The sequence below is a fragment of the Somniosus microcephalus genome, unplaced genomic scaffold, assembly GCF_052327205.1.
Source record: "Somniosus microcephalus isolate GS21.2 unplaced genomic scaffold, FLI_Smic_1.0 unresolved_chr6, whole genome shotgun sequence".
Classification (NCBI taxonomy): Eukaryota; Metazoa; Chordata; class Chondrichthyes; order Squaliformes; family Somniosidae; genus Somniosus; species Somniosus microcephalus.
The window spans coordinates 23431638-23503726 of NW_028225184.1; the positions used below are offsets into that span (position 1 = coordinate 23431638).

The 72089-nt window shown below is 43.1% G+C and overlaps 3 protein-coding genes and 1 pseudogene across 3 annotated transcripts; all 4 read right to left on the reverse strand.

Moving 5' to 3' along the window:
• Nucleotides 1-2630: 2630 nt before the first annotated feature.
• On the reverse strand, nucleotides 2631-3743 carry LOC147087127 (NACHT, LRR and PYD domains-containing protein 3-like; the record flags this gene model as incomplete). The annotated part of the gene is made up of 3 exons (XM_085978056.1): nucleotides 3397-3743; nucleotides 2855-3025; nucleotides 2631-2712 (listed from the first exon to the last, which is right to left on the reverse strand). Coding segments are annotated over exons 1-3 (492 nt in total), but the record flags the coding sequence as incomplete, so codon positions are not given.
• Nucleotides 3744-6448: 2705 nt separating this feature from the next.
• Nucleotides 6449-9785, reverse strand: LOC147087128 (NACHT, LRR and PYD domains-containing protein 3-like). The gene is made up of 2 exons (XM_085978057.1): nucleotides 9776-9785; nucleotides 6449-8388 (listed from the first exon to the last, which is right to left on the reverse strand). Exons 1-2 carry the CDS (start codon nucleotides 9783-9785, stop codon nucleotides 6611-6613), a joined length of 1788 nt encoding a protein of 595 aa, XP_085834183.1. The 3' UTR covers nucleotides 6449-6610.
• A 13489-nt stretch (nucleotides 9786-23274) lies between these two features.
• Nucleotides 23275-25090, reverse strand: LOC147087129 (NACHT, LRR and PYD domains-containing protein 3-like; annotated as a pseudogene).
• Nucleotides 25091-27638: 2548 nt separating this feature from the next.
• Nucleotides 27639-45724, reverse strand: LOC147087130 (NACHT, LRR and PYD domains-containing protein 3-like). The gene is made up of 3 exons (XM_085978058.1): nucleotides 45558-45724; nucleotides 45398-45463; nucleotides 27639-29416 (listed from the first exon to the last, which is right to left on the reverse strand). Exons 1-3 carry the CDS (start codon nucleotides 45661-45663, stop codon nucleotides 27639-27641), a joined length of 1950 nt encoding a protein of 649 aa, XP_085834184.1. The 5' UTR covers nucleotides 45664-45724.
• Nucleotides 45725-72089: the final 26365 nt, after the last annotated feature.

Consider the following 72089-nt stretch of genomic DNA (forward strand, 5'->3'; position numbering starts at 1 on the left):
AAGTTGGGCTGTAAAATGTAGAAACGTCACCCAGACCGGATGGGAAGCATCTTTGGTTGCTAAGGGAAGTGAGGAGAAAATTGCGGAAATACTGGACACAATCTTCCAATTCTCCTTACATATGGGAGCGGTGCCAAATCACTGGGAGATTGCAAATGCGACACGACTCTTCAAAAAATGGAGAGGGCTAAACTCGACGACTACAAAAGATTCATTCGACGCCGCTGTTCGGGCAACATTTATGGACAAAAAACCATACCAAAATTAATTTTCATTTGGAAAAAAGGCACTAATAAATTAAACCCAGCAAGGATTTGTTGATGGAAATTCGTGTTCTAATAACTTTCTTGAGTTTCTTGATGAAGTATCAGAGAGGGTGGATGAGGGTGGTAGGGTTGATGTTTTCTATGTGGAGTTCCATGAATTGTTTGATAAAAATTTAAACTTGATAGCAAAATTGAAGCTCATTGGATTAAAGCAGCAGCGACTTCATGGATACGAAATTGGCTAAAGGACAGCAAGCATACGGCACTGGTGAATGGCTGTTTTTGAGACGAAAGGGAAGTGTGCAGCCGTTCCACAGGGTTCGGTCTTGAAACATAATTTCAAGGTTTGCGAATTAAATGATACTCGAAATTGTTTGAACATTGTGGAGGATAGTAATCGGTTCAAGAGGATATAGACAGACTTGAAAAATGGGCATACAAATGGCAAATGAAATCTAATGCAAAGACGTGTGAAGTGATTTATGTTGGTAGAAATAATGATCCAATATAAACTAAATGTTACATTTTAATGGGCCTGAGAGAAGTTGCAGAGTAAAGTTAAAGCGGATGATGGACTTCAGTTATGTGGAGAGATTGGAGAAACGAAGATTGTTCTCCTTAGAACACAGCTGGTCAAAGGGATATTTAACAGAAATGTTAAAAGTTAAAAGGGGAGTTTTGTTAGAGTAAAACAGGGAAATGTGTTTCCACTGGCAGAGGGTATGTACCCAAATGAGAATAATTACTTTACACAGCGAGTTGTTCTGATCTGAAATGCACTGCGTGAAAGGGTGGTGGAAGCAGATTCTTGAACGTTCTAAAGGGTATTGGTAAATAATCGATACCTCTCTCCCTATAGCCCTCTCTCTCCCTTTGTCCCTGTCTCTCTGAAAGGAATTTCGATTACTCTCTCACTCACTTCCTTACTAACTGGCCCCCCTTCTACACTAGGGCTGGGATTTCCTGGATGCCATGCCAATGCCGGAGTCGCACACTCACAGTGGGCGGTCTGCGGGAAAATTGCGGCAACATTGCCCAGACATTCATCCCATTGGCAGTAATGGACGAAAACCCGCGGGAAATGCAAGGGCAATGTTCATAACTTTCAGATACTTCACCGGATGCGGGCGAGACCTGGTACATTATCTTGCATCTGGATTTCGTCAGTATTACCTTGACCTCTCACTTTCAGTTTTCAAGTTCATTGTTGCATTGATAATTTAAGTTTGAACAAATAGCCTTTAAGACCTTTAACCAATGCCCGTTGTCATTTAAACCAAGGTCTTCCTTCAGCAAAGGTATCCTTTATTTTGTTTTGCCGTTTCCTCAATCGATATATAGTTACACAAAATCTGATACATATTTTATTAATTCATATGTATTTAATTTCTACACTTAGTCTCTTGATTTGTTCTGCTCTTCCCGCTGCCCATCTCATCAGCCCCTCTGATCCATTGGTTACTCTTCATTCAGCCTGATCCCAGTTCCAACGATTCCCCCGTCCTGTCCTTTTCCTCGAAGTTCCGATTCCCACTCTCCAGGGGATCATTTCCACTTTCTTAGCGGGGCGATAAAGTGGCTTTAGCGGATCAGGTGTGAACCCGCACAGGTTCACTTCCCAGCAAGGCACTGGGGACTGATAATGACCGCGGACCCTGGGTAATGTTACCCCAAACCCAGGAATACCGATTGCAACCGTCAGCGTCCCACTGCAGCCCAGACTGAGCCCCACTCTGGGCCCTTCCTGTCTGTACATTTCCCCAGTGCCCCATTGGGGAACATTCAGCCTCGGATGTCCTGCAGAAGCAGCAATGTGGGGCTGGGCGGCTGAGTCTCGTGTCCCTGTGGCTGGGGCTCTGACTTAAAAATGGGAGATGATGCCCGCTCAGCTCGAGCTGGAAACCCTTAAAGGGGCTGATAGGATTTAAACCTGGAGCGCGGCCGCTTAAAGAGGAGGGGCAGAATATCGGGCAGAAATGGTCATATAATGAGTCCAGTGATTGTCATCAATTGAAATGTTCACACATCCACACTCAGTCCACGTCTTGTTCCCTGCAGCAACTCCAGCTGTTTCTTTCCATTGGAACTGAAATGATTATCTCTCAGCCTGAAACATATTAAAGATTAAACAGGGATTAACCAGTTTCCACAACAGTGTAAATAGCAGGGTGACTGGTGTTATTATTTAATAATAAATACAGGGAAATATTACCCGTAAAGGTGATGGAATCCCATTTATATTTTACCTACCATCTGAAACATGAACACAAACACTCACCAGATCTTCTCCAGGCTCCCGCAGTTCAGTATGAGGTGGCGGAGAGTGGCGACAGATCGGTCTGTGAAGGAGTTTGATCCCAGGAACAGAATCGCCAGTGACTGAATTGTACTGAGAGCGGAAACGAGATCTTCGGTACAAGAATCTGTAAACCCATTATTATCCAGACTGGGATCAGAGAGAGAGATATAAAAAGAATCAAAGTAAACCTCCAGAGTTTATTAATAACACAATGACTGATAGTAATAATAATGTACAGTGTCAGAAATCCAGTTATCATAAACACAATCTCACATAGTCTGCTACTTACTCCAGTTCCTGTATTTTACAGTCCGGGTTCATCAGAGCCCCAGACAGTAGTTTCACTCCTGAATCGCCCAGTTTATTAGAACGTAAGGACAGAACCGTCAGTGAGCAGGTTGTATTGATAATGGAGGCGAGGTCCGCGGCACAAGAAGCTGTGAGACCGACATCATCCAGCCTGGGCGTCAAAGAGAGTAATACATCGAATTAGTGTTGATGTAAAAAGACTACTGAGCACTTGGTTTGGGTATAAATCAAGACTTTAATCAACTGTTTCACAACCGTGAGATTCTAGTTCCATCACTAGTTGCTGGTTACAAAAACGTCCTGAGCAAGCTGGGCCCACGCCCGATATTTATACTCCTTGGACGGGGCCACCATCTGGCCGCACAGTGTTATTTCATGAGTCATTTCTCCATGAATGATAAGATTCATGACAAGTGTACTTCCCCATTGTTTCCTAATAACACTATTATGGATATTCATAATAATGTACATTGTCACGCATCCAATTATTATAAACATAATCTCACACAGTCTGTTATTTACCGCAGTGTCTGTATTTTACAGTCCGGGTTCCTGAGAGCCATAGACACAAGTTTCACTCCTGAATCTCCCAGTTTATTATAACCCAAGTACAGCTTCGTCAGTGAGCGGTTTGTAGAGAGAGCGGACGCGAGATCCTCGGCACAAGAATGTATGAGACTGTTATTATCCAACCTGAGGATCAGGAGAGAAAGAGATGAGAGAGGGGAGATCCCAAGGGCAGATCCCAAGTTAAAATTCATAAAACTATTACATATACTACTAAAAATGTACAGTTTATTAATAACACTATTACAGATACTAATAATAATGTACAGTGTCAGACACCCAGTTATAACAAATCTCACACAGCCTGGTACTTACCATAGTTCCTGTATTTTACAGTCCGGATTACTCAGAGCCGTAGACAATAGTTTCACTCCTGAATCTCCCATTGTGTTGAAACTCAGTCTAAACACAAACCGACAGAGAGTGAGAGAAATAAACTGAATCAAGCCCCGGTTCATTTATAAGTTTTTTTCTCTTTTGGATATTACAGGAAACAGAAAGTAAACTTCAGGAAGTTTATAACCAGATTTTTCTGTCACTGGCAATGAATAACACTCTGTCCAACTCCCCATATAATCAGGGACGGTCAGTAAATGCATTTTTTAAATAAAGTGCTGTCTGTGTGAAGCCCTTAAATGTCCCTCAGCCAGGTTTCATTTCCTGATGATTAACCTCCTTGAGCTCGGTGACCGGCCCCGTCAAGTTGGAGAAACTAGTCTCATTTCTGCTGTTCTTTAACTGACGGATTTAATGGGATTGGGGCGATTTTCGCGGAAATAAATTATACAGGGTGAATTTTTGAGGAGGTAACAAGGAGGGTAGATGAGGGTAGTGCGTTTGATGTAGAATATATGGATTTTGGCAAGGTTTTTGTTAAGGATCCACATGGCAGACTGGTCACGAAGTTGAAGGCCCATGGGATATAGCACAAAGTGTCAATTTGGATTCAAAACTGGCTCGGAGACAGAAAGCAGAGGGTAATGGTTGATGAGTGTTTTTGTGATTGGAAGGCTGTTTCCAGTGGGGTTCCGCAGGGCTCAGTACGGGCTCTCTGGCTTTTTGTGGTATATATCAACGATCTTCACTTGAATATAATGGGTATGATTAAGAAGTTTGCAGATGATACTAAAATCGGCTGTGTGGTTGATACTGAAGATGGAAGCTGTAGACTGCAGGAAGATATAAATACATTGGTCAGGTGGGCAGAACAGTGTCACATGGAATTCAATCCGGAGAAGTGTGAGTTAATGCATTTAGGGAGGGCTAACAAGGACAGGGAATACACATTAAATGGTAGGACACTGAGTATTGTAGAGGAACAAAGGGTCCTTGGATTGCATGTCCACAGTTCCCTGAAGTTAGCCGGCCAAGTAGATAAGGTGGTTCAGGAGACATATGGAATGCGTGTCTTTATTAGTAGTGGCATAGAATACAAGAGCAGGGGGCTATGCTTCAACTGTATATGACACTAGTTAAGCCTCAGCTAGAGTAATGCGTGCAGTTCTGGTCACCACATTACAGGAAAGATGTGATTGCACTAGAGGGTACAGAGGAGATTTACAAGGGTGTTGCCGGGAATGGAGCATCTTAGCTATGAGGAAAGACTGGATAGGCTGCGTCTGTATTACTTGGAACAGAGGAGGCTGACTGGAGACCTTATTGTGGTGTACAAAATTATGATAGCATAGATAAAGTGGATTGAAATGACCTATTTCCCTTAGCAGGTCAAAATCCAAGGGGCCCAGATTTTAAGTAATTTTTGGAAGGTTTACAGGGGATGTGAGGGGAAATTTCTTCACCCAGAGAGATGTGGGGGTCTGGAACTCACTGCCTGAAAAGCTGCACTAGGCAGGAACCCTAACCACATTTATAACCTACTTGGTTGTGCACTTTGCATGCTCTAACCTGCAGGGTAACGGAGCAAGAGCTGGGAATTGGGATTAGGCTGGATAGCTATTTTTTGGCCGGCGTGGACACGATGGGCTGAAATGGCCTCCTTCTGTGCTGTAACTTTCTATGACTCTATGATTCTATTACATGAATCCCTTTACTTTATACACTGTGCATTATATTAATCTGTATAATATCTCGGGGTGAGTTATATTGTCAAACATTGCTAACTGCTGCTGTAATGTCCCCCAGGATTTTATGTAACAAGGAGAGTTTTTTCTGTCCCGTTACAAGTTTTAAATGTCGTTGTGCTCCTAGTTTATAGGGGAGGGGAGTCTCTCACTTTATTTCCCATTAAACTGGCTCTGCATTTATTTCAGGTGTCACTGGCCCGACAGTTTCTGGGGAATTTTTGTAAGTTCCCTTCCGATGCGGGACCTCACACATAGGGCGCGGATTATGGGGAATTCCCGGGTTCACTGTCCCCGGTTTCCCCAGGAGCCACCCGCTGTCTGCGAGGCCCCAAAGCTGGCCGGTGTGTGTCTTTACTCCGGGACTCATACCCCACAACCTGTTAGATTGGAACCTTTTTAACAGAATTTAGCTCCCAAACGTCACTGAAGCTTTGGCCTGGATTCGAAGCGTGTGGCCAGAATCCACGACCCTCTGACTCAAAGGTGCGAGTGCTGCCAGCTGGGTGAAGAGAAGGTGAATAACTTGGCGAGTGTTAAGGGCGGTTTCATTGATGAGTTAAGATAACATACTGACGTCCTTCGGGGAACGCTCCGCTCGCCCACTGGCGGGTCACTGCCCGAAAGCTGTGCTTTGCTCTTTCTTACTCAATGTTTGGTGTTTCTGCTCCCCTTTCCTACACACGTTGACATTCCGGTGACTGTCACTGACCCCTACAACTTGGGATGAGCGTGTGATGCTCTGACTAAAGGACTGCTGCAATTAGCAGCCTCTACAATGGAGGTATCTTAGGTAGTGAAAAATAGCAATAAATCTGATTTACTGTAAGTAAATTATCAGACTCTCAGTGACCTGTATTTGCTGATCCGATAAAGGTTGTAAAATCCCTATTTTTTCACAAGGATGCATTTTAGATTCTCCAGTCCTTAGGGAATTATTGACCGATCCTCTTATATAATTGATCATATTTGTGTTGTATCTACTTCTCTCTGGTTTTACTGAACTGTTTGTTTCCGTTCATTATGGAGCAACAAAACAATCCCTAACTGTTCTACAATTCGCCCAACAGTTAGAGGCAAATAAACAGTTACCTCAACTCCCGGCATTTGTGCAGTACGGGTCCCAGCCGTTGGAGTCCTTCACACTGAAGGTAACAATATCCGAGATCGAGCTTTTTAATTGTATCACAGAGCCCAATGACATGAGACAGGACTGCACAGTCAATCGGGGTGAGTAGCAATCCGCTAAATCTAATTGTCTTCACAGATCCCACTGTGGTCTGAACCAGTGCTGTATTCTGAGATTCAAACAGATAGTGGAATGTGTTCAGGAGGGTCCTTTTACCAGTTTCACTCGATGTGTTTGCAATCTGGTCTTCGATATTTTCCTTCACCCAGTCAATCACTCGGCAGGTGGTTTGATGAAGAAATGAACCCAGAAACTCCTCCAAGGGTCGAGCTGCCTGTGTGGAGGAGAGACCAGCAACAAAACGGAGAAATATCTCAAATCGCCCATCTTCCTTGCTGTGGGCTTCTCTAAGGAGTTTCAGGATGTCCCCGGGATCTGGAGTCAGGAATTGTGCGAGTGCGGCTACAAACTCTTGGATGGTGAGGTGTGGGAATGTGAACACCACGCTCTGGGCAGAATCATCTCTCTCCAAAAGTTCCATCATGAACCCAGACAGGAACTGGGAAGGTTGTAGATTGTACTTGATCAAATCTCCATTTCTAAACACAATCTTCTTCTCTGAGACTCCTGAGAATGCCATCTCACCAATCTTCAGTAACACATCTCGGGGGCTTTCAATCTCTCGGCCATGGTTTTTCAGAATATTGTGAATATAGTAGGAATATAGTTGGGTGATGGTCTTGGGAACTCGCTGCTGCTTCCTGTCTCGTTGTTTAAAGAATGGTCCCAGTGACAGACCGAGGATCCAGCAGTAGGAAGGGTTGTAACTCATGGTGTACAGGATCTCGTTTTCCTCCACATGCTTGAAAACAGCTGCTGACACCGTCTGATCTTCAAAGAACTTGTTGAAGTATTCCTTCCTTTCTTCACCAACAAATCCCAGGATTTCAGCCCAGACACTGATGTGAGCCTTTTCTAATAAATGTAATGCAGTGGGGCGGCTGGTCAGTAAAACTGAACATCCTGGGAGCAGCTTGTGCTGTATTAAACTGTACACAATGTCAGAAACTTCACACCAGTCTTCAGGATCTGTGCACCTGTGCTGCGGTTCTGTATTTCTCCGATTGTCAGAAAAATCGATGCTCTCCTTGAATTCATCCAAACCATCGAATATAAACAGCAATCCCTCTGGGTTCTTCCAGAGCTCTCGCAGATTATTCCCAAAGTAAGGATACAGATCCAGTATCAGATTCCTCAGGTTTATTCTACAGGTAATAGCGTTTAAGTCCCGGAATTTAAAGCTGAAAACAAATTGGAAGTGTGGGTATATTTTCCCAGTCGCCCAGTCATAAACAATCTTTTGTACCATTGTTGTTTTTCCAATCCCTGGGACTCCGCTCACTGCTGCTGAGCTCCCAGAATTGGATCGCCAGAAGATAGCCTTCATTTTCTTGATGAATCTGCCTATCCAGGAAAAACTGCTGTGGAACAATTGATCAGTTCGGATTTTCTCCAGCTCTCTCCGGAGATGTTTCTTTCTCCACTCTTCATGGTCTCGGCCTCTTGCCAGCAGTTCATGTTCTACAAGTATCCGATCTCGAACAGTAGAAATGACCGTTAGCTCAGCGTATCGATCAACCAGCTGGAAATTCATAACCTTCTCCTTTATTAGGATAGTGTTCACTCTCAGTGTTTCAGTTTGTACCCGGAGTGTTTCCTTGTGTTTCTGTTGAACACCTTTAATTAGAACAGACAGAAAGTGGTTTTTAGTATTAGTTACATATTTATGAAACGACTTCTAAATTATATTTTGCATTGCAGTGAAGATTCGTGAAACAATTAAATCATAAATTCAATAGATTCGGTGCAGAACATTACCACGCAGTGAATGGCTGTTGTTACCTGGGCGAGGATGTAAAATGGGCGCTAACGCATTAGCCACCCAATACAATCCACTTCCAATATTGCCTTCTATAATCACTAAGAAATGATTCAACTGTGCACCTGATTCGAATACTTACTAAAATAAAGATTTGGTTAAAATGTCACATTTCCCTATGATGATTATTACACAGAATTACATCGAATTGCTTAGAATATAACGCAAAAAATCAGCCCATTCAGCCCATCTCCACCATTCCGGGGTTAGTTCTCCATTCGAGCCTCCTCCCATCATTCCACATATTGCTCTAGTAGCATAATCCTTTATTTCCTTCTCCCTCATATGCTTACCTAGCTTACCTCTAAATGCATCTATACTATTCGCCTCAACTACTGCCTGTGGTAGCGAGTTTCACGTACTCACCGTTCTCTGTGTAAAGAAATTGCTCCCGAATTCCCTATTAAATGTCTTTATAATGATGACCTCTAGTTTTGTTATTTCAAAAAGTGGGATTATTCGCTCTCTATCTAATCTCTCAAAATCTTTCATAAATTTAAAGCGCTCTATTAGGTCACCCCTCAGCCTTTTCTTTACAAGATAAATGCCACCCGGCCTGTTGATCCTTTCCTGATATGTATAACCTCGCAGTTCTGGTATCATCCTTGTAAACCTTTTTGGCACCCTCTCAAACGCCTCAATATCCTTTCTATAATATAGTGACTGGAATTCTAAACAGTACTCCAAGTGTGATAAAATAATGTTCTATACAAGTTTAGCATAACTTGTCAACTTTTCAATTCTATCCCTGTAGAATTATGCCCAGTGACTGTTTTTCTTTGTAATGGCATTAATAGCCAGCGACCACACTTATAATGATTTGTGTATTTGTTCTCCCAGATTCCCATCCTCCTCTACCCCATTTTGATTCTAATTACCCAAGTACTGTGTGACCTCCATATTTTTCTTCACAAAATGTAATAACTCACAATTATCTATGTTGAAATTCATTTGGCAATTATATGCCCATTCTGAAAGTTTATTAATATCTTCTTTTAAGTTATTGCAGTCATCCACGTTATTTAATATTCACCCGCCCCACCAAGTGTGGTGTTTTGTGTAAACTTATAAATTATGTTATGATTTTAAAGTGTTAATCGTAAATCTAATTTGTGAACAACTGTGAGCCCAGCACTGATCCTTGTAGGACCCCACGTTCAGCCACTCTGTGTAGCTAACTGTTACCTGCAGTCATTGTTTTCTGTCTTGCAGGAGCTTGCTGTTCATTCTGATGCTTATCCCTTGACTCCGTATTCTCTGCCCTTATTCATTGATCTGTATATGTGGTATCTTATCGAAGGCCTTTTGGCAAGCTAGATAAATTACATCTACTACATTAACCTCGTCTACTCTCGCTGTTATCTTTTCAAAGAATTCAGTGAGATTGGTCAAGCAAGAATTTCCATTTTGAAATCCAGGCTGTTATTATGTTTTTGGTTTCTACATTCTATTTTCTCCCTTATTTGGGATTCCATTATCTTCCCTGTAAGCGATGTCAAGTTGACTGGTCTATAGTCTCCTGGAGATGTTCTGCCTCCCTTCTTCAATGTAGATATAACATTAGTTATCTACCAGTACTCTAGCACTACAACTTTCTCTAAATAATTATTAAATAGGTATAATAGTACCTCAGCTATCTCGCCTGTAGAGACTTTATAATACACAGATGCAATTCGTCCAGACCAGGCGTTTGATTCTCCTTGAGTTAGATTAATTTAAGAAGGTAAGTCATAAGAGCAGGAATAGGGCATACAGACTTTTGAGCATGTTCCAACATTCACTACGATCATGCCTGAAATTCTACATCAACTCCACTTGCCCGCCCTATCCACATATGCCTTGATTCCCTTTGTGCCAGAAATCTACCTATCGCAGCCTTGAGTATATTAGGCGACTGAGCATCCACAGCCCATTGAATTAGAATTCCTAAGATTCACAACTCTCTAATGAAGACATTCTCCTCATTTCAGTCTTAATTGGCCGAGCCCTTATTCTGAGACTATGCCCCCTAGTTTTAGACACTCCAGCCAGGGGAAAATAACTCTCAGCATATAGCTTGTCAAGCCCTCTATGCAGGTTATACGTTTGCTTGAGGTCATCGCTCATTCTTCTAAAATTCAGATACTATATGCCTATTCTGCACAATATTTCGTTGTAAGACAGCCCTTTGATCCCAGGAATCAATTTAGTCAATCTAGCAACCCTCCAAGGCAAGTTTATCCTTTCTTAGGTAAGTAGAACGAAACTGTACTCAGTACTCCTATTTTATTATATAAACGGTTATATAAATTCTAATATTGTCTCCTGATGTCATGTACCCCTGACACTTCTCTCGAGTAATTACTGAAGATATTTAATTATTCAATAATTCTGCTATGCCGATAATATAGATCCTGAACTTTACTATAGACATCTCACGATTCTGGTTATATGGAAGCTTTGGCATCTAGTGAAGTGTTGTCCAAATAAATATCCCTGAGTATCCATTGGTGTTACCCACATGCACTATTTTTAGTAGCAAATGCCGTATGCCACAACATAGACAAATGTGCTTCCCCTGTATATTTACATAACAATCATCTACCACCATTCATTGCAAAACTTTGCAGTCTCTGGGGACAATTTTGGCTTTGGGCGATGGTGTAAATTGGGTGACTTAGAATGAGCTGCACATTATACACCATGTCCGTTTCCAATTACCTCGTGCAATGGGCAATCAGTTCGATATCCTCTACTTTACAGTGCCGCCCAAAATTGAAGCCATTCCCTCTCATTGTCATCAAACTTGCACCATTGGATTGCTGCCATCAATTTCTCATCACATCACTGCGGCTTCTAGGCATTTGACCAGCAGTTGCCAGCGCTGCTTTGACTGCAGCAGGGTAGTTGCTGAGAATATTGTCTCGCACAACGAGACCCACCAGATCTGTCTTGCTCTCCATCAATGCGAGGCTGCTTTTCCTCTACCATAATGCGCCCTGGTGGAGTTCCTAATTCTTGGATAGTCTTGCATTCCTCTGCCGTCTGTAGCGGTTACTCCAATTGGTTAAGCTGACCATGATGACAGCTCCCCTCTCCATACAATGTAAATGAAGTTTTCATGTTGCTGTAGACTGGCGTTTTCTCCCATATAAGAAACTATTTTAGTTATACGCACCCACGGGCGTAAAGCCTACACCACGATCAAAATATTCTGATAGGCTGCTTTTCTTCTCACCACCTTTGCCTACATTCCACAGAACGGGTTAAATTAGTCATGCATAAACCGTGTTACTGTGAGGACGGTGTCTCACTTTTTATTGATCAATCAGAATGAAATGTTCCACTTGTGGCTTGTGGGTAATGTACTGAACAACTCTGCTCTAGGGATGAACGTAGGAATGCTCCAGTTTTATAACTTTCTGAAGGAATAGAAAATACATTTTTGGGTGTCACAGGGAAAGGGAATACGGTAAATGTACAGGAGTTCCATCATTACTGTACAGGCCTTCGGCAGGCAAACTGGGATATGATGTTTACTGGGTGACGTACAGAATGAGAATGTGCAGAAGTTACACTGTTATTGTATCAGGTGTTTAGGTTAGTTATCTGGGGTATGGTGTGCAATTAGAGTCCATTGATTGCAGCAAGAATGTTATTTGCATTATCTTTACAGAAGGGAATAATAAGATAATATATATCTGAACATTAGGCTGAGAAAAGGGCGAGGGTGTTGGATTTCTTTCTTTTGCAAGGGTGCATTGAAAAAAATGGAATGGAATTCACAACATTAATGCATGGTAATAGTGGGCAGCACGGTGGCATAGTGGTTAGCACTGTTGCCTCACAGCGCCAGGGACCCGGGTTCGAATCTGGCCTCGGGTGACTGTCTGTGTGGAGTTTGCACATTCTCCCCGTGTTTGCGTGGGTTTTCTCCGGGTGCTGCGGTTTCCTCCCACAGTCCAAAGATGTGCGGGTTAGGATGATTGGCTATGATAAATTGACCCTTAGTGTTAGGGGGATTAAATATGTGGGGTTACGGGGATAGGGTGGGATATGTGTTGGTGTAGGGGTTTCCGGGGATCGGGTGGGATATGTGTCAGTGTAGGCTCGATGGGCCGAAATGGCCTCTATCTGCACTGTGGGGTTTCTGTGATTCTGTGATAATAGATAAAACTGAGAACGAATCCAGGACTATGACGGGAAGCATGATTGGATTTTACACCAAAGGAGCGGGGAAACCAGTTACCAGGGAAGGATTAATGAAAAGCTCATATAATCAGGGTCAAGAGACAATTGGGAGTCTTTTTACTTTAATTGCGGGGTGAAAAACAGGCGATAACGGTTAGAAAACCCGTTTTGCAACTCGCTCGACTTTCATTTCAACGTCGTATTGAAGCTTTCTTTGTAAAATTTAATTTTGCAAGTTAAAAAAATCTGTGGATTGAGTAAAAACAAACTCCAGAGTTAAGTACTATTCTCTGTGCCCACGCTGTCTGTTTAACTGCCACTCACAAATACCATTGTCCACACATAAATGTCCGATTATATGCTAATCAATGCAACTAAACATGTAGCATGCAACAATTGCAGACGGCTATTTCTGTGCTTTGCAGTAATAATATTTATTTTTAAATTTTCTGCCTCGTTCTCCATAGGTGATCCACTATAGAATTCCAGGGCTACATCTGTCCCTTTCCCATCCACAAATTGAATTCAAGTTACTGTTTTTAAAGTGGAAAGTTAAAATGTCTATGCGGCATATGGTTTATATCCTGGCGGTGAGTATGTGCAATCACAGAGTATCCGGATCCTGCCAGGTGTGTATGGGGGTTCCCAGTTTATCAGGAAACAGCCAGGTGTGTATGGAGTTTCACATATGTATCGCGATCCTGCCCCAGGATATCGCTGCAGGAGTTACTCAAGAGTCCAAAGATGTACGGGTTAGGTTGATTGGCTATGATAAATTGACCCTTAGTGTTAGGGGGATTAAATACATGGGGTTACGGGGATAGGGTGGGATATGTGTCGGTGCAGGCTCGATGGGCCGAAATGGCCTCTATCTGCACAGTGGGGTTTCTGTGATTCTGTGATTCTGTGAAGAGAGTGTCCTAGTCCCAATCATAATCAATGACGTTTCCTCCAACATATGGACCGAAATGGAGATGTTCCCTGATGACTGCACAGTGTTCAGCGCCTTTCAATTCCCCTCAGAAGTGCCAGGCAATAACTAACTCCCTAACTCCAACAAGAGAGTCTAACCAATGCCTCTTGACATTCAGTGGCATTACCATCGCCGAATCCAACCCCATCAATAATCTGGCAGTCATCATTGACCAGAAACGTAACTGGACCAGACAAATAAATACATTCAGAGGCTAGGTATTCTGTGGCGAGTGTCAGACCTCCTGACTCCCTAAGTTCTTTCCACCATCTACAAGATACAAGCCAGTAGTGTGATGGAATACTCTCTACTTCCCTGGATGAGTGCAGCTCCAACAACACTCAAGAGGCTCGGCACCATCCAGCCCACTTTATTGGCACCACACCTACCACCTTAAAAATTATCTCCCTCCACCAGCGCCATACCATGGCTGCAGTGTGTACCATCTACAAGATGCACTGCAGCAACTCGCCAAGGCTTCTTCTTCAGCACCTCCCAAACCCGCGACATCTTCCACCTAGAAGGACAAGGGAAGCAGATGCATGCGAAAACTAACACCTCCAAGTTCCCTTCGTAGTCGCACAGCTCCTGCCTTAGAAATATATCGCCGATTCTTCATCGTCGCTGGGTCAAAGTCCTGGAATTCCCTACCAAACAGCACAGTGGAAGTACCTTTACCACACGGACTGCAGCGGGTCAAGAAGGTGACTCACCACCACCTTGTCTAGGGCAATTAGGGATGGGCAATAAGTGCTGGCCTTGCCAGCGACACTCACATATCATAAACGAATAAAAACACGTCAAGAAAGACGAGGAGGGATAGTTTAGCTTGGTCAGACTCACAAAGGATGTCATTTGTGACTATGATGGTTCTGTGTCCAGGGCGGAAACCAGACTGGAGGAATTTGAACATGGACTTGCAGGAAAAAGGGGCGCGAATTTGGGAGGCAGCAACACATTCAAGGCCACTGCAGAAGAAAGGGAGTTTAGAGATGGAGTGCGAGTTTGCAAGGACGGAGGGATCAAAGGTTGTTTTTTGAGGAGAGGTATGATGACGGCAGATTTGTGGAAGAGGGCGGCAAAACCTGAAGGGTGAGAACCATTAGAACATAAGAAGTAGGAGCAGAAGTAGGCCATACGGCCCCTCGGGCCTGCTCCGCCATTCAATAGGATCATGGCTGATCCAAAACTAGATTCACATCCACTTCCCTTCCCGCTCCCAGTAACCCCTAATTCCCTTATCTGCTAGGAAACTGTCTATCTCAGTTTTAAATTTATTTAATATCGCAGCACCCACAGCTCTCTGAGGTAGCAAATTCCACAGATTTACTACCCTCTGAGTGAAGAAGTTTCTCCTCATCTCAGTTTTGAAAGGGCAGCCCCTTATTCTAAGATTATGCCCCTTAGTTCTAGTCTCACCTATCAGCGGAAACATCCTCCCCGCATCCACCCAATCAAGCCCCCTCACAATCTTATATGTTTCGATAAGATCCCCTCTCATTCTTCTGAATTCCAATGAGTAGAGCCCAACCTACCCAAACTTTCCTCATACATCAACCCCATCATCTCCGGAATCAACTGACTGAACCTTCTCTGAACTGCCTCAAGAGCAAGTATATCTTTTCTTAAATATGGAAACCAAATCTGCACGCAGTATTCTAGGTGAGGCCTCACCAGTACCCTGTATAACTGAAGCAAGATTTCCCTGCTGTTATACTCCAGCACCCTTGCAATAAAAGCCAAGATTCCATTGGCCTTCCTGATCACCTGCTGTACCTGCATACTAACCTTCTGTGTTTCATGCACCAGGACCCCCGGATCCCTTTGTATTATAGCACTTTGTAGTTTCTTACCATTTACATAATAACTTGCTCTTTGATTTTTTTCTGCCAAAGTGCATAACCTCACACTTTCCAACATTATATTCCGTCTGCCAAATTTCTGCCTACTCACTTAGCCTATGTCCTTTTGCAGGTTTTTTATGTTCACATCAGTCACTGCTTTCCCTCCCATCTTTGTATCGTCGGCTAACTTGGATACGTTACACTCGGTCCCTTCCTCCAAATCGGTAATATAGATTGTAAAGAGTTGGGGTCCTAGCACTGAATCCTGTGGAACACCACTAGTCACTGATTGCCAGCCCGAGAATGAACCATTTTTTTATCCCAACTCTCTGTTTTCTGTTAGATAGCCAATCTTCCACCCATGCCAATATATTACCCACAATCGCGTGATTTTTTACCTTGTGCAGTAATCTTTTGTGTGGCACCTTGTCAAATGCCTTTTGGATGTCCAAATACTCCACATCCACTGGTTCCCCTTTATCCCCACTCTTTGTTAGGTCCTCAAAGAATTCGAGCAAATTTGTCAAACATGACTTCCCCTTCATAAAACCATGATGACTCTGTCCGAATAAATTATGCTTATCCAAATGCCCTGTTACTGCTTCCTTAGTAATGGAGTCCAACATTTTACCAACCACAGATGTTAGGCTAACTGGTCTATAGTTTCCCACCTTTTGTCTACTTCCATTTTTTAAATAAGGGCGTTACATTAGCTGTTTTCCAATCTGCTAGCACCTTGCCTGAATCCAGGGTGTTTTGGAAAATTACCACTAATGCATCCACAATCCCTACCGCCACTTCTCTCAAGACCCTAGGATGTAAGCCATCAGGTCCAGGCGATTCATCCGCCTTTAGTCCCATTATCTTTCCGAGTACCACCTCCTTAGTGATTTTAATTGTGTTTATCTTCTCCCTGCCTATAGCCCCCTGTTTGTCCAGTGTTGGGATGTTTTTCGTGTCCTCTACTGTAAAGACTGATTTTAAAAAAATTTCAGCGTTTTTGCCATCTCCATGTTCCCCACCACTAATTTCCCAGTCTCGTCCTCTAAGGGACCAAATTCACATTAGCCACCCTTTTTCTTTTTCCATAACTGTAGAAACTCTTGCTATCTGTTTTATATTTTTTGCCAATTTACTTTCATAATCTATCTTCCCTCTCTTAATTAATCTTTTAGTTATTCTTTGCTGGCTTTGAAATGCTTCCCAATCTTCTATCTTCCCGCTAGATTTGACTACTTTATTTGCCCTTGTTTTCAGTTGGATACTATTCTTTATTACTTTACTTAGCCGCGGATGGCTGTCTTTTCTTTGACACCCCTATTTCCTCAGTGGAATATATTTTGCTTGAAAGTTGTGAAATATCTACTTGAATGTACACCACTGCTCATGTACCATCTTACACATTAATCTGTTTTCCCAGTCCACTTTAGTCAACTCTGCTCTCATACCTTCATAATCTCCATTATTTAAGCTTAGTACGCTGATGTGAGATCCTACTCTCTCACCCTCCAACTGAATTTGGAATTCAACCATGTTATGATCACTCATTCCAAGGGAATTCTTTACTAGGACATTTTTTATTAATCCTGTCTCATTACACAGGACCAGACCTAAAATTGCCTGCCCCCTGGTTGATTCAACAACATACTGCTCAAGGAACCCGTTCCTAATGCACTCTTCCTCAAGGCTGCCCTGGATGAGTCTGATGGTCTAGTCCAGTGTAGTTCCAGTCCAGAAATTCAGAACACAAATTTGGGAAGAGATTAGCAGCTCAATGAGATAAACAGAGAGCAGGCATAGGGCTGGGGGTGGGTAATGGCTGTGTAACACAGCAGTTTACTTGCAGTTAACTTATGGTTAGGTCTATAAAGTGCCAACTAATGGAGCCAGGGGAACGTCAACAATGGAAGCGAGGAGATATGGGAGAGAAAGGGCAAAGGATGGCAGCAGTTTCCCACGGTTAGTGGTGAGGTGCTCACCAATGTAACTCCCAGTCTAGCAGTAGGAATATTGAATACTCAACATATTTGCAAGCGTTATGACGGTAGAGAAGTGCAGTCAAACGCAAATATATTTAGATGTGCTGGGGGAGTGAGCCACACAGTGCCGAATGCCATTTAATTTCGGTAAGTATACTGCGCTGCATGTGGGCAGGGCCATCACAGAATGCACGTATCACTTTCAAGGAACAATGCTGAAAGAGGTCGACAGAGAAAGGGATCTTCATTTATTTTGCATGCATCATTCAATTTTCATGACCAATGTAGAGAAAGCACAACTAAAGCTAACAAGTTATTGTATTGTATTAATAGAGCGATTTAGCACAAATCGAAGAACACCATTATAAAGGTCGCTGGTCAGACCACATCGAGAGTACTGTGCCCAGTATTGGTCTCCCCACATAGTAGTGATATAATGGCCATCGTAATGGGCCAGAGGAGAGCTTCAAAAATGATCGCTAGTTTAAAGAACCTCAGAGGCTGAGGGACCTTGGTCTATTGACATTAGAGCAAGGTAAACTTACACATGACCTGATAGAGGCCTATTAAATAATCTAATGTTTGGATAAAGTACTTTTTGAGAGAGTATTCAAGTTTATCAGATTGTGAAGAACCAGGAAAAAGGCGACTAAACTGAAATTTAACTTATTTTTCCATATCTAAAAAACGACATGTCAGTGACAGTTAACAGTCAATCAGCTGCAAGTGGATCCCTCACTAGATGTTAATTACTGTGGCTGGTATTTCACTGACCAGTTGTAACTGGTGGTTTTCTAAGAGGCATATATTAGAGGGATATCTGCAAAAGCAGAACTTGGGCAAAGCTTGTTAAGGACAGAGCTGGATGAATCTCCTTGACGCAGTGATTTGCAAACAAGGGACCATTTTATAATAGAAATTTGGTGAGAGTGTGAATTTGGTGCAGCGAGAGAAGGAGGTGCAAATTAATTAAAACCATGGGACTATAGCAAATATATAAATACATAATCAGTGTAATTAATTAGATCTAAGGAGATAAAATCTAAATGAACTAAGTAGAGAAGATCAACAATAAAGATATCCAAATTGCATTAAATAAAAATGTGGTGCACATATTGTATAAAAAAACAAATAGGAGGTCAGGGGATAGGAATCTATATATATCGCACAGACTTTTATGTAAGGTAATCGTTAGCTGAGAGCTTTAACATGCAATACTTGTGCCATGTGGGATCTCCAGGATGTTTGCTGTGTCCTGGATAACCACGTGTGCAAGAAGTGCCTCCAGCTGCTCGAACCCAGGCTCTGGCTGGAGTTGCCGTAGGGCATACGGGAAGCTGAGTATTACCTGATCACGCGCTTCAGGTGGTGGTCACCGCACAGCCAGAGACAGTTCAGGAGGACAGAAGGTGGGTGAACATCTGGCAGGATCGGAAGTGGCAGGCATTGCAGTAATTCTCCGGGAGTGTGTCACTGTTAACTCTGTTTTCTGTTTTAACTCCAAGTGAGGGTGAGTGCAGTCCAGGGCACATCCACTGTAACATGGAATAAATGACTGTACAGAGAGCTACAGCAAAGTGCAGAAATGCAATTGTCATAGGGGATTAGACAGACAGTGGGTTAAAAAGGTGTTTCAGCATCCGGCAATATAAGTATCGCAAGGTGTGTTGCCTCGCTGGTGCCAGTGTGAAGACATAATGTAACAAATGCAGAACATTTTGCGGGGGGAGAGGAACAGCCAGATGTCGTGGTCCATGTTGGAACCAATGCCAGAGGTAGGAAAACTGTTCAGGTCCGTGGGAGAGAGCTTCTGGAGCTAGAAAGAATGTTAAAGAGCAGTAGGTCAAAGGCAGTAATCTCTAAATTACTGTCAGTGCCACGTGCTTGTGAGTATAGGAGCAGTAAAATAAGGCAGATTACGACTTAGCTGAAGAAATTGTACAGGAGGGAGGGCTTCAGATTCCTGGGGCGTTGAGAGCGGTTTTGGGTTCAGGGGGACTTGTGCAAGATGGATAGGCTGCACCACATGAGGGTTTGGACAAATGCCCTGGCAGGAAGGTTACCTAGTGCTGGGGGAGGAGTATTTGAACTATTTTGGCAGTGGGAGGGGCACCAGTGTGAAACAATAGAGAGGATATGCAAGCTTCGGAGGACTAGGAAAGACGAAGAGTATTCAAGTAGAGATTAGCTCAGAAATATGATGGATCAGAGGGGGAAAATGTGACGCAGACTGAGATGGGTTTCTAGTGCAGGTGCACAAATGAATGGATCGTGATGAATAATGTTGGTGAGCTGCAGACACAAATATTCACACGGGATTATGATATAGTGGCAGTAATGGAGACGTTGCTCAAACAATTGTAGGATTGGGGACGTAATATTCCTGGATCAATGTATTCAGGAAATATAGGGAAGGAAAAAGGACGGGATGCCAGTCTTGATCAAATATACTGTTACAGCCCTTGAAAGGGATATTGTGCTTGAGGCTTCAAAGACAGAAACTTTTTGGTTAGAATTAACGAATAATAGAAGAGCTACCACGTTTTTGGTGGTATACTATCACCGAAAAAATAGTGGGAAGGGACTAGAGGAGAAATTTGCAGGCACATTGCAAAGAGATGCAAGGGCTATAGACCAGTGCCAAAAAGGGATTTAAATGAGCTAATATAGACTGAGAAAATAACACTGTAAAGGTCTAAGAGATGGAGGGATTTAGGAAATGTGTACGAAAGAACCTTCTTGATCAATATGGTTCCTGCCAATTGAGAGAGGAAGCAGAGCTGTATCTCGTCCTTGAGAATGAAGTGCGGCAAGTGAAGCATGTTTCAGCGTGAGATCATTTGGGAAAGTGACAAAGATTATCATTAGGATTCGTGTAATTATGGAAAAGGAGAAGGTAAAGTCTAATGTGAATATACACAAATGGAGGAGGGTTCTAAAAGAATTTGGCCCAAATGGATTGGAATAAAAAATAGGAGATAAAGCAGTCGATGAGCAATGAGAGGCCTTTAAAGAGGTGATAGTACAGGTATAGACTAGACACATTTCCATGAGGGGGAAATGAAGGATAACCATAAATACAGCTCATTGGATGACTAAAGATACAGACATAACAAGGAAACAGAAAATGGAAGCTAATGATTCAATTCTGTTTCATATATCAGTGCAAAACTAAATGTAATACAGGAAGCACAGAGGAAACAAGATAAAATAAATAAAGGGCAAAGAGACCAGATTGGTTCCTGAAAGGGAACACAAAAGTATTTTATAAACATATAACTAACTAAAACAAAGAGTCAAAGTCTGAGCTGGCCCAATTGGGGATCGTTTTGTGGAAACAGAGGGCATGGCTGAGGTACTAAGTGTGTCTTTTGCATCTCTGCTCAGTAAAGACAGGATACTGCCAATGTAACTGGAAAGGAGGAGATAGTAAATAAACTGGATAGGATAAAAATGAAAGAGGAGGTACTTAAAAGTTGGGCTGTAAAATGTAGAAACGTCACCCAGACCGGATGGGAAGCATCTTTGGTTGCTAAGGGAAGTGAGGAGAAAATTGCGGAAATACTGGACACAATCTTCCAATTCTCCTTACATATGGGAGCGGTGCCAAATGACTGGGAGACTGCAAATGCTACAGGCCTCTTCAAAAAATGGAGAGAGCTAAACTCGACGACTACAAAAGATTCATTCGACGTCGCTGTTCGGGCAACATTTATGGACAAAAAACCATACCAAAATTAATTTTCATTTGGAAAAAAGGCACTAATAAATTAAACCCAGCACGGATTTGTTGATGGAAATTCGTGTTCTAATAACTTTCTTGAGTTTCTTGATGAAGTATCAGAGAGGGTGGATGAGGGTGGTAGAGTTGATGTTTTCTATGTGGAGTTCCATGAATTGTTTGATAAAAATTTAAACTTGAGAGCAAAATTGAAGCTCATTGGTTTAAAGCAGCAGCGACTTCATGGATACGAAATTGGCTAAAGGACAGCAAGCATACGGCACTGGTCAATGGCTGTTTTTGAGACGAAAGGGAAGTGTGCAGCCGTTCCACAGGGTTCGGTCATGAAACATAATTTCAAGGTTTGCGAATTAAATGATACTCGAAATTGTTTGAACATTGTGGAGGATAGTAATCGGTTCAAGAGGATATAGACAGACTTGAAAAATGGGCATACAAGTGGCAAATGAAATCTAATGCAAAGACGTGTGAAGTGATTTATGTTGGTAGAAATAATGATCCAATATAAACTAAATGTTACATTTTAATGGGCCTGAGAGAAGTTGCAGAGTAAAGTTAAAGCGGATGATGGACTTCAGTTATGTGGAGAGATTGGAGAAACGAAGATTGTTCTCCTTAGAACACAGCTGGTCAAAGGGATATTTAACAGAAATGTTAAAAGTTAAAAGGGGAGTTTTGTTAGAGTAAAACAGGGAAAAGTGTTTCCACTGGCAGAGGGTATGTAACCAAATGAGAATAATTACTTTACACAGCGAGTTGTTCTGATCTGAAATGCACTGCGTGAAAGGGTGGTGGAAGCAGATTCTTGAACGTTCTAAAGGGTATTGGTAAATAATCGATACCTCTCTCCCTATAGCCCTCTCTCTCCCTTTGTCCCTGTCTCTCTGAAAGGAATTTCGATTACTCTCTCACTCACTTCCTTACTAACTTGCCCCCCTTCTACACTAGGGCTGGGATTTCCTGGATGCCACGCCAATGCCGGAGTCGCACACTCACAGTGGGCGGTCTGCGGGGAAATTGCGGCAACATTGCCCAGACTTTCATCCCATTGACAGTAATGGACGAAAACCCGCGGGAAATGCAAGGGCAATGTTCATAACTTTCAGATACTTCACCGGATGCGGGCGAGACCTGGTACATTATCTTGCATCTGGATTTCGTCAGTATTACCTTGACATCTCACTTTCAGTTTTCAAGTTCATTGTTGCATTGATAATTTAAGTTTGAACAAATAGCCTTTAAGACCTTTAACCAATGCCCGTTGATATTTAAACCAAGGTCTCCTTCAGCAAAGGTATCCTTTATTTTGTTTTGCCGTTTCCTCAATCGATATATAGTTACACAAAATCTGATACATATTTTATTAATTCATATGTATTTAATTTCTACACTTAGTCTCTTGATTTGTTCTGCTCTTCCCGCTGCCCATCTCATCAGCCCCTCTGATCCATTGGTTACTCTTCATTCAGCCTGATCCCAGTTCCAACGATTCCCCCGTCCTGTCCTTTTCCTCGAAGTTCCGATTCCCACTCTCCAGGGGATCATTTCCACTTTCTTAGCGGGGCGATAAAGCGGCTTTAGCGGATCAGGTGTGAACCCGCACAGGTTCACTTCCCAGCAAGGCACTGGGGACTGATAATGACCGCGGACCCTGGGTAATGTTACCCCAAACCCAGGAATACCGATTGCAACCGTCAGCGTCCCACTGCAGCCCAGACTGAGCCCCACTCTGGGCCCTTCCTGTCTGTACATTTCCCCAGTGCCCCATTGGGGAACATTCAGCCTGGGATGTCCTGCAGAAGCAGCAATGTGGGGCTGGGCGGCTGAGTCTCGTGTCCCTGTGGCTGGGGCTCTGACTTAAAAATGGGAGATGATGCCCGCTCAGCTCGAGCTGGAAACCCTTAAAGGGGTTGATAGGATTTAAACCTGGAGCGCGGCCGCTTAAAGAGGAGGGGCAGAATATCGGGCAGAAATGGTCATATAATGAGTCCAGTGATGGTCATCAATTGAAATGTTCACACATCCACACTCAGTCCACGTCTTGTTCCCTGCAGCAACTCCAGCTGTTTCTTTCCATTGGAACTGAAATGATTATCTCTCAGCCTGAAACATATTAAAGATTAAACAGGGATTAAACAGTTTCCACAACAGTGTAAATAGCAGGGTGACTGGTGTTATTATTTAATAATAAATACAGGGAAATATTACCCGTAAAGGTGATGGAATCCCATTTATATTTTACCTACCATCTGAAACATGAACACAAACACTCACCAGATCTTCTCCAGGCTCCCGCAGTTCAGTATGAGGCGGCGGAGAGTGGCGACAGATCGGTCTGTGAAGGAGTTTGATCCCAGGCACAGAATCGCCAGTGACTGAATTGTAATGAGAGCGGAAACGAGATCTTCGGTACAAGAATCTGTAAACCCATTATTATCCAGACTGGGATCAGAGAGAGAGAGATAAAAAGAATCAAAGTAAATCTCCAGAGTTTATTAATAACACAATGACTGATAGTAATAATAATGTACAGTGTCAGAAATCCAGTTATCATAAACACAATCTCACATAGTCTGCTACTTACTCCAGTTCCTGTATTTTACAGTCCGGGTTCATCAGAGCCCCAGACAGTAGTTTCACTCCTGAATCGCCCAGTTTATTAGAACGTAAGGACAGAACCGTCAGTGAGCAGGTTGTATTGATAATGGAGGCGAGGTCCGCGGCACAAGAAGCTGTGAGACCGACATCATCCAGCCTGGGCGTCAAAGAGAGTAATACATCGAATTAGTGTTGATGTAAAAAGACTACTGAGCACTTGGTTTGGGTATAAATCAAGACTTTAATCAACCGTTTCACAACCGTGAGGTTCTAGTTCCATCACTAGTTCCTGGTTACAAAAACGTCCTGAGCAAGCTGGGCCCACGCCCGATACTTATACTCCTTGGACGGCGCCACCATCTGGCCGCACAGTGTTATTTCATGAGTCATTTCTCCATGAATGATAAGATTCATGGCAAGTGTACTTCCCCATTGTTTCCTAATAACACTATTATGGATATTCATAATAATGTACATTGTCACGCATCCAATTATTATAAACATAATCTCACACAGTCTGTTATTTACCGCAGTGTCTGTATTTTACAGTCCGGGTTCCTGAGAGCCATAGACACAAGTTTCACTCCTGAATCTCCCAGTTTATTATAACCCAAGTACAGCTTCGTCAGTGAGCGGTTTGTAGAGAGAGCGGACGCGAGATCCTCGGCACAAGAATGTATGAGACTGTTATTATCCAACCTGAGGATCAGGAGAGAAAGAGATGAGAGAGGGGAGATCCCAAGGGCAGATCCCAAGTTAAAATTCATAAAACTATTACATATACTACTAAAAATGTACAGTTTATTAATAACACTATTACAGATACTAATAATAATGTACAGTGTCAGACACCCAGTTATAACAAATCTCACACAGCCTGGTACTTACCACAGTTCCTGTATTTTACAGTTCGGGTTACTCAGAGCCGTAGACAATAGTTTCACTCCTGAATCTCCCACTGTGTTGAAACTCAGTCTAAACACAAACCGACAGAGAGTGAGAGAAATAAACTGAATCAAGCCCCGGTTCATTTATAAGTTTTTTTCTCTTTTGGATATTACAGGAAACAGAAAGTAAACTTCAGGAAGTTTAAAACCAGATTTTTCTGTCACTGGCAATGAATAACACTCTGTCCAACTCCCCATATAATCAGGGACGGTCAGTAAATGCATTTTTTAAATAAAGTGCTGTCTGTGTGAAGCCCTTAAATGTCCTTCAGCCAGGTTTCATTTCCTGATGATTAACCTCCTTGAGCTCGGTGACCGGCCCCGTCAAGTTGGAGAAACTAGTCTCATTTCTGCTGTTCTTTAACTGACGGATTTAATGGGATTGGGGCGATTTTCGCGGAAATAAATTATACAGGGTGAATTTTTGAGGAGGTAACAAGGAGGGTAGATGAGGGTAGTGCGTTTGATGTAGAATATATGGATTTTGGCAAGGTTTTTGTTAAGGATCCACATGGCAGACTGGTCACGAAGTTGAAGGCCCATGGGATATAGCACAAAGTGTCAATTTGGATTCAAAACTGGCTCGGAGACAGAAAGCAGAGGGTAATGGTTGATGAGTGTTTTTGCGATTGGAAGGCTGTTTCCAGTGGGGTTCAGCAGGGCTCAGTACGGGCTCTCTGGCTTTTTGTGGTATATATGAACGATCTTCACTTGAATATAATGGGTATGATTAAGAAGTTTGCAGATGATACTAAAATCGGCTGTGTGGTTGATACTGAAGATGGAAGCTGTAGACTGCAGGAAGATATAAATTCATTGGTCAGGTGGGCAGAACAGTGTCACATGGAATTCAATCCGGAGAAGTGTGAGTTAATGCATTTAGGGAGGGCTAACAAGGACAGGGAATACACATTAAATGGTAGGACACTGAGTATTGTAGAGGAACAAAGGGTCCTTGGATTGCATGTCCACAGTTCCCTGAAGATAGCCGGCCAAGTAGATAAGGTGGTTCAGGAGACATATGGAATGCGTGTCTTTATTAGTAGTGGCATAGAATACAAGAGCAGGGGGCTATGCTTCAACTGTATATGACACTAGTTAGGCCTCAGCTAGAGTAATGCGTGCAGTTCTGGTCACCACATTACAGGAAAGATGTGATTGCACTAGAGGGTACAGAGGAGATTTACAAGGGTGTTGCCGGGAATGGAGCATCTTAGCTATGAGGAAAGACTGGATAGGCTGCGTCTGTATTACTTGGAACAGAGGAGGCTGACTGGAGACCTTATTGTGGTGTACAAAATTATGATAGCATAGATAAAGTGGATTGAAATGACCTATTTCCCTTAGCAGGTCAAAATCCAAGGGGCCCAGGTTTTAAGTAATTTTTGGAAGGTTTACAGGGGATGTGAGGGGAAATTTCTTCACCCAGAGAGCTGTGGGGGTCTGGAACTCACTGCCTGAAAAGCTGGACTAGGCAGGAACCCTAACCACATTTATAACCTACTTGGTTGTGCACTTTGCATGCTCTAACCTGCAGGGTAACGGAGCAAGAGCTGGGAATTGGGATTAGGCTGGATAGCTATTTTTTGGCCGGCGTGGACACGATGGGCTGAAATGGCCTCCTTCTGTGCTGTAACTTTCTATGACTCTATGATTCTATTACATGAATCCCTTTACTTTATACTCTGTGCATTATATTAATCTGTATAATATCTCGGGGTGAGTTATATTGTCAAACATTGCTAACTGCTGCTGTAATGTCCCCCAGGATTTTATGTAACAAGGAGAGTTTTTTCTGTCCCGTTACAAGTTTTAAATGTCGTTGTGCTCCAAGTTTATAGGGGAGGGGAGTCTCTCACTTTATTTCCCATTAAACTGGCTCTGCATTTATTTCAGGTGTCACTGGCCCGACAGTTTCTGGGGAATTTTTGTAAGTTCCCTTCCGATGCGGGACCTCACACATAGGGCGCGGATTATGGGGAATTCCCGGGTTCACTGTCCCCGGTTTCCCCAGGAGCCACCCGCTGTCTGCGAGGCCCCAAAGCTGGCCGGTGTGTGTCTTTACTCCGGGACTCATACCCCACAACCTGTTAGATTGGAACCTTTTTAACAGAATTTAGCTCCCAAACGTCACTGAAGCTTTGGCCTGGATTCGAAGCGTGCGGCCAGAATCCACGACCCTCTGACTCAAAGGTGCGAGTGCTGCCAGCTGGGTGAAGAGATGGTGAATAACTTGGCGAGTGTTAAGGGCGGTTTCATTGATGAGTTAAGATAACATACTGACGTCCTTCGGGGAATGCTCCGCTCGCCCACTGGCGGGTCACTGCCCAAAAGCTGTGCTTTGCTCTTTCTTACTCAATGTTTGGTGTTTCTGCTCCCCTTTCCTACACACGTTGACATTCCGGTGACTGTCACTGACCCCTACAACTTGGGATGAGCGTGTGATGCTCTGACTAAAGGACTGCTGCAATTAGCAGCCTCTACAATGGAGGTATCTTAGGTAGTGAAAAATAGCAATAAATCTGATTTACTGTAAGTAAATTATCAGACTCTCAGTGACCTGTATTTGCTGATCCGATAAAGGTTGTAAAATCCCTATTTGTTCACAAGGATGCATTTTACATTCTCCAGTCCTTAGGGAATTATTGACCGATCCTCTTATATAATTGATCATATTTGTGTTGTATCTACTTCTCTCTGGTTTTACTGAACTGTTTGTTTCCGTTCATTATGGAGCAACAAAACAATCCCTAACTGTTCTACAATTCGCCCAACAGTTAGAGGCAAATAAACAGTTACCTCAACTCCCGGCATTTGTGCAGTACGGGTCCCAGCCGTTGGAGTCCTTCACACTGAAGGTAACAATATCCGAGATCGAGCTTTTTAATTGTATCACAGAGCCCAATGACATGAGACAGGACTGCACAGTCAATCGGGGTGAGTCGCAATCCGCTAAATCTAATTGTCTTCACAGATCCCACTGTGGTCTGAGCCAGTGCTGTATTCTGAGATTCAAACAGATAGTGGAATGTGTTCAGGAGGGTCCTTTTACCAGTTTCACTCGATGTGTTTGCAATCTGGTCTTCGATATTTTCCTTCACCCAGTCAATCACTCGGCAGGTGGTTTGATGAAGAAATGAACCCAGAAACTCCTCCAAGGGTCGAGCTGCCTGTGTGGAGGAGAGACCAGCAACAAAACGGAGAAATATCTCAAATCGCCCATCTTCCTTGCTGTGGGCTTCTCTAAGGAGTTTCAGGATGTCCCCGGGATCTGGAGTCAGGAATTGTGCGAGTGCGGCTACAAACTCTTGGATGGTGAGGTGTGGGAATGTGAACACCACGCTCTGGGCAGAATCATCTCTCTCCAAAAGTTCCATCATGAACCCAGACAGGAACTGGGAAGGTTGTAGATTGTACTTGATCAAATCTCCATTTCTAAACACAATCTTCTTCTCTGAGACTCCTGAGAATGCCATCTCACCAATCTTCAGTAACACATCTCGGGGGCTTTCAATCTCTCGGCCATGGTTTTTCAGAATATTGTGAATATAGTAGGAATATAGTTGGGTGATGGTCTTGGGAACTCGCTGCTGCTTCCTGTCTCGTTGTTTAAAGAATGGTCCCAGTGACAGACCGAGGATCCAGCAGTAGGAAGGGTTGTAACTCATGGTGTACAGGATCTCGTTTTCCTCCACATGCTTGAAAACAGCTGCTGACACCGTCTGATCTTCAAAGAACTTGTTGAAGTATTCCTTCCTTTCTTCACCAACAAATCCCAGGATTTCAGCCCAGACACTGATGTGAGCCTTTTCTAATAAATGTAATGCAGTGGGGCGGCTGGTCAGTAAAACTGAACATCCTGGGAGCAGCTTGTGCTGTATTAAACTGTACACAATGTCAGAAACTTCACACCAGTCTTCAGGATCTGTGCACCTGTGCTGCGGTTCTGTATTTCTCCGATTGTCAGAAAAATCGATGCTCTCCTTGAATTCATCCAAACCATCGAATATAAACAGCAATCCCTCTGGGTTCTTCCAGAGCTCTCGCAGATTATTCCCAAAGTAAGGATACAGATCCAGTATCAGATTCCTCAGGTTTATTCTACAGGTAATAGCGTTTAAGTCCCGGAATTTAAAGCTGAAAACAAATTGGAAGTGTGGGTATATTTTCCCAGTCGCCCAGTCATAAACAATCTTTTGTACCATTGTTGTTTTTCCAATCCCTGGGACTCCGCTCACTGCTGCTGAACTCCCAGAATTGGATCGCCAGAAGATAGCCTTCATTTTCTTGATGAATCTGCCTATCCAGGAAAAACTGCTGTGGAACAATTGATCAGTTCGGATTTTCTCCAGCTCTCTCCGGAGATGTTTCTTTCTCCACTCTTCATGGTCTCGGCCTCTTGCCAGCAGTTCATGTTCTACAAGTATCCGATCTCGAACAGTAGAAATGACCGTTAGCTCAGCGTATCGATCAACCAGCTGGAAATTCATAACCTTCTCCTTTATTAGGATAGTGTTCACTCTCAGTGTTTCAGTTTGTACCCGGAGTGTTTCCTTGTGTTTCTGTTGAACACCTTTAATTAGAACAGACAGAAAGTGGTTTTTAGTATTAGTTACATATTTATGAAACGACTTCTAAATTATATTTTGCATTGCAGTGAAGATTCGTGAAACAATTAAATCATAAATTCAATAGATTCGGTGCAGAACATTACCACGCAGTGAATGGCTGTTGTTACCTGGGCGAGGATGTAAAATGGGCGCTAACGCATTAGCCACCCAATACAATCCACTTCCAATATTGCCTTCTATAATCACTAAGAAATGATTCAACTGTGCACCTGATTCGAATACTTACTAAAATAAAGATTTGGTTAAAATGTCACATTTCCCTATGATGATTATTACACAGAATTACATCGAATTGCTTAGAATATAACGCAAAAAATCAGCCCATTCAGCCCATCTCCACCATTCCGGGGTTAGTTCTCCATTCGAGCCTCCTCCCATCATTCCACATATTGCTCTAGTAGCATAATCCTTTATTTCCTTCTCCCTCATATGCTTACCTAGCTTACCTCTAAATGCATCTATACTATTCGCCTCAACTACTGCCTGTGGTAGCGAGTTTCACGTACTCACCGTTCTCTGTGTAAAGAAATTGCTCCCGAATTCCCTATTAAATGTCTTTATAATGATGACCTCTAGTTTTGTTATTTCAAAAAGTGGGATTATTCGCTCTCTATCTAATCTCTCAAAATCTTTCATAAATTTAAAGCGCTCTATTAGGTCCCCCCTCAGCCTTTTCTTTACAAGATAAATGCCACCCGGCCTGTTGATCCTTTCCTGATATGTATAACCTCGCAGTTCTGGTATCATCCTTGTAAACCTTTTTGGCACCCTCTCAAATGCCTCAATATCCTTTCTATAATATAGTGACTGGAATTTTAAACAGTACTCCAAGTGTGATAAAATAATGTTCGATACAAGTTTAGCATAACTTGTCAACTTTTCAATTCTATCCCTGTAGAATTATGCCCAGTGACTGTTTTTCTTTGTAATGGCATTAATAGCCAGCGACCACACTTATAATGATTTGTGTATTTGTTCTCCCAGATTCCCATCCTCCTCTACCCCATTTTGATTCTAATTACCCAAGTACTGTGTGACCTCCATATTTTTCTTCACAAAATGTAATAACTCACAATTATCTATGTTGAAATTCATTTGGCAATTATATGCCCATTCTGAAAGTTTATTAATATCTTCTTTTAAGTTATTGCAGTCATCCACGTTATTTAATATTCACCCGCCCCACCAAGTGTGGTGTTTTGTGTAAACTTATAAATTATGTTATGATTTTAAAGTGTTAATCGTAAATCTAATTTGTGAACAACTGTGAGCCCAGCACTGATCCTTGTAGGACCCCACGTTCAGCCACTCTGTGTAGCTAACTGTTACCTGCAGTCATTGTTTTCTGTCTTGCAGGAGCTTGCTGTTCATTCTGATGCTTATCCCTTGACTCCGTATTCTCTGCCCTTATTCATTGATCTGTATATGTGGTATCTTATCGAAGGCCTTTTGGCAAGCTAGATAAATTACATCTACTACATTAACCTCGTCTACTCTCGCTGTTATCTTTTCAAAGAATTCAGTGAGATTGGTCAAGCAAGAATTTCCATTTTGAAATCCAGGCTGTTATTTTGTTTTTGGTTTCTACATTCTATTTTCTCCCTTATTTGGGATTCCATTATCTTCCCTGTAAGCGATGTCAAGTTGACTGGTCTATAGTCTCCTGGAGATGTTCTGCCTCCCTTCTTCAATGTAGATATAACATTAGTTATCTACCAGTACTCTAGCACTACAACTTTCTCTAAATAATTATTAAATAGGTATAATAGTACCTCAGCTATCTCGCCTGTAGAGACTTTATAATACACAGATGCAATTCGTCCAGACCAGGCGTTTGATTCTCCTTGAGTTAGATTAATTTAAGAAGATAAGTCATAAGAGCAGGAATAGGGCATACAGACTTTTGAGCATGTTCCAACATTCACAACGATCATGCCTGAAATTCTACATCAACTCCACTTGCCCGCCCTATCCACATATGCCTTGATTCCCTTTGTGCCAGAAATCTACCTATCGCAGCCTTGAGTATATTAGGCGACTGAGCATCCACAGCCCATTGAATTAGAATTCCTAAGATTCACAACTCTCTAATGAAGACATTCTCCTCATTTCAGTCTTAATTGGCCGAGCCCTTATTCTGAGACTATGCCCCCTAGTTTTAGACACTCCAGCCAGGGGAAAATAACTCTCAGCATATAGCTTGTCAAGCCCTCTATGCAGGTTATACGTTTGCTTGAGGTCATCGCTCATTCTTCTAAAATTCAGATACTATATGCCTATTCTGCACAATATTTCGTTGTAAGACAGCCCTTTGATCCCAGGAATCAATTTAGTCAATCTAGCAACCCTCCAAGGCAAGTTTATCCTTTCTTAGGTAAGTAGAACGAAACTGTACTCAGTACTCCTATTTTATTATATAAACGGTTATATAAATTCTAATATTGTCTCCTGATGTCATGTACCCCTGACACTTCTCTCGAGTAATTACTGAAGATATTTAATTATTCAATAATTCTGCTATGCCGATAATATAGATCCTGAACTGTACTATAGACATCTCACGATTCTGGTTATATGGAAGCTTTGGCATCTAGTGAAGTGTTGTCCAAATGAATATCCCTGAGTATCCATTGGTGTTACCCACATGCACTATTTTTAGTAGCAAATGCCGTATGCCACAACATAGACAAATGTGCTTCCCCTGTATATTTACATAACAATCATCTACCACCATTCATTGCAAAACTTTGCAGTCTCTGGGGACAATTTTGGCTTTGGGCGATGGTGTAAATTGGGTGACTTAGAATGAGCTGCACATTATACACCATGTCCGTTTCCAATTACCTCGTGCAATGGGCAATCAGTTCGATATCCTCTACTTTACAGTGCCGCCCAAAATTGAAGCCATTCCCTCTCATTGTCATCAAACTTGCACCATTGGATTGCTGCCATCAATTTCTCATCACATCACTGCGGCTTCTAGGCATTTGACCAGCAGTTGCCAGCGCTGCTTTGACTGCAGCAGGGTAGTTGCTGAGAATATTGTCTCGCACAACGAGACCCACCAGATCTGTCTTGCTCTCCATCAATGCGAGGCTGCTTTTCCTCCACCATAATGCGCCCTGGTGGAGTTCCTAATTCTTGGATAGTCTTGCATTCCTCTGCTGTCTGTAGCGGTTACTCCAATTGGTTAAGCTGACCATGATGACAGCTCCCCTCTCCATACAATGTAAATGAAGTTTTCATGTTGCTGTAGACTGGCGTTTTCTCCCATATAAGAAACTATTTTAGTTATACGCACCCACGGGCGTAAAGCCTACACCACGATCAAAATATTCTGATAGGCTGCTTTTCTTCTCACCACCTTTGCCTACATTCCACAGAACGGGTTAAATTAGTCATGCATAAACCGTGTTACTGTGAGGACGGTGTCTCACTTTTTATTGATCAATCAGAATGAAATGTTCCACTTGTGGCTTGTGGGTAATGTACTGAACAATTCTGCTCTAGGGATGAACGTAGGAATGCTCCAGTTTTATAACTTTCTGAAGGAATAGAAAATACATTTTTGGGTGTCACAGGGAAAGGGAATACGGTAAATGTACAGGAGTTCCATCATTACTGTACAGGCCTTCGGCAGGCAAACTGGGATATGATGTTTACTGGGTGACGTACAGAATGAGAATGTGCAGAAGTTACACTGTTATTGTATCAGGTGTTTAGGTTAGTTATCTGGGGTATGGTGTGCAATTAGAGTCCATTGATTGCAGCAAGAATGTTATTTGCATTATCTTTACAGAAGGGAATAATAAGATAATATATATCTGAACTTTAGGCTGAGAAAAGGGCGAGGGTGTTGGATTTCTTTCTTTTGCAAGGGTGCATTGAAAAATATGGAATGGAATTCACAACATTAATGCATGGTAATAGTGGGCAGCATGGTGGCATAGTGGTTAGCACTGTTGCCTCACAGCGCCAGGGACCCAGGTTCGAATCCGGCCTCGGGTGACTGTCTGTGTGGAGTTTGCACATTCTCCCCGTGTTTGCGTGGGTTTTCTCCGGGTGCTCCGGTTTCCTCCCACCGTCCAAAGATGTGCGGGTTAGGATGATTGGCTATGATAAATTGACCCTTAGTGTTAGGGGGATTAAATACGTGGGGTTACGGGGATAGGGTGGGATATGTGTTGGTGTAGGGGTTTCCGGGGATCGGGTGGGATATGTGTCAGTGCAGGCTCGATGGGCCGAAATGGCCTCTATCTGCACTGTGGGGTTTCTGTGATTCTGTGATAATAGATAAAACTGAGAACGAATCCAGGACTATGACGGAAAGCATGATTGGATTTTACACCAAAGGAGCGGGGAAACCAGTTACCAGGGAAGGATTAATGAAAAGCTCATATAATCAGGGTCAAGAGACAATTGGGAGTCTTTTTATTTTAATTGCGGGGCGAAAAACAGGCGATAACGGTTAGAAAACCCGTTTTGCAACTCGCTCGACTTTCATTTCAACATCGTATTGAAGCTTTCTTTGTAAAATGTAATTTTGGAAATTAAAAAAATCTGTGGATTGGGTAAAAACAAACTCCAGAGTTAAGTACTATTCTCTGTGCCCACGCTGTCTGTTTAACTGCCACTCACAAATACCATTGTCCACACATAAATGTCCGATTATATGCTAATCAATGCAACTAAACATATAGCATGCAACAATTGCAGACGGCTATTTCTGTGCTTTGCAGTAATAATATTTATTTTTAAATTTTCTGCCTCGTTCTCCATAGGTGATCCACTATAGAATTCCAGGGCTACATCTGTCCCCTTCCCATCCACAAATTTGATTCAAGTTACTGTTTTTAAAGTGGAAAGTTAAAATGTCTATGCGGCATATGGTTTATATCCTGCCGGTGAGTATGTGCAATCACAGAGTATCCGGATCCTGCCAGGTGTGTATGGGGGTTCCCAGTTTATCAGGAAACAGCCAGGTGTGTATGGAGTTTCACATATGTATCGCGATCCTGCCAGGTATGTGTGGGGTTTCACAGTATCTCAGGATCCTGCTAGGAGTGTACAGAGTTTCACATTGTATCGGGATCCTGCCACGTGTCTATGGGGTTTCACAGTATATCAGGAACCTGCCAGGTGTGTATGGGGTTTCACAGACTATCAGGATCCTGCCAGTTGTTTAAGGGGTTCCACAGTGTATCAGGTTTCCGACAGGTGTGTATGGGGTTTCACATTGAATCAGGAACCTGCCAGGTGGGTATGGGGTTTCACAGTGTATCAAGATCCTACCGGATATGTATGGGGTTTCACATTGAATCAGGATCCTGCCAGATGTGTATGCGGTTTCACGGTGTATCAGCGTCCTGCCAGGTGTGTATGGGGTTTCAGTGTATCAGGATCCGGCCAGGTGTGCATGCGGTTTCACTGTATATCAGGATCCTGCCAGATGTGTATGGAGTTTCGCATTGTATCGGGATCCTGCCTGGTGTGTATCGGATTTCACAGTGTATCGGGATACTTCCAGTTTTGTATGGGGTTTCACAGTGTATCAGGATCCTGCCAGGTGTGTATGGGGTTTCACAGTGTATCAGGAACCTGCCAGGTGTGTGTGGTGTTTCACAGTGTATCAGGAGCCTGCCAGGTGTATGTGGGGTTTCACAGTGCATCATGATCCTGCCAGGTGTGTATGGGGTTTCACAGAGTATTTGGATCCTGCCAGGTGTGTATGGGGATTCACAGTGTATCAGGGTCCTGCCAGGTGTGTATGGGGTTTCACTCTATTAGGATCCTGCCAGGTGTGTATGCGGTTTCACAGTGTATCAGGATTCTACTAGGTTTGTGTGGGGTTCCACAGTGTATCAGTATCCTGCCAGGTGTGTATTGGGTGACACAGTGTAACTGGATCCTGCCTGTTGTATATGGGGTATCACAGTGTATCAGAATCCTGTCTGATGTGTATGGGGTAACAAGGTGTATCAGGATCCGGTCAGGTTTGCATGGGGATTCACAGCGCATCAGGATTATGCCAGGATGTGTATGGGGCTTCACATTGTATCAGAATCATGCCAGGTGTGCTTGGGGTATCACAGTGTATCAGGATCCAGCCAGGTGTGTATAGAGTTTCACAGTGTAGCAGGATACAGCCAGGTTTGCATGGGGTGTCACAGTGTATCAGCATCCTGCCAGGTGTGTAGGGGTATCACAGCATATCAGGATCCTGCCAGTTGTGGATGGGGTTTTCCAGTGTATCAGGATCCTGCCAGGTGTGTATGGGGTTTCACAGTGTATCAGGATCCTGCCAGTTGTGGATGGGGTTTTACAATGTATCAGGATCCTGCCAGGTGTGTATGGGGTTTCACAGTGTATCAGGATCCTGACAGTTGTGTTTGGGGTTTCACATTGTGTCTGGATCCTGCCAGATTTGTCTGTGCTTTCACACGTTATTAGGATCCTGCCATGTTTGTACACATTTGACAGTGTATCAGGATCCTGCCAGGTATGTATGGGGTTTCAAAGAATATCAGGATACTGAAATTGTGTGTATGGGGTTTCGCAGTATATCAGGATCCTGCCAGTAATATATGGGGTTTAACACTAAATCAATTCCGGCCTTGTGTCTATGGGGTTCCACCGTCTATCAGGAACCTGCCAGGTGTGTATGAGGTTTCACAGTGCATCAGGAACCTGCCAGGAGTTTATGGGGTTTAAGAGTGTATCAGGATCCTGCCAGGTGTGTATGGGATTTCACAGTGTATCAGAAACCTGCCAGGGGTGTATGGGGTTTCAGAGTGTATCAGTTTCCTGCCAGGTGTGTGTGGGTTTTCACAGTGTATCAGGATCCTGCCAGGTGTGTATGTGGTTTCACAGTGTATCAGGAATCTGCCAGGTGTGTATGGGGTTTCACGGTGCATCAGGTTCCTGCCAGGTGTGTATGGGGTTTCACAGTGTATCAGGATCCTGCCAGGTGTGTATGGGGTTTCACAGTGTATCAGGATCCTGCCAGGTGTGTATGGGGTTTCACAGTTTATCGGGATCCTGCCAGGTGTGAATGGGGTTTCACAGTGTATCAGGATCCTGATAGATGTGTATGAGGTTTCGCTGTGCATCAGGATCCTGCCAGGTGAGTATGGGGTTTCACAGTGCATCAGGATCTTGCCAGTTGTTAATGGGGTTTCACAGTGTATCATGATCCTGCCAGGTGTGTATGGTGTTTCAAAGTGTATCAGGATCCTGCCAGGTGTGTATGGGCTTTCACAGTTTATCAGGGTCCTGCCAGGTGTGTATGGGTTTTCAGTGTATCAGGATCCTGCCAAGTGTGAATGGGGTTTCACAGTGTATCAGCATCCTACCAGGTGTGTATGGGGTTTCAGTATTTCAGAAACCTGCCAGGTGTGTATTGGGTTTCAGAGTGTATCAGGATCCTGCCAGGTGTGTATGGGGTTTCACAGAGTATCAGGATCCTGCCAGGTGTGTATGGGGTTTCACAGTGTATCCGGATCCTGCCAGGTGTGTATGGGGTTTCACAGAGTATCAGGATTCTGCCAGGTGTGTATGGGGTTTTACAGTGTATCAGGCTCCTGCCTGGTGTATATGGGGTTTCAAAGTGTATATGGTTCCTGACAGGTGTGTATGGAGTTTCACAGTGTATCAGGATCCTGCCAGGAGTGTATGGGGTTTCACTGTAAATCAATTACTGCCAGGTGTGTATGGGGCTTCACAGAGCATCAGGACCCTTTCAGGTGTGTTTGTGGATTCACAGTGTGTCAGGACCTGCCAGGTGTGTATGGGGTTCCACAGTTAATCAATTCCTGCCAGGTGTGTATGCGTTTTCACAGTGTATCAGGATCTTACCAGGTGTGTATCGGGCTTCACAGTGTATCAGGATCCTGCCAGGTGTGTTTGGGGTTTCACATTGTATCAGGATGCTGACATGTGTCTGTGGTGTTTCCCATTCTGTCTGGATCCTGCCAGGTTTATATGGGGTTTCACAGTTTAACAGGTTCCTGCCAGGTGCTATGGGGTTTCTCGGTATATCAGGATCCTGCCAGGTGTGTTTGTGGTTTCACAATGTATCAGGCCATGCCTTGTGTGTATGGGGTTTCACAGTGTCTCAGGATCCAGCCATTAATATATGGGGTTTCACAGTAAATCAGTTCCTGCCTTATCACTGTGGGGTTCCACCGTCTATCAAGATCCTTCCAGGTTTTTATGGGTTTCATGGTGTATCAGAATCCTGCCGTGTGTGTGTGGGGTTTCACAATGTAATCATGATCCTGCCAGGTGTGTATGACGTTTCACATTGAATCAGGATCCTGCCAGGTGTGTATGGGGTTTCACTGTATTTCAGGATCCTGCGATGTGTGTATGGGGTTTCACAGTGTATCAGGATTCTGCCAGGTCTGTTTGGGGGTTCACAGTGTATGAGGCTCCTTCCAGGTGTGTATGGGGTTTCACAGTGTATCAGGATTCTGCCAGGTATGTATGGGTATTCACAGTGTATCAGGGTTCTGCCAGGTGTGTGGGGGGTTTACAGTGTATCAGGAACCTGCCAGCTGTGTATGGGCTTTCAAAGTTTAACAGGATCCTGCCAGGTGTTTATGGGGCTTCAGATTGTATTAGGGTCCTGCCAGGTGTAATGTGGGTTTTCTCAGTGTATCAGGATCCTGCCAGGTGTGTATATGGTTTCACAGTGTATCAGGATCCTGCCAGGTGTGTATGGGGTTTCCAAGTGTATCAGGATGCTGCCAGGTGTGTATGGGGTTGCACTGTGTATCAGGATCCTGCCAGGTGTGTATGGGGTTTCTCGGTATATCAGGATCCTGCCAGGTGTGTTTGTAGTTTCACAATGTATCAGGCCATGCCTTGTCTGTTTGGGGATTCACAGTGTCTCAGGATCCAGCCATTAATGTATGTGGTTTCACAGTAAATCAATTCCTGCCTTATCTCTGTCGGGTTCTACCGTCTATCAAGATCCTTCCAGGTTTTTATGGGTTTCACGGTGCATCAGAATCCTACCATGTGTGTGTGGGGTTCCACAATGTAATCATCAACCTGCCAGGTGTGTATGGCGTTTCACATTGAATCAGGATCCTGCCAGATGTGTATGGGGTTTCACAGTATTTCAGTATCCTGCGATGTGTGTATGGGGTTTCACAGCGTATCAGGATCCTGCCAGGTCTGTTTGGGGGTTCACAGTGTAAGAGGATCCTTCCAGGTGTGTATGGGGTTTCACAGTGTATCAGGGTTCTGCCAGGTGTGTGGTGGTTTTTACAGTGTATCAGGATCCTGCCAGGTGTGTATGGGCTTTCACAGTTTAACAGGATCCTGCCAGGTGTTTATGGGGTTTCAGATTGTATTAGGATCCTGCCAGGTGTAATGTGGGTTTTCTCAGCGTATCAGGATCCTGCCAGGTGTGTATGTGGTTTCACAGTGTATCAGGATCCTGCCAGGTGTGTATGGGGTTTCCAAGTATATCAGGATCCTGCCAGGTGTGTATGCGGTTTGACAGTGTATCAGGATCCTGCCAGGTGTGTATGGGGTTTCACAGTGTATCAGGTTCCTGCCAGGGGTGTATGGGGTTTCACAGTACATCAGGATCCTGCCAGGTGTATTTCTGGTTTCACAATGTATCAGGCCATGTCTTCTGTGTATGGGGTATCACAGTGAATCAGGATCCTGCCAGTAATGTGAGGGGTTTCATATTAATCAATTCCTTACGTGTGTCTAAGGGGTTCCACTGTCTATCAGGATCCTGCCAGTTGTGTGTGGGGTTTCACAGTGTATCAGGATCCTGCCAGGTGTATGTGGGGTTTCACAGTGTTTCAGGATCCTGCCAGGAGTGTATGGGGTTTTACAGTGTATCAGGATCCTGCCAGGAGTGTATGTGGTTTCACAGTATAACAGGATACTGCCATGTGTGTATGGGGTTTCACAGTTTATCAGGATCATGCCAGGTGTGTTTGGGGGTTCACAGTGTATCAGGATCCTGCCAGGTGTGTATGGGGGTTCACACTGTATCCGGAACCTGCCAGTTGTTTATGCGGTTTCACGGTGTATCATAATCCATCCAGGTGTGTATGGGGATTTACAGTGTATCAGGGTCCTGCCAGGTGTATGGGGTTCACAATGTATCAGGGTCTGTCCAGGTGTGTATGGGGTTTCACAGTGTAACAGGTCCTGCCAGGTGTGTATGTGGTTTCGCACTGTGTCAGGAGCCTGCCAGGTGTGTATGCGGTTTTTACAGTGTACCAGGATCCTGCCAGGTTTGTATGGGGTTTCACAGACTATCTGGATCCTGCCAGATGTGTATGTGGTTTCACAGTGTATCAAGAACCTGCCATGTGTGTATAGGGTTTCACAGTGTTTCAGGATCATGCCAGGCGTTTATGGGGTTTCACAGTGTATCAGGATCCTGCCAGTTGTGTATGGAATTTCATTGTGTATCAGGATCCTGCCAGGTGTGTATGGGTTTTCGCAGTGTTTCTGGTACCGGCCAAGTGTGTATGGGGTTTCACAGTATATCAGGATCCTGCCAGGTGTATTTGTTGTTTCACAATGTATCAGGCCATGCCTTCTGTGTTTGGGGTTTCACAGTGCATCAGGATCCTGCCAGTAATGTAACGGGTTTCACAGCAATCAATTCATTACGGGAGTCTAATGGGTTCCACAGTCTATCAGGATCCTGCCAGTTGTGTATGGGTTTTCACAGTTTATCAGGATCCCGCGAGATGTATGTGGGGTTTCACAGTGTTTCAGGATCCTCCCAGGTGTGTATGGGGCTTTACAGTTTATCAGGATCTTGCCAGGTGTGTATGGTGGTTCACAGTGTATCAGGAACCTGCCAGGTGTTTATGCAGTTTCACAGTGTACCAGGATCCTGCCAGGTGTGTATGGGGATTCAGAGTGTGTCAGGGTCCTGCCAAGTGTGTGTGGGGTTTCACAGTGTATCAGGATCTGGCCAGGTGTGTATGGGGTTTCAGAGTGTAACAGGATCCTGCCAGGTGTGTATGGGGTTTCGCACTCTGTCAGGATCCTTCCAGGTGTATATGCGGTTTCACAGTGTATCAGGATCCTGCCAGGTTTGTATGGGGTTTCGCAGTCTATCAGGATCCTGCCAGATGTATATGTGGTTTCCCAGTGTATCAGGATCCTGCCTGGTGTGTGTAGGGTTTCACAGTGTTTCAGGATCCTGCCAGTCGTGTATGGGGTTTCACAGTGTATCAGGATCCTTCCAGTTGTGTATAGGGTTTCACTGTGTATCAGAATACTGCCAGGTGTGTGTGGGATTTCGCTGTGCATCTGGTACCTGCCAGGTGTGTATGGGGTTTCACAGGATATCAGGATCCTGCCAGGTGTATTTGTGGTTTCACAATGTATCAGGCCATGACTTGTCTGTATGGGGTTTCACAGTGCATCAGGATCCTGACAGTATGTATGGGGTTTCACAGTATATCAGGATCCTGCCATGTGTGTACGGGGTTTCACAGTGTATCAGGATCCTGCCAGGTGTTTTGGGGGGTTCACTGTGTATCAGGAACCTGCCAGGTGTGTATGGGTTTTCACAGTGTATCAGGATCCTTCCAGGTTTGTATGCGATTTCACAGTGTATCAGGATCTTGCCAGGTGTGTATGGGGTTCCACAGTGTATCGGGGTCCTGCCAGGTGTGTTTAGGGTTTCCAAGTTTATCAGGATCCTTCCAGGTGTGTATGCGGTTTCACAGTGTATCAGCATCCTGTCAGGTGTGTATGGTGTTTCACAGTGTATCAGGAACCTGCCAGGTGTGTATGGGGTTTCACAGTGAATCATGTTCCTGCCAGTGATGTATGGGGTTTCACAATACATCAGGATCCTGCCAGGTGTATTTGTGGTTTCACAATGTATCAAGCCATGCCTTGTGTGTATGGTGTTTCACAGTGAATCAGGATCCTGCCAGTAATGCATGCGGTTTCACAGTAAATCAATTACTGCCTTGTGTCGATGGGGTTCCACCGTCTATCACGATGCTGCCAGGTGTGTATGGGTTTTCACAGTGTATCCGGGTCCTGCCAGGTGTGTGTGGGGTTTCAAAGTGTACCAGGATCCTGCCTGGTGTATATGGGCTTTCGCAGTTTAACAGCATCCTGTTAGGTGTGTATGAGTTTTCACAGTGTTTCAGGATCCTGCCAGGTGTGTATGGGGTTTCACAGTGTATCAGGATCCTGCCAGGTGTGTTTGGGGTTTCCAAGTGTATCAGGATCCTGCCAGGTGTGTATGGGGTTTCCAAGTGTATCAGGATCCTGCCAGGTGTGTGTGGGTTTCACAGTGTATCAGGGTGCTGCCAGGTGTTTATGAGGTTTCACAGTGTATCAGGATCCTGCCAGCTGTGTATGGGGTTTCACAGTGTATCAGGATCCTGCCAGGGGTATATGGGTATTCACAGTGTATCAGGGTTCTGCCAGGTGTGTGGGGGGATTTACAGTCTATCAGGATCCTGCCAGGTGTGTATGGGCTTTCACAGTTTAACAGGATCCTGCCAGGTGTTTATGGGGTTTCAGATTGTATTAGGATCCTGCCAGGTGTAATGTGGGTTTTCTCAGTGTATCAGGATCCTGCCAGGTGTGTATGTGGTTTCAGAGTGTATCAGGAACCTGCCAGGTGTGTATGGGGTTTCCAAGTGTTTCAGGATCCTGCCAGGTGTGTATGCGGTTTGACAGTGTATCAGGATGCTGCCAGGTGTGTATGGGGTTTCACTGTGTATCAGGATCCTGCCAGGTGTGTCTGGGGTTTCACAGTGTATCAGGTTCCTGCCAGGGGTGTATGGGGTTTCACAGTACATCAGGATCCTGCCAGGTGTATTTCTGGTTTCACAATGTATCAGGCCATGTCTTCTGTGTATGGGGTATCACAGTGAATCAGGATCCTGCCAGTAATGTAAGGGGTTTCACATTAATCAATTCCTTACGTGTGTCTAAGGGGTTCCACAGTCTATCAGCATCCTACCATTTGTGTATGGGGTTTCACAGTGTATCAGGATCCTGCCAGGTGTATGTGGGGTTTCACAGTGTTTCAGGATCCTGCCAGGTGTGTATGGGGTTTTACAGTGTATCAGGATCCTGCCAGGAGTGTATGTGGTTTCACAGTATAACAGGATACTGCCATGTGTGTATGGGGTTTCACAGTTTATCAGGATCTTGCCAGATGTGTTTGGGGGTTCACAGTGTATCAGGATCCTGCCAGGTGTGTATGGGGTTTCACAGTTTATCAGGAACCTGCCAGGTGTTTATGCGGTTTCACGGTGTATCAGGATCCTGCCAGGTGTGTATGGGGATTCACAGTTTATCAGGGTCCTGCCAGGTGTATTTGTGGTTTGACAATGTATCAGACCATCCCTTGTGTGTATGGTGTTTCACAGTGTATCAGGATCCTGCCAGTAATGTATGTGGTTTCACAGTAAATCAATTACTGCCTTGTGTCTATGGTATTCCACCATCTATCACGATCCTGCCAGGTGTGTATGGGAGTTCACAGTATATCCGGGTCCTGCCAGGTGTAAGTGGGGTTTCACAGTGTATCAGGATCCTGCCAGGTGTGCATGGGCTTTCACAGTGTATCAGGATCCTGTCAGGTGTGTATGGGGTTTCAGAGTGTATCAGGATCCTGCCAGGTGTGTGTGGGTTTCACAGTGTATCAGGATGCTGCCAGGTGTGTATGGGGTTTCACAGTGTATCAGGATGCTGCCAGGTGTGTATGGTGTTTCACGGTGTATCAGGTACTTGCCAGGTGTGTATGTGGTTTCACAGTTTATCAGGATCCTGCCAGGTGTGTATGGGGTTTCAGTGTATCAGGATGCTGCCAGGTGTGTGTGGGGTTTCACTGTGTATCAGGATCCTGCCAGGTGTGTCTGGGGTTTCAGTGTATCAGGATGCTGCCAGGTGTGTGTGGGGTTTCACTGTGTATCAGGATCCTGCCAGGTGTGTCTGGGGTTTCACAGTGTATCAGGTTCCTGCCAGGGGTGTATGGGGTTTCACAGTACATCAGGATCCTGCCAGGTGTATTTCTGGTTTCACAATGTATCAGGCCATGTCTTCTGTGTATGGGGTATCACAGTGAATCAGGATCCTGCCAGTAATGTAAGGGGTTTCACATTAATCAATTCCTTACGTGTGTCTAAGGGGTTCCACAGTCTATCAGGATCCTACCATTTGTGTATGGGGTTTCACAGTGTATCAGGATCCTGCCAGGTGTATGTGGGGTTTCACAGTGTTTCAGGATCCTGCCAGGTGTGTATGGGGTTTTACAGTGTATCAGGATCCTGCCAGGAGTTTATGTGGTTTCACAGTATAACAGGATACTGCCATGTGTGTATGGGGTTTCACAGTTTATCAGGATCTTGCCAGGTGTTTTTGGGGGTTCACAGTGTATCAGGATCCTGCCAGGTGTGTATGGGGATTCACAGTTTATCAGGAACCTGCCAGGTGTTTATGCGGTTTCACGGTGTATCAGGATCCTGCCAGGTGTGTATGGGGATTCACAGTTTATCAGGGTCCTGCCAGGTGTATTTGTGGTTTGAAAATGTATCAGACCATCCCTTGTGTGTATGGTGTTTCACAGTGTATCAGGATCCTGCCAGTAATGTATGTGGTTTTACAGTAAATCAATTACTGCCTTGTGTCTATGGTGTTCCACCATCTATCACGATCCTGCCAGGTGTGTATGGGAGTTCACAGTATATCCGGGTCCTGCCAGGTGTAAGTGGGGTTTCACAGTGTATCAGGATCCTGCCAGGTGTGCATGGGCTTTCACAGTTTAACAGCATCCTGTCAGGTGTGTATGGGGTTTCAGAGTGTATCAGGATCCTGCCAGGTGTGTGTGGGTTTCACAGTGTATCAGGATGCTGCCAGGTGTGCATGGGGTTTCACAGTGTATCAGGATGCTGCCAGGTGTTTATGGGGTTTCAGAGTGTATCAGGATCCTGCCAGGTGTGCATGGGCTTTCACAGTTTAACAGCATCCTGTCAGGTGTGTATGGGGTTTCAGAGTGTATCAGGATCCTGCCAGGTGTGTGTGGGTTTCACAGTGTATCAGGAACCTGCCAGGTGTGCATGGGGTTTCACAGTTTATCAGGAACCTGCCAGGTGTGTATGGGGTTTCACAGTGTATCAGGATCCTGCCAGGTGTGTATGGGGTTTCACAGTGTATCAGGAACCTGCCAGGTGTGCATGGGGTTTCACAGTTTATCAGGAACCTGCCAGGTGTGTATGGGGTTTCACAGTGTATCAGGCACCTGCCAGGTGTGTATGGGATTTCACAGTTTATCAGGAACCTGCCAGGTGTGTATGGGGTTTCCAAGTGTATCAGGATCCTGCCAGGTGTGTGTGCGGTTTCACAATGTATCAGGATGCTGCCAGGTGTTTATGGGGTTTCACAGTGTAACAGGATATTGCCAGGTGTTTAAGGGGATTCGCACTGTGTCAGGATCCTGCCAGGTGTGTATGGAGTTTCACAGTATTTCAGGATCCTGCCAGGTGTGTTTGTGGTTTCACAATATATCAGGATATGCCTTGTGTGTATGGGGTTTCACATTGTATCAGGATGCTGCCAGGTGTGTATGGGATTTTACAGTGTATTAGGATCCTGCCAGGTATTTATGGGGCTTCACAGTGTATCAGGATCCTACCTGGTTTGTATTGGTTTTCAGAACTGATATGCGTGTTTTTTAATGGAAGTTAAAATGCAGCTGCAAATTTAAATAAACCTCTGAACACGATGTGCAATCGAACTTCCATCCGTGCAGTAGTTTTGGGGATTGACAAGCAATACAGCTGTTTAACCCAACCCCCTGAACGTCTGATACCGATTATCCATCAATCTTTAGACAAACGGATATGGGCACACTTTCAGAATTAATATAAATTGTATAAAATGCCAAGTGCGTCACTTACCCTTCAGATGTTCGCCAACTTCAGTTAAACCTCGTGCGATATTTATGTTATCAAATTCATCAGCATCTGTTCAGATCAATTAGATTTCATGAAACCAGTTTTAATCAGTATTACAATCGTGTTTAAATATGAAATTAAACTCAGCGTGATTTTATCGTACCAAGTTCCTCCATTTCTTTCAATATTTTGTCCAACTTTGGTACCCCATGGCGCATATTCACAAAGGATTTCCACATCACCCTTCGGGCCCCAGAGCCTTTCTCCATCACTAAGTTTAGGAGAAGTTTGGAACTGTCCGCCCTGTTACCCTTCTCCACGAGCTCAGTCACTTTCTGCAATGAATAAAATTAAGATACTGAGCAGCGGAGTGAATGGCATACACTGAGAATGAGAAGGACATGATCTGCCACGTGGTGGAATTTACTATGTTTTCATGATTCTGCTGAGATAGTTAATCAGGGGCCGGTTACTCTTCCATTCTTAATATATAAATATTCTGCAAATATCTTGTTTCTGTCATTAATTATAAATAGAAGTGATGACATTAAAGTATGAATCGTTCAGCTGGGCTGTGAAGAAACATTGTTAATCTGAAATAGTGAATGTGACTAGTTTATTATAAAGTGTATCCAACACGATATCAGGGACCTCATCTGGGAAGGAACTGGGTGCTTCTGAATGAAAGCCTTTGAAACCACACTTACTGTGGGCCCAGGATCTGAATGGCCCTTCGGTATCAAAACGGTTTCTATTAACAAGTGCGAAACCAATCATGTCGACTGAATACAGCTCTAGAAAAAGGTCTAAAGCTGAAACACTTTCAACAGCAGAACAAAATGGAATGACAATGGAATATTTAAATAATGATTTTTAATTACGATCGTTGTTTTACGGTGTATTTTCAAGTGAGTACAAAATCAATCATTATTCTGTACTGAACATTGAAGTAACTGTAGAACACAATAATGATCATTGCTTTGTACTGCACATTAAACTAACTGTAGGACATAATGATCACTGCTCTGTATTGTAAATTGAATTAACTGTAGAAAACAATGATCACTGCTGTGTACTGTACATTCAACTAAATGTAGCACACAATTATCACTGCACTGTACTGTAAATTAAACTAAATGTAGGACAAAATGATCAGTGCTCTGTATGGTACATCAACCTAATTGTAGATCACAGCGATCACTGCTCTGTGATGTTAACTGAACTAACTGAATCATACAAAGATCAGTGATCTGTACTATACACTGAACTAACTGTAGAAAACAATGATCACAGCCCTGTACTGTACATTGAACTAACTGTAGAACACAATGATCACTGATCTGTACTGAACATTGAACTAACTGTAGAACACTATGATCACTGCTCTGTACTGAACATTGAATTAACTATGGGACACAATGATCACTGCTCTGTACTATACACTGAGCTAAATGTGTAACACAATGATCTCTGTTCTGTACAGTACTTTGAATTAGCTGTAGAACACAATGATCAGTGCTCTGTACTGAACATTGAACTAACTGTAGAACACTATGATCACTGCTCTGTACTGAACATTGAACTAACTATGGAACACAATGTGCACTGCTCTGTACTGAACATTGAAATAACTGTAGAAAACTATGATCACTGCTCTGTACTGAACATTGAACTAACTGTAGAACACAATGATCACTGCTCTGTACTGAACATTGAAATAACTGTAGAAAACTATGATCACTGCTCTGTACTGAACATTGAACTAACTATGGAACACAATGATCACTGCTCTGTGCTGTACACTGAGCTAAATGTAGAACACAATGATCTCTGTTCTGTACTCTACTTTGAATTAACTTTAGAACACTATGATCACTGCTCTGTCCTGCAAATTAATGTAACTGTAGTACACAATGATCACTGCTCTGTAGTGTACATTGAACAGACTGTACAACACAATTACTGCTCTGTACTGAACAATGAAAAAGCTGTAGAACACAATGATCACTGCTCTGTAGTGTATATTGAACTGACTGTACAACACAATGATCACTGCTCTGTACTGAAAAATGAAAAAGCTGTAGAACACAATGATCACTGCTGTGTACTGAACATTGAACTAACTATAGAACACAATGATCACTGCTCTGTACTGAAGAATGAACTAACTGTGGAACACAATGATCACTGCTCTGTACTGAAAATTGAATTATCTCTTGAACACAATCATCACTGCTAAGATCTGTAAAATGAACTAAATTTAGAACACGATGATCACTGCTCTGTACTGCACATTGCACTAACTGTTAAACACAATGATTAATGCTCAGTAGTGCACTTTGAACTAACAATATACTGCAATCTTCACTGCTCCGCACTGTACATTAAACTAACTGTAGAACGCAATGATCAATGCTGTTTAGTGTACATAGAACTAACTGTTGAACAAAATGATGACTGCTCTGTACTGTACATTGAACTGACTGAAAGATACAATGATCACAGCTCTGTACTATACATTGAACTAACTGTAGAGCACAACGATTACTGCCCTGAACTGTACATTGAACTAACTGTGGCAAAAATGAACACTGCTCTGTACTGAACAGTGAACTAACTGTAGAACACAATGATCACTGCTCTGTACTGAACATTGAACAACTGTAGAACACAATGATCTGTAGAAAACTCAACTAATTGTAGTACACAAAGTTCACTGCTCTGTACTGTATATTGAACTAACTGAGGAACACACGGTTCACTGCTCTGTACTGAACATTGGTCTAAGAGCAGACAACAGTGATCACTGCTCTGTGCTGAACATTGAACTGACTGTAGAACACAATGATCACTACTCTGTACTGTAAATTGAACGGACTCTTGAAAACATTCATCATTACTCTGTTATGTAAAATGATCTAACTGTAGAACAAAATGATCGCTGCTCTGTACTAAACATACAACTAACTGTAGAACACAATGATCACGGCTGTAAATTGAACGTACTCTTGAAAAACAATGATCATTACTCTGTTATGTAAAATGATCTAACTGTAGAACACAATGATCACTGCTCTATACTGCACATTGCACTAACTGCAGAACACAATGATCGCTGCTCTGTACTGAACATAGCTCTAACTGTAGTACACGATGATCACTGCGCTGTACAGTACATAGAACTAACTGTAGAACACAATGATCGCTGCTCTGTACTGATATAGAACTAACTGTAGAACACCATGATCGCTGCTCTGTACTGTACATTGAACTCACTGTAGAACACAATGATCACAGCTCTATACTGATATAGAACTAACTGTAGAACACAATGATCACTGCTGTGTACTGCACATTGAACTAACGGTAGAACACAATGATCACTGCTCTGTACTGATATAGAACTAACTATAGAACACAATGATCACTGCTCTTTACTGCACATTGCACTGACCGTAGAACACAAATATCACTGCTCTGTACTGTACATAGAACTAACTGTAGAAGACAGTGATCAATGCTGTGTAATGCACATAGAACTAACTGTAGAACACAATGGTCACTGCTCTTTATTGCACATTGCACTGACAGTAGAACACAAATATCACTGCTCTGTACTGTACATAGAACTAACTGTAGAACACAATGATCACTGCTCTTTACTTCACATTGCACTGACCGTAGAACACAAATATCACTGTTCTGTACTGTACATAGAACTAACTGTAGAACACAATGATCAATGCTGTGTAATGCACATAGAAATAACTGTAGAACACAGTGATCGCTGCTGTGTAATGTACATAGAACCAACTGTAGAACACAATGGTCACTGCTCTTTACTGCACATTGCACTGACCGTAGAGCACAAATATCACTGCTCTGTACTGATATAGAACTAACTGTAGAACACAATGATTACTGCTGTGTAATGTACATAGAACTAACTGTAGTACACAATGATCACTGCTCTTTACTGCACATTGCACTGACCGTAGAACACAAATATCACTGCTCTGTACTGTACATAGAACTAACTGTAGAAGACAATGATCAATGCTGTGTAATGCACATAGAACTAACTGTAGAACACAATGGTCACTGCTCTTTATTGCACATTGCACTGACAGTAGAACACAAATATCACTGCTCTGTACTGTACATAGAACTAACTGTAGAACACAATGATCACTGCTCTTTACTGCACATTGCACTGACCGTAGAACACAAATATCACTGCTCTGTACTGTACATAGAACTAACTGTAGAACACAATGATCAATGCTGTGTAATGCACATAGAAATAACTGTAGAACACAGTGATCAGCCATGATCTCGTTGAATGGCGGAGCAGGCTCGAAGGGCCGAATGGCCTACTCCTGCTCCTAGCTTCTATATTTCTATGTTTCTATGTAAATCACCTATGTACCCTCTCCATGACCTTGGCATCAATCCTAAAGTGCGGTGACCAGAATTGTACACAACACTCCAGCCTAACCAATGAATTATAATCTGTTAGCATTGACCTCCTTTTATGTGTTCAATACCCAATTTAAAAAGCAAAGTTCACACGCACTCGTTTAAAACCCTTTTTCAAATTATCCTGCCACATTCTGAATTTTGTGATTATGCACCCGAAGAACCCTCTGCTATTGCAAACCCTCAAAATACTACAGTCAAGTCTGTTGACTTTGACCCGCATTAATCAGCATCTGCCATGTGTCTGCCCATTTCACCAGACTGTTTGTGTCTTTCTTAGCTCTGCTGCTACCCTGCTCAGCATTTACAAGAGTCAATCTTTGTATCATCAGCAAACCTTGAAGGTCCATTCCATATACCGTTGTCCAGGTCATTTAAAATTTAAGAAAACAAAGATCTCAATTGTGAGCCCTGGATGACTCAACGCATACTTCTCTCCAGTCAGAAAAACAACTGATCACCACTGATCTCTGCCTCCTATCACTCAGATAATTACCAGCCCAAGTTATCACCGTCCCTTTGATACCAGGTACTTCTATTTTCTGAACAAGTTCGTTTATGTGGCCCTTTAGCAAATTGCTTTTGAAAGTCCATATATACATCTACAGCACTCCCTACATCAAACCTCTCTGTCACTTCATTTACAACAAAACACACAAGATTCTCTGTGACTGTGTTTAGAGACAGAAATTGATCTCACTTCACATTTCAAGGCACAGCCTAATGCTGGATAATTGTGCTCAGTTGCCAGACTCACCCAGTCTCATTCTCATCATTTTCTGCCTTATGTTGTAACCTTTGTGGACTGTCCACAGGTACAGTGTGTATCTGAATCAATGGGACTCTCTTTGACCTTTGTCCCCGGTCTATCACCAGGACGAGTGTATATCTGAGTCAATGGGACTCTCTCTGAGCATTCTCCCCAGTCTATCTCCATGACCAGTGAGTATCTGAGTCAATGGGACTCTCTCTGCTGATTCTCCACAGTCCATCTCCAGCAGCATTGTGTATCTGAGTCAATGGGACTCTCTCTGCTGATTCTACACAGTCCATCTCCAGCAGCATTGTGTATCTGAGTCAATGGGACTCTCTCTGACCGTTATCCGCATTCCATCTCCAGGACCAGTGTGTATCTGAGTCAAATGTGCGAGGCACAGATGACTGTTTTTCCAGACGGACACCAGCTTGATACTGCAGAGCAGGTGGGAAGAGCAGAAAACATTTACCAGAACAGCACTTACAAGCTGAGGTGCAACTGATTGAATGGTTGAGCCAATTGATGTGTTCTCTTACTGAGAAGGAAGTTGACTCTATTGCCTCCCTCAGGCAGGGAATCGATAATCTTGGCAATTCACTTAATCAGGTAGCATTGCATTTGGTGTCGTGTAATCTAATAAATGAGACTTTCGTTCGACTCTCGCAGTTGCTTGAACCACATTCTGCTACCTTTACTTTGACTCCCACTGAACCACCATTACCAGCTCCCAGCACAAAAACAGTGAGGGCCCAAGAGCCAGTCGCTCTGCCAGTCGTGATGAAAGCAAACATTGCCTTGCAGCAGCAGCAGCAACCCTGTCATGAGACAATTGCTGAAGGGCAAGAGATGGCACACAGGGGCCTTTCAAGTGGCAGCGGAGGGCTCCAGTCACGGGGAGGGGGAGAGCGCAGGAGAAGTTAGGGTGTCACCTTTTGTACAATGCACCTCCTTTGACCCTCAGGCATGGATGCGAGGGGGCAAATCATTCATTTGTTTAATTTTTCATTTTATTTACATGTTAACTGTTGTCTTTGCTTTTTCATTGAAATGTATATTTGTGACTGAAAGTATATCTAACCTTTTCGTTTAAAAAGTACAGCCTCTAGTCACTTTGAAAGAAACTGCAACTTTTATTTTTGCAAAAATATTTTTACAACTGTTTGAAAATTAGAAAATAGCTAGTTTCCATCTTGAATGTCATTGCTGCACTCAGAAACCAAAAAAAGTCACTTTAAACTGTTTACAACTTTTTTTCTAAACTATTTATGTTTGCGAATGTTTAAAAAGTAGAAATTAGCTAGTTAACATTTAAAAGTTATAAACTATCTACATCAAAAATGAATCTCAAAAGTCTTTGATGCTGCAATAAAAGTTCACTGTTTCACTTTAAATTGTGTCTGTTCCTTTCTTTGCCTTGCTGGGGTAGGGGGAGGGACAAGGCGACACTACCTCGTGAAGGTGTTGGCTACTAGCAGTTCCCGAGCAGCCTTACATTCGGCAGCACTTGGCTGCTGCACATCAGTCCTGGCCACAGGCACATTGGCATCGCCCATGTCCTCCATTTCAGCAACGAGCTCCTCTGCAGTATTAGGGGTCAGTCGTTCCCGCAGGGCAAAGTTATGCAAAGCACATCAGGCCATCACAATCCTTGCCACTTTCTGGTGAGAATACTTCAAGATCCCCCCTGACTAGTCCAAGCACAGGAAGTATGATTTCTGAACTCCGATTATCCTCTCCACCAATTGCCGTGTGGGCAAGTGTGCCTGGTTGTATCTCCCCTGAGCCTCATTATTGGTCTTGCGGTAGGGAATCATCAGCCATCGTCTTAGCGGGTAGCCCTTGTCGCCCAATATCCATGCGGATCCTGGAGGCAATTTGCTAAGGGCTCCATAAAAGTTCGAGTGACGGAGGATGAAGGACTATCAATTACTTCCCCAGTGCACTGCATTCACGTTTAGGATCCTGTGGTGCGCATCACAGGCTATCATTACATTCCATGAATGATGCCCCTTCCTGTTGATGTATGTCACAGGTGCATCCACTGGTGCTTTCAATGCAATATGGGTTCCATCGACGGCCCCAATCACTTTGGGGAATCCAGCAATTCGATAAAATGCAAGGACCGTCTCCTTTTGCTGGTGAGTGGACAATCAAAGTTAATGAACTCTGAAAGCCTATGGAAAATGGCATGTGTGACCTGATGATTGCAGGCCCTCGCAGCATTCTTGCAGATGTTGCTTATTTCACCGGTGCTTGCTCGAAATGACCCACTTACAAAGAAGTTGAATGCTGTGGTTACCTTCATGTTCACTGACAAGGCATTGCGGGTCTTCGAGCATGTTCGGAGGTCCTCCTCTAACATGTCACATAGTCGGCCGATTCCCTATTTAATGAAGCACAGCCTCCTCACACACAACTCCTCCGACAGCATCTCAAATGATCGCCTCTCCCTGTAAACTCTCCGCGGTGGGTAATACTTCCTCCTTATCAGGATACGGTTATGGTTGCTCAGTCTTCTTTGTTGTACCCTGGCGTTTCCAATTCTCTGAAGCAAAATCGCCACGAGGATCAGGGCAGCATTCTTAAAGGGCATGTTTCTCCCTCACAGGCTTCCTCTTGAAACCGAAGTACTTGTAAGGAAAAAATGGAAAGAGTTGTTAAAGTAATTTTAATAAAGTGAGTGGCTAGAAAATCACCTCGGGCTATTGCAGTAAACGTGTGGTATCGGCTTGGGAACACTCCTTACCCGCCTGATGAATATCACGGCCTGATATAATTTTCCAATAACTAAATTTTCAGAAAGTCATACATACATACTTAAAGGAATATATACATACATACATACTTAAAGCAATATATATAATTGATGATCATTTTCTTTTATAAAACTTTTGTAAATGTTAAATAATTCATTTTGAAACAGTCATTTTCATACTTAATAAAAAAATCAAATTCAATTAGGCCTTGCGCACAGCAAGAGTTGCTCCTTATAACTACACTACTCAAAAGCCTTTTTTAACAAAATTTTAAAGTGGGAAACTTACTCATACTTTCTGAAAAGCACTTTGCTCCCTTTCACAATTAAAAATGTTGCGCTTAGTAGCCCCACTGCTGAAAGAGTTCTTCTTCCTGATCGTTCCGCAGCTTCTGCCAAGGCTTTACGCCTGCTTTTTTTTGTGCAAATGCTAGGGACTACCCGCACTGCAGCAACTGAGAATAACACGTAAGTTCAATGCACACGCACTACCTCTCCAGCGCACGTGTTCCACGTCTGAAACCCTTCTTTCAAGGGAATGGAAGTTCTGGCATCCCGTGCATGCGCAATGCATGCACAAAACCTGCACTTTCGTTGGGCCTACGCATGAGTACCCTGCGCGTACTCACACGTGGGGACCCGAATTTCTAGGCCAATGAATTCACTGATCTGCGTAACGGTCACCAGTGCATAATAATTTATCTGCATCAGTCACACAATAAAACAAGTGATTTACACAACTTCAATGGTTATAGCAACTTACAGGAACACCGATGAGGGCAAGGATCATGTAGCATATGTTCCTGATCATGTAAAGTGCTTCAAGCACATTCTGTGTGAGGTTATGTGTCACGTCATGCTGAAGGCAATCTCTCTGATTAAAAATCATAGGCGATACATTACCATAGCAATTAATTTAGACCCTTCGGGACCTGCACGGTAAAATTGAGATCGCAGCTTCATTCAAAATAGTTTTTGTCTTAATTTGAACGAAAAGTTTATATTGCCCTGTTTTGATAGTTTGGCCCAGAATTTCGGGACTCCACGAGGACGCATTGGATACTCACCCATAAGCCCAATGGAAGTGCCAGTTTCGTGCATGCACTGCACATGCGCAGGAAACCGGCATTTCCGTTCCCCTGAAAGCAGGGGTTCAGAAGTCGAATACATGCGCCGGAGAGGCAGCGTGTGTGCATTGAACTTACATTTTTTTGGAAGGTTTCTCCGAGAGGGTAAGTCTGCAGCAGTTACACTTTTAAAAACCAGGTGCAAGGCCTGCTTTTAACAAGGTAATTGGTGAATTAATTAAAATTAAAACATTTTTTCCACAGATATATTATTTTTAAATACTTTGAAGAAAGGTAAGTTTATTTTTAGCCCGTTAGAAAATGCAATTAACTTTTTCAAAAATTTAAATTATTGTTTATAATAGTTATTTCATGTAATTTATAGTTTATTATAAACGTGTGATTTAAAAAAAAAAATATTTGTGGGTTTAGTGATGTTTTGTTGCTTATAGTCTTCCTGTCAAACTGATGAATGAAGCATTCCCTGCTACCATTGGCTCTCCATGACACACAGCTCAACAGCCGGCACGCTATGTAAGTGCAGGTCTGGGGCTTGCATCCGCCGGAAGCCCCCAACCCGAATTTCTGGGCCAATATATTTAGCGGTGAGATTGAATTGGAAAACTAAAAAGTCTGGATAAAACTGACCATATTAATTAACTGATGGGCTTTGGCAGATCTATTGTCTGAGCAATGGAGTTGTTTTTTCAAACACCATCAGTCCAATCTCATATAGTTTTGGTGATGCCCTTCACTCTGCTGTGTTCATTCAGTAATGAAATAAATACTGAACCTCAAGCTAGTACATCAAATTAATGTGATGCAGCCCAAATAATAGAGCAACTCAAACGATTTCATTACCTCAAACTAATGCATCACCTCCAGCGACCACAATATCCCGAAGTAATACAGCCACTCAAACGAATACAGAACCTCAAACTAATACAGCTCCTCAATCTAATACAATATCTCAAACTAAAACATCATCTAAAACTAATACAGTACTGCAAACTAATACAACAGCAAATAGTTAGAGCACCTCAGCCTAATGTGGCGCCCTCAAACTAATACAGCACCTCAAGAAATACAGACCCTCAAACGAATTCATCCACACAAGGTAATACAACACCTTAAACTAATAGAGCAACTCAATCTAATACAGCACATGGAACCAGTACAGTACTTCAAACTAACAGTGCACCTCTAACTAATAGAGAATCTCAAACTAATTCAGTGCATCAAGTTAATAAAAGCCCTCAAATTAATGCTGCACCCCAAACAAATACAGCAACTTGAACAAACACAGAAACTCAATGTAATAAGTTATCTCAAACTAAGGCAGCACCTCAAACTAGTAGAGTCGCTCCAATATATAGAGACCCTGAATCTAATACAATACCTGAAACTAATTCAGCCCCTCAAACTATTACAGATACTCCATCTAATACAGCAACTCAAACTAATACAACTCCTAAGACTACTAAAGCTAATCAATCTAATTCAGCCCCTCAAACTAATGCAGCCACTTAAACTAATACAGCCCTTCAAACTAATACAGGACTCAACCTAATACAGCCCCTTAAACTAATAGAAATCCTCAAACTATTACAGCCACTCAAACTAATTCAGCCCCTCAAACTATTACAGATACTCCATCTAATACAGCAACTCAAACTAATACAACTCCTAAGACTACTAAAGCTAATCAATCTAATTCAGCCCCTCAAACTAATGCAGCCACTTAAACTAATACAGCACCTCAAACTAATACAGCCCCTCAAACTAATACAGCCCCTCAAACTAATAAAGCCCTTCAAACTAATACAGGCCTCAACCTAATACAGCCCCTTAAACTAATAGAAATCCTCAAACTATTACAGCCCATCAAACTAATACAGCCCCTCAAACTAATACAGCCCCTCAAACTAATACAGCCCCTCAAACTAATAGAAATCCTCAAAATATTACAGCCCCTCAACTAATACAGCCCCTCAAACTAATAGAGCAGCTCAGCTAATACAACCCCTCAACCTAATACAGCCCCTCAAACTAATAGAACTCCTCAAACTAATACAGCCCCTCAAACTAATACAGGCCTCAAACTAATACAGCCCATCAAACTAAAAGAACTCCTCAAACTAATACAGCCCCTCAAACTAATACAGCCCCTCAAACTAATACAGGCCCTCAAACTAATACAGGCCCTCAAACTAATACATCCCCTCAAACTAATACAGCCCCTCAAACTAATACAGCCCCTCAAACTAATACAGCCCCTCAAACTAATACAGCCCCTCAGACTAATACAGCCCCTCAAACTAATACAGGCCCTCAAACTAATACAGCCCCTCAAACTATTACAGCCCCTCAAATTAATTCAGGCCCTCAAACTAATACAGCCCCTCAAACTATTACAGCCCCTCAAATTAACTCAGGCCCTCAAAGTAATACAGCCCGTCAAACTAATACAGGCCCTCAGACTACTAAAGCCCCTCAAACTAATACAGCCTCTCAAACTAATACAGCCCCTCAAACTAATACAGCCACTCAACTAATACAGCCCCTCAAACTAATAGAGCAGCTCAGCTAATACAGCCCCTCAACCTAATACAGCCCTTCAAACTAATAGAACTCCTCAAACTAATACAATCCCTCAAACTAATACAGCCCCTCAAACTAATACAGGCCCTCAAACTAATACAGGCCCTCAAACTAATACAGCCCCTCAAACTAATACAGCCCCTCAAACTAATACAGCCCCTCAAACTAATACAGCCCCTCAAACTAATACAGCCACTCAAACTAATACAGCCTCTCAAACTAATACAGGCCCTCAACCTAATACAGCCCCTCAAACTATTACATTATCTCAAACTGATACAGCCCCTCAAACTAATACATTACCTCAAACTAATACAGCCCCTCAAACTAATTCAGGCCCTCAAACTAATACAGCCCCTCAAACTAATACAGCCCCTCAAACTAATACAGGCCCTCAAATTATTACAACCCCTCAAACTAATACAGCCCCTCAAACTATTACAGCCCCTCAAACTAATACAGCCCCTCAAACTAATACAGCCCCTCAAACTAATACAGCCCCTCAAACTAATACAGCCCCTCAAACTAATACAGCCCCTCAAACTAACACAGCCCCTCCAACTAATACATCCCCTCAAACTAATACAGCCCCTCAAACTAATACAGCCCCTCAAACTAATACAGCCCCTCAAACTAATACAACCCCTCAATCTAATACAGGCCCTCAAACTAATACAGGCCCTCAAACTAATACAGCCCCTCAAACTAATACAGCCCCTCAAACTAATACAGGCCCTCAAACTAATAAAGGCCCTCAAACTAATACAGCCCCTCAAACTAATACAGCTCTTCAAACTAATACAGCCCCTCAAACTAATACAGCCCCTCAAACTAATCCAGGCCCTCAATATAATACAGGCCCTCAAACTAATACAGCCCCTCAAACTAATACAGCCCCTCAAACTAATACAGCCTCTCAAACTAATACAGGCCCTCAACCTAATACAGCCCATCAAACTAATGCATTACCTCAAACTAATACAGCCCCTCAAACTAATACAGGCCCACAAACTATTACAGCCCCTCAAACTAATACAGCCCCTCAAACTAATATAGTACCTCAAACTAATACAGCCCCTCAATCTAATACAGCACCTCAGATTAATACTGCCCCTCAAACTAATACAGCGCCTCAAACTAATACAGCCCCTCAAACTAATACAGCCCCTCAGACTAATACAGCCCCTCAATACTAATGCAGCGCCTCAAACTAATACAGCCTCTCAAACTAATACAGACCCTCAAACTAATACAGCCCCTCAATCTAATACAGCACCTCAGATTAATACTGCCCCTCAAACTAATACAGCGCCTCAAACTAATACAGCCCCTCAAACTAATACAGCCCCTCAGACTAATACAGCCCCTCAATACTAATGCAGCGCCTCAAACTAATACAGCCCCTCAAACTAATACAGCCCCTCAGACTAATACAGCACCTCAGACTAATACAGCCCCTCAATACTAATACAGCGCCTCAAACTAATACAGCCCCTCAAACTAATACAGCCCCTCAAACTAATACTGCCCCTCAAACTAATACAGACCCTCAAACGAATTCAGCACCTCAATCTAATACAGCCCCTCAATCTAATACAGCCCCTCAAACTAATACAGCCCCTCAAACGAATACAGGCCCTCAAATTAATACAGGACCTGACACTAATACAGCCTCTCAAACTAATACAGCCCCTCAAACTAATACAGCCCCTCAAACTAATACAGCCCCTCAGACTAATACAGCCCCTCAAACTAATACAGCCCCTCAAACAAATACAGGCCCTCAAACTAATACAGCCCCTCAAACTAATACAGCCTCTCAAACTAATACAGCCTCTCAAACTAATACAGACCCTCAAACTAATACAGCCCCTCAATCTAATACAGCACCTCAGATTAATACTGCCCCTCAAACTAATACAGCGCCTCAAACTAATACAGCCCCTCAAACTAATACAGCCCCTCAGACTAATACAGCCCCTCAATACTAATGCAGCGCCTCAAACTAATACAGCCCCTCAAACTAATACAGCCCCTCAGACTAATACAGCACCTCAGACTAATACAGCCCCTCAATACTAATACAGCGCCTCAAACTAATACAGCCCCTCAAACTAATACAGCCCCTCAAACTAATACTGCCCCTCAAACTAATACAGACCCTCAAACGAATTCAGCACCTCAATCTAATACAGCCCCTCAATCTAATACAGCCCCTCAAACTAATACAGCCCCTCAAACGAATACAGGACCTCAAATTAATACAGGACCTGACACTAATACAGCCTCTCAAACTAATACAGCCCCTCAAACTAATACAGCCCCTCAAACTAATACAGCCCCTCAGACTAATACAGCCCCTCAAACTAATACAGCCCCTCAAACAAATACAGGCCCTCAAACTAATACAGCCCCTCAAACTAATACAGCCCCTCAAACTAATACAGCCCCTCAAACTAATACAGCCCCTCAAACTCATACAGCCCCTCAATCTAATACAGGGACTCAAAGTAATACAGCCCCTCAAACTAATACAGCCCCTCAAACTAATACAGGGACTCAAAGTAATACAGCCCCTCAAACTAATACAGCCCCTCAAATTAATACAGGCTCTCAAACTAACACAGCCCCTCAAACTAATACAGCGCCTCAAAATAATAAAGCCCCTCAACCTAATACAGGCCCTCAAACTAATACAGGCCCTCAAACTAACACAGGCCCTCAAACTAATACAGGCCCTCAAACTAATACAGGCCCTCAAACTAATACAGCCCCTCAAACTAATACATTACCTCAAACTAATACATCCCCTCAAACTAATACAGCACCTCAAACGAATACATTACCTCAAACTAATACAGCCCCTCAAACTATTACAGCCCCTCAAACTAATACAGCCCCTCAAACTAATACAGGCCCTCAAATTATTACAACCCCACAAACTAATACAGCCCCTCAAACTATTACAGCCCCTCAAACTAATACAGCCCCTCAAATTAATACAGGCCCTCAAACTAATACAGACCCTCAAACTAATACAGCCCCTCAAACTAATACAGGCCCTCAAACTAATACAGCCCCTCAAACTAATACAGCCCCTCAAACTATTACAGCCACTCAAACTAATACAGCCCCATAAACTAATACAGCCCCTCAAACTAATACAGCCCCTCAAACTAATACAGCCCCATAAACTAATACAGCCCCACAAACGAATACAGCCCCTCAAACTAATACAGCCCCTCAAACTAATACAGGCCCTCAAACTAATACAGCCCCACAAACTAAGACAGCCCCTCAAACTATTACAGCCCCTGAAACTAATACAGCCCCTCAAAATAATACAGCCCCTCAAACTATTACAGCCCCTCAAACTTATGCAGCCCCACAAACTAAAACAGCCCCTCAAACTAATACAACCCCTCAAACTAATACAGGCCCTCAAACTAATACAGCCCCGCAAACTAATACAGCCTCTCAAACTAATACAGGCCCTCAAACCTATACAGCCCCTCAAACTAATACAGGCCCCCAAACTAATACAGGCCCTCAAACTATTACAGCCCCTCAAACTATTACAGGCCCTCAAACTTATACAGCCCCACAAACTAAAACAGCCCCTCAAACTAATACAGGCCCTCAAACTAATACAGGCCCTCAAACTAATACAGCCCCTCAAACTATTACAGCCCCTCAAACTATTACAGCACCTCGAACTAATACAGCCCCTCAAACTAATACAGCCCCTCAGACTAATACAGTCCCTCAAACTAATGCAGCCCCTCAAACTAATACAGCCCCTCAAAATAATACAGCCCCTCAAACTAATACAGTCCCTCAAACTAATACAGCCCCTCAAACTAATACAGCCCCTCAGTCTAATACAGTCCCTCAAACTAATACAGCCCCTCAGTGTAATACAGTCCCTCAAACTAATACAGCCCCTCAAACTAATGCAGCCCCTCAAACTAATACAGTCCCTCAAACTAATACAGCCCCTCAAACTAATACAGCCCCACAAACTAATACAGGCCCTTAAATTAATACAGCCCCACAAACTAATACAGGCCCTTAAACTATTAAAATACCTCAAACTAATACAGCCCTGAAACTAATACAGCCCCTCGAACTAATACAGCCCCTCGAACTAATACAGACCCTCGAACTAATACAGCAACTCAAACTAATACAGCCCCTCAAACTAATACAGGCCCTCAAACTAATACAGGCCCTCAAACTAATACGGGCCCTCAAACTAATACTGCCCCACAAACAAATACAGCCCCTCAAACTAATACAGCCCCTCAAACTAATACAGCCCCACAAACCAATACAGGCCCTTAAACTATTACATTACCTCAAACTAATACAGCCCCTCAAACTAATACATGCCCTCAAACAATTACAGACCCTGAAACTAATACAGACCCTCAAACTATTACAGCCCCTCAAACTAATACAGCCCCTCAAACTAATACAGGCCCTCAAACTAATACAGCCCCTCAAACTAATACAGCCCCTCAAACTAATACAGCCCGTCAATCTAATACAGCCCCTCAATCTAATACAGCCCCTCAAACTATTACAGCCTCTCAGACTAATACAGCACCTCAGACTAATACAGCCCGTCAAACTAATACAGCCCCTCAATCTAATACAGCCCCTCAATCTAATACAGCCCCTCAATCTAATACAGCCCCTCAATCTAATACAGCCCCTCAAACTAATACAGCCCCTCAAACTAATACAGCCCCTCAAACTAATACAGCCCCTCAAACTAATACAGCCCCTCAATCTAATACAGTCCCTCAATCTAATACAGCCCCTCAAACTAATACAGCCTCTCAGGCTAATAGAGCCCTTCAAACTAATACAGCCCCTCAAACTAATACAGCCTCTCAAACTAATACAGCCCCTCAAACTAATACAGCCCCTCAAACTAATAGAGCCCCTCAAACTAATACAGCCCCTCAAACTAATACAGCCCCTCAAACTATTACAGCCCCTCAAACTAATACAGGCACTCAAACTAATACAGCCCCTCAAACTAATACAGCCTCTCAAACTAATACAGCCCCTCAAACTAATACAGCCCCTCAAACTAATAGAGCCCCTCAAACTAATACAGCCCCTCAAACTAATACAGCCCCTCAAACTATTACAGCCCCTCAAACTAATACAGGCACTCAAACTAATACAGACCCTCAAACTAATACAGCCCCTCAAACTATTTCAGCCCCTCAAACTAATACAGCCCCTCAAACTTATACAGGCCATCAAATTATTACAACCCCTCAAACTAATACAGCCCCTCAAATTAATACAGGCCCTCAAACTAATACAGCCCCTCAAACTAATACAGCCCCTCAAACTAATACAGACCCTCAAACTAATACAGCCCCTCAAACTAATACAGCACCTCAGACTAATACAGCCCCTCAATCTAATACAGGCCCTCAAACTAATACAGCCCCTCAAACTAATACAGCCCCTCAAACTAATACAGCCCCTCAAATTAATACAGCCCCTCAAACTAATACAGCCCCTCAATCTAATACAGCCCCTCAATCTAATACAGCCCATCAAACTAATACAGACCCTCAAAGTAATGCAGCCCCGCAAACTTATACAGCCCCTCAAACTAATACAGCCCCTCAAACTAATACAGCCCCTCAAACTAATACAGCCCCTCAATCTAATACAGCCACTCAATCTAATACAGCCCATCAAACTAATACAGCCCCTCAGGCTAATACAGCACCTCAGACTAATACAGCCCCTCAAACGAATACAACACCTCAGACTAATAGAGCCCTTCAAACTAATACAGCCCCTCAAACTAATACAGCCCCTCAAACTAATACAGCCCGTCAAACTAATACAGCCCCTCAATCTAATACAGCCCCTCAATCTAATACAGCCCCTCAAACTATTACAGCCCCTCAGACTAATACAGCACCTCAGACTAATACAGCCCCTCAAACTAATACAGCACCTTAGACTAATACAGCCCTTCAAAGTAATGCAGCCCCGCAAACTTTTACAGCCCCTCAAACTAATACAGCCCCTCAAACTAATACAGACCCTCAAACTAATACAGCCCCTCAATCTAATACAGCCCCTCAATCTAATACAGCCCCTCAAACTAATACAGCCTCTCAGGCTAATAGAGCCCTTCAAACTAATACAGCCCCTCAAACTAATACAGCCTCTCAAACTAATACAGCCCCTCAAACTAATAGAGCCCCTCAAACTAATAAAGCCCCTCAAACTAATACAGCCCCTCAAACTATTACAGCCCCTCAAACTAATACAGGCACTCAAAATAATACAGCCCCTCAAACTAATACAGCCTCTCAAACTAATACAGCCCCTCAAACTAATACAGCCCCTCAAACTAATAGAGCCCCTCAAACTAATACAGCCCCTCAAACTAATACAGCCCCTCAAACTATTACAGCCCCTCAAACTAATACAGGCACTCAAACTAATACAGACCCTCAAACTAATACAGCCCCTCAAACTATTTCAGCCCCTCAAACTAATACAGCCCCTCAAACTAATACAGGCCATCAAATTATTACAACCCCTCAAACTAATACAGCCCCTCAAATTAATACAGGCCCTCAAACTAATACAGCCCCTCAAACTAATACAGCCCCTCAAACTAATACAGACCCTCAAACTAATACAGACCCTCAAACTAATACAGCCCCTCAAACTAATACAGCCCCTCAAATTAATACAGGCCCTCAAACTAATACAGCCCCTCAAACTAATACAGCCCCTCAAACTAATACATCCCCTCAAACTAATACAGCCCCTCAAACTAATACAGCCCCTCAAACTAATACAGCCCCTCAAACTAATACAGCCACTCAAACTAATACAGCCCCATAAACTAATACAGCCCCACAAACTAATACAGCCCCTCAAACTAATACAGCCCCTCAAACTAATACAGGCCCTCAAACTAATACAGACCCACAAACTAATACAGCCCCTTAAACTAATACAGGCCCTCAAACTAATACAGCACCTCAAACTATTACAGCCCCTCAAACTAATACAGCCCCTCAAACTAATACAGCCCCTCAAACTATTACAGCCCCTCAAACTAATACAGCCCCTCAAACTAATACAGTCCATCAAACTAGTACAGCCCCTCAAACTAATACATCCCCTCAAACTAATACAGCCCCTCAAACTAATACAGCCCCTCAAACTAATACAGCCCCTCAAACTATTACAGCCCCTCAAACTTTGACAGCCCCTCAAACTAATACAGCCCCTCAGACTAATACAGCCCCTCAAACTAACACAGCCCCTCAAATTAATACAGCCCCTCAAACTAATACAGCCCCTCAAACTAATACAGCCCCTCAAACTAATACAGCCCCTCAAATTAATACAGCCCCTCAAACTAATACAGCCCCTCAAACTAATACAGCCCCTCAAACTAATACAGCCCCACAAACTAATACAGCCCCTCAAACTAATACAGCCCCACAAACTAATACAGCCCCTCAAACTAATACAGCCCCTCAGTCTAATACAGCCCCTCAAACTAATACAGTCCCTCAAACTAATACAGCCCCTCAAACTAATGCAGCCCCTCAAACTAATACAGGCCCTCAAACTAATACAGCCCCTCAAACTAATGCAGCCCCTCAAACTAATACAGGCCTCAAACTAATACAGCCCCTCAAACTAATGCAGCCCCTCAAACTAATACAGGCCTCAAACTAATACAGCCCCTCAAACTAATGCAGCCCCTCAAACTAATACAGGCCCTCAAACTAATACAGCCCCTCAAAATAATACAGGCCCTCAAACTAATACAGCCCCTCAAACTAATACAGCCTCTCAGTCTAATACAGTCCCTCAAACTAATACAGGCCCTCAAAATAATACAGCTCCTCAAACTAATACAGCCTCTCAAACTAATACAGCACATCGAACTAATACAGCCCCTCAAACTAATACAGCCCCTCAAACTAATACAGCCCCTCAAACTAATACAGCCCCTCAGTCTAATACAGCCCCCAAACTAATACAGCCCCTCAAACTAATACAGCCCCTCAGTCTAATACAGTCCCTCAAACTAATACAGCCCCTCAGTCTAATACAGTCCCTCAAACTAATACAGCCCCTCAAACCAATACAGCTCCTGAAACTAATACAGCCCCTCAAACTAATACAGCCCCTCAGTCTAATACAGTCCCTCAAACTAATACAGCCCCTCGAACTAATACAGCACATCGAACTAATACAGCCCCTCAAACTAATACAGCCCCTCAAACTAATACAGCCCCTCAAACTAATACAGCCCCTCGAACTAATACAGCCCCTCAAACTAATACAGCCCCTCAAACTAATACAGCCCCTCAAACTAATACAGCCCCTCAAACTAATGCAGCCCCTCAAACTAATACAGCACCTTAATCTAATACAGCCCCTCAAACTAATACAGCACCTTAATCTAATACAGCCCCTCAAACTAATGCAGCCCCTCAAACTAATACAGCACCTTAATCTAATACAGCCCCTCAAACTAATACAGCCCCTCAAACTAATACAGACTACACACTAATAAAACCCCTCAAACTAATACAGCCCTCAAACTAATACAGCCCCTCAAACTAATACAGCCCCGCAAACTAATACAGCCTCTCAAAATAATACAGCCCATTAAACTAATACAGCCCCTCAAACTTATACAGCCCCTCACCCTAATGCAGCCCCTCAAACTAATGCAGTTCCTCAAACTAATACAGCGCCGCAAACTAATACAGCCCATCAAAAAGTACAACCCATCAAACTAATACAGCCCCTGTAACTAATACAGCTGCGCAAACTAATCCAGCATCGCAAACTAACAAAGCATTTAAAACGACTACAGCCCCTCAGATTAATCCATCACCTCAAACTAATTCGGTTGTCAGGAAGTTTGCTCTTAGAAGCTATTTGTGGAAACCATTCCAAAAGATTTAGACATTGCAGGCTCTACTGCTACAGTGGATTTATCTTCCCCAGACATCGATTATTCTGTTTATTCCTTTGACCAATTTTCAACATTTTATTTGGTTCCTAATATTGAGCATTGAAATTTTTAATTACTTTCATTCCTCATAATACGTTAAAAAGTAAACGATGTATTAATACCTGATTGTTGTCAGCAAGTCGATTAGTTTCAAGATCTGCATGATGGGTCACTTACACAGTCGTAATAAAAGCTTGTAATGAGACTGAAGACAGGGATAAGAGGCACTAATCACACACTGTGACTGCACGTTTCGTCAATATGGTTTTATAAACTGAAGGGAGAAAACGTAATTGGACAAATTAAGCTCCACATTCCTGTTTTTGTAGAATAACCAGGGACAGTTGAACCACTATCACTTAAATGTTCTACAGTGAGCGCCTGGAGGGTGAATGTTGAAAAACTGCACAGGGAACGTGGTACAAGTGTCACAAATTATACCATAGGAACGTCGTGTAATTTTCTGATGAAATACTGTAATATATGAAGTCTTGCTCTCACCAAAATAAGACCACCACTGTTACCAATATGGTATCCGCTTCAGAAAATTGGAAAGAGTCAAAAAAGGCATATGAACGTAGTCAGCCCGGCCAGTGCTTGCTAATCGCTTTTTGTGGCATACTTGCTTTCAGTCGGGTCCTAGGACTGATTACCGTGGCTGATTACTTAGTTGGTCTAGGAGTGTAATACATCGCGCACTACCAGTAGTATCAGAGACAGTTAATTAACGATGGCGAACTCAAGCGATGCTGAGAATGCCCTTGATGAGGAGCTTGAGAGAGGTTTGGCATCGTTTTTCATCTGTCCAGAAGGCGACTCGTATCTAAAGGAGACAGAAAATAAATTTAAGTTTGAAACCGGCACTGAAGCTGACAGTATAATCGGCCAGCTTCTGTGCTGAGAACAATGAAACACGAGTGAATCAATTACTGAGTGAAATGAAACTTAAGGGCTACTGAAATTTCAGTTTGTGTGAAATTGTGAGTGAATGTTTAGGAAGTTACAGCATCTATTCTGTATGAAAGATTCTCTTTTGATAAAAACCAAGTACCTATGTTAAGTTTGTTTTATTTTTCAGCTCCAGTCTCTGTAACTTATTCATACTGAACCACACAGATATCAACAATCGGGAAGAGAAAAGAAGGGAGAGATGGTAGGTCTGGAAGTTAACACAGAATAGCGAAATATTATCCCTGATTTTGTGGTGCTTCCGACAGTGTCCGCTCAGTGTGCGCTGTCGGAATCCTTCATAATGGCCACACAACTTCCGGCTTTCATGATGTGCTGCGCATGCACGGAAACCGCGACCTTGCGATATGTCAACTTTCGCTGCGACTGATCCACTGTAAATTCATTTTCCCTGGTGAAGGTTTGGGCTATTTAACCAACTACTGCCCAGCAAATACCCACAAACGCTAGGTTTGGTAAAAGCAGACGTAAGGCCTTCACTTCAAAGAATCATAGAATGGTTACAGCAAAGAAGGAGGCCATTCGGCCGGTCAATCTCGTGCCGGCTCACTGCAAGGGAACTTCAGCTCGTCCCACAAACCTGCCTTTTCCCCGTATCAGCATAAGGCTTATAATAAGTGTTAAACTAAATGTATAAAATAGATTTATATGTTCATTTACTTTAAAATGAATTTTGGTTAATTTTGTCACGATCAAAAATGTTTACAGTTACTTGAAAAAAATATTTTTTGTTATTTAAAATGTTCAATTAAAGGCATTTTAATGAATTATGAAGCTGTGGTAATTTATTTTTATTGAAGTTGAGTGAAATTTGATTTATTTGGTGATATCTACAAAGCTAATGGGGATTCCGTACATAAATGGAATCCCCATAAGCATAATAGGAAACCACATTTGTCATTGCTTGGCCTGGCCCAGGTGATCCCGCATGCACACCTGGGATCCGTGGGTCTTTACGAAGGTGTATGCCGGCATGCCCAGGACGGGAACAGTCCGAATCTCCGGAGACAGCATGTAAGTTCATAGGTATCTTTCGGTTCAGAGGCGTGTGCAGGCGGTAAAACTTCGACCGCAATTTCCAGGCCAAAATAAATAAAAGTATTGCTCTGCTGGTAGGATTTCCTGTTTACTAGTTAGTCCTTTAAAGCAACTAAATAACTGAGCTAAATCACTCTCAAATAGAACAGCTCTGCTCAATAGTACCTTTCAGAAAGCATCCTTCGAGAATAAAAGGGCACCACAACTTAGGAAGACATATTGGCCCAGAAATTCGGGTCTCCACGGGTGAGTACGCATGGGGCACTCACCTGTAATCCCAATAAACGTGCCGGTTTATTTTTAGCCCCTTTAGGAAATGTACTTAATTTTTTCAAAAATATATATTCTTGTTTAAAATAGTTATTTCATGTAATTTATAGTTATTTTAAAAATGTGATTTTATTTAAAAATTTATTTGAAGTTTTAGTGATGTTTTGGTGTTATAGTATTTATAGGTTTGACATGTCTTCCTGTCAAACTTATGAATGAAGCATTTCCTGCAACAATGGCTCTCCATGGCCGACGTGATTCCAGGAGACGCATCGAACTAACTGCGCCCCTGGAATACGCAAGCACTGCGCACCAGCAGTTGGAGGAGGCCCAGGATCGGAATACCACGCAGGCCCACAGCTCAACGGCCGCGCTCTAGGTAAGGGCAGGTCGGTGGCTTGCACCTGCGGGACGCCCCCCGACCCGTATTTCTGGGCGATTGACCTTGAAGGCACTGCAGCTTATTTTAACAGAATGATACTTGCACTCCAAGTTTTAAATTACGAGGAGAGATTAGGCGGATTGTATTCCGTGCAATTTAGAAGGTGGAATCTTGATTGGATATGAAGTTATGAAGAGATTAATGGTAGCTAGAGATAATCTATTTCCACAGGTTGGGGATTCTAGGGCGAAGGGGCATGTTCTGAAAATTAGAGCCAGATCATTCAGGAGTGAAATTTGCAAATACATCTACACGCAGAGGCTGTTTGAAGATAGGAATTCGCTTCCACAACGGCAGGTGACATTCGACCTTTTGTTAATGTTGAATCTGAGATTGCAAGATGCTTTGCTAACTGAAGGCTTAAAGGGATATAGGGCAAAGGGGGTTAAATGGAGTTAAGTTACAGAGCAGCCTTGATCTCATTGAATGGCAGAACAGGCTGGAGTGGCTGAATGACCTCCTCCTCTTGCTATTTTCCTATTTATAAGCGTATTGGCGGAGCGTCAGTGTTCGTCATCAATGTATTTTGCTTGCACGTATTCAAATCTATGTTATCTGTAGATGTTTCTGAGGAATAAATAAATAAGGGGTAAATTGAGGGTCAGGAAGAATGCATAAATTAATACAGGGGCAGCGGGGGAGAGCATGACCAGGGAGAATAGTAAGAGATTAGGATAGACTAATAAACAATTAGGATGGAAAAGAGGAACTACGAAATTAAATTTATATATATATCTATGTTACTTGTAAAGAAATACAGACTTAAGCGAACACAATTACAACCGAGATACACACACATACATTTAAAAGATAAAACAGCCGCTTACCAATATATTGATGCATACCACAGAGATACCCACAAGTACATTCAAAAAGCACAGATACATTCATCACTGACGCAGAGAGTAACAGGTGTAGGCTCTTCAGCTGTTCTGCCATTCGATCATAACTGGCATGCACACACATACAATTACAACTGATATACAAACATAGAGCAGGAGTAGGCAATTCGGCCCTGCTCCACCATTCAACGAGATCATGGTAGATCATCCAAACCCAAGCACCCGGTCCCTACACCGACAGCCATCCCACCCAAGCCCTATCCCCGTAACCCCACTTATTTAATCCCCCCTAACACTAAGGGCTAATTTTTATCATGGCCAATCAACCTAACCTGCACATCTTTGAAATGTGGGAGAAAACCAGAGCACCCAGAGAAAACCCACGGAGAATGTGCAAACTCCACACAGACAGTCACCCAAGGCCGGATTTAGAACCCGGGTCCCTGGCACTGTGAGGCAACAGTGCTAACCACTATGCCACCGTGCTGTCATAGAGAAATATATTGTAAATAAAACACAAATACAAGTACATTGATAATGAACAGAAAGCCACACAAAAGTATATTTTAAAATAAAAGTTAGGGACAAATATATTGATATGTAATGAAGATCCCTCGGGGTAACTAGCAGACCGATACTAATAAAAGGTATAATAAATTAATTCAACATGCACTCACTTCCATTTGAAACTTAAACATTTCAACAGAATCACACACAACATCAAAATCATAGAATCACATTCCTCACTTTGGGAATAACTTGCACAATCCTACGTACACACCCACCATACACACCCACGGTTTATATAAAAAATTCTTACTTTTGTGGTGCTTATAGTAAGTGTGAAGATATCCAGGGTGGACCAATAAAAATGATAGATCCAAGTATTATTTAAGTGGTGGAAAGCTAGGAACATTGGAGGTCCAAAGGGATTAAGGGATCCTAGTACACAGATCCCTAAAATGTAGTAAAAAAGTGAAATGCTGAGGATTGATTTATTTCTGAAATAAAAACAGCAAATGCTGGAAATACTCAGCATGTCAGGCAGCATCTGGGGGAGAGCAATGACCTTTCATCAGCACGGGAAAATTTTGCCGATGCAACAGGCTTTTTAAGGAAGCGCAGGGGTCAGGGAAAGGGAGGGATGGGAGGAATGAACTAAAGAACAGGACTGCGATGGGGGGAAGGCAGAAGAGCTTGAATGACAGAGGGATGATGGTGCGAGGCAACGTGGGTGGTAATGCGACAAGTAACGAAACAAAAGCAGGATCTCGAAGAGCTGAAATGTAGTAGTCAGGTACAAAATAAACACAAATGCCAATGGAGTGTTAGTTTTTATAACCAGACGGCTGGAATATTGCAGGAAGGATGTTTTGCTACAGCTATACATAGCCCTATTTAGAATATCTGTGGAATACTGCGTACATTTCTGGGCATCGCTACTTCAGAAGGATATGTAGGCCTTGGCTCTACCCGGTCCATCCTCCTCTCGGCCTCTGATCTCTGTCGTCTCATCCCCCACAGTGTGCAAACCTCCATCTCATTAGAGTAAATGATGGTTTTGTAGTTTAATGAATAATGTGGGTTACCTGCAATTGGTACGATACTGATTCGTTCAGTAGCGTGAAGGAGTGGATTTCACTTCTGTGAAATGACAGTGTCACTCGAGCACGGAAATAATCTGCAATTTGCAAATGAGCTGTTGTCACTTCGCACCAGCGCTTTCAGACTGCTGATCTCATATATTCTGTTCTTGCTACAAGTTGTTCAAACAAAATTCTGAGCTTTGGGGATTTTTACTTTCCTCTCCAGTGTCAGCTGTGGCACACTCGCCACAGTCAAGAAGGTTGTGGGTTCACGTTCCACTCCAGGGACCTTGAGTACGTAAAAAAGCTAGGCTGACACGCCAGTGCAGTACTAAGGGAGTGCTTCAGTGCCGGATGTGCCTTCTTTCGGATGAGACATTAAACCGACTGTTCCCTCAAGTGGACGTAAAAGCTTCCATGGAGCTATTTCGAAGAAGAATAGGGGCGTTATCCCAGGGGTCCTGGGCACAATAGGCATCCTCAACCAACATAACACAAACTGACTATCTGGTCATTATCACATTGCTGTTTGTGGGATCTCGCTGTGAGCATATTGGCTGCTGCCTTTCCCACTTTGCAACAGCGACTCCACTTCAAAAGTACTCCATTGGCTGTAAAGCGCTTTGAGACGTCTGGTGGTCGACACATGGGCTCTATCAATGCGAGTCTTTCTTTCTTTCTGTCTATGCAATCTTTGGTTAACCAGGTCCCATTATTTCAGATTATTGGGCTGAAAGTGTCCAAGTGAACATGTTTGTTCACTGACTGTGATTAATATCAGTCGCCACTGACAGCAAAGCTCCAGCGGTAGATTTGCTCTCTGGTATAGATCAGAGGGTGCTTCAC

What these genes read in the sequence shown, in the direction of transcription:
- LOC147087130 (XM_085978058.1), bottom strand. Translation starts at nt 45,663, where the DNA reads ATGGAGAAAGGCTCTGGGGCCCGAAGGGTGATGTGGAAATCCTTTGTG. An exon ending in GAAAGAAATGGAGGAACTTG is followed by an intron (nt 45,464 to 45,557) that starts GTACGATAAAAT and finishes TGATCTGAACAG; the next exon opens with ATGCTGATGAATTTGATAAC. An exon ending in AGTTGGCGAACATCTGAAGG is followed by an intron (nt 29,417 to 45,397) that starts GTAAGTGACGCA and finishes TTCTAATTAAAG; the next exon opens with GTGTTCAACAGAAACACAAG.